At 45.6% G+C, this 55173-nt stretch overlaps 1 protein-coding gene across 3 annotated transcripts; it reads left to right on the top strand.

The window, feature by feature from the left end:
• Positions 1 to 30330: 30330 nt before the first annotated feature.
• LOC148132250 (neuralized-like protein 4) lies at positions 30331 to 48345 on the top strand. Of its 3 annotated transcripts, XM_087956232.1 has the most exons (6): positions 34650 to 35169; positions 36251 to 36316; positions 44042 to 44153; positions 44320 to 44408; positions 45732 to 45804; positions 47836 to 48345. In XM_087956232.1, the coding sequence occupies exons 3-6, from the start codon at positions 44135 to 44137 to the stop codon at positions 48117 to 48119; spliced, it is 465 nt and encodes a 154-aa protein (XP_087812358.1). In that variant the 5' UTR covers positions 34650 to 35169; positions 36251 to 36316; positions 44042 to 44134; the 3' UTR covers positions 48120 to 48345. The 3 variants fall into 3 exon arrangements, with proteins under 3 accessions (XP_087812355.1, XP_087812357.1, XP_087812358.1); XM_087956229.1 differs by lacking the exons at positions 34650 to 35169; positions 44320 to 44408; positions 45732 to 45804 and adding exons at positions 30331 to 30934; positions 32232 to 32607 and having other exon boundaries at positions 47836 to 48030; XM_087956231.1 differs by lacking the exons at positions 34650 to 35169; positions 36251 to 36316; positions 44320 to 44408; positions 45732 to 45804 and adding exons at positions 30331 to 30934; positions 32232 to 32607 and having other exon boundaries at positions 47836 to 48030.
• The last annotated feature ends 6828 nt before the right edge of the window (positions 48346 to 55173 follow it).

Here is a 55173-nt window from a genome sequence, read left to right as displayed (position 1 = left end):
TTGTCTTTTAAGATACCTTAATATACGCTTTAGCGCTTATGCCAGTGACATTCAGTGGGTTTAGCGTTGAATCTTGCCAATTGATTAACACGCCCTATGCAATGTCTGGCTGACAATACTAATATACGATAAACTACCAATTAATGATATAAATAGTCTTATCAAATTTTGAACTTTGAGCATCAGTTCAGCAAAATTCCTGACTCATTGGAGTTTTGCCCGGCTTACAAAGTTCCATTTTATACGTTTAGCAATTGGTAAATTTTATCTTCTTGAGATATCTTAAAGCCACTATTGGTTTTGTTTATTGTCAATCCTAGATATTGTCTTATCTCTCTAATTGCTTTAATTTTATCCTCTTACCTAATAATAATATTATTTCAGTAGCTTCATTATTAGTCTTTGTAATTAAAGCAATATCATCTGTAAACAACAATAATAATGACACTATTCCATTAGTCTCTCTCTTCCAAATAAACATGGATCAGCTAAACCTGCTTTAAACCCTATATTGTTTAACTCATAACAATATATTGGTTCCATTCATAACCAGATTGCTTTAATCCATAGAGACTCTTTTTAAGTTTCCAACAGTCATTATTAGTTTTATTATCCTTAATACCTACTGGTTTCCTTAAATATATAGTGTGCTGCAATGGTGCATTGCAGATAGGCAGTTTCTACATCTAAATGATTTATGATATAGTTTTTCTTAGCTGCCCACACTAAAGCTGCTCTCCAAGGTTGTTGCCTTTAAATTCGGTTGCAAATACTTCATCATAATCACATGCAGTTTGATTAAATCCTTGAGCTATAACCTAGCCTTATGGGTAACAGTCCCATTTTTACCAGTTTTTAATTTAAATATCCATTTGCAGCCAATGGACTTTTCACCTGGAGGTAATTTGGCATTTTCATATACTTCCATTTGTTTTAATGAATTTAATTCCTTCTCCATTGCCTTATGCCAATTTTCCTGTTCCTTTGCAGGATACATCCTAAGTTCTTCAACAGTAGTTGGAACTTTACTAACTTGGCAAACTACACTTGCTTGGTACCTGTCAGGTGGTCTGGTTACACACGTGTAGAAACGCAGTCTAGGTATTACCACGGCTTACAGGTGGACTTTCATGTACTACCTGTTCCTCGTTATCTATTTCTTCCTCTTCTGGTATTTCTTCCTGTTCTGGTCCTATATGCTGCTTCATGTACTTCCTCTTTAATTGCGCTCTTCTTATTACTGATTTGTACTTTTGGTCTTTTGTAGGTTTCTATGATTACTTCCTTACTTGAATCTTGCTCCAGTTTTTCCCATCCTACATGTTCAAGGAATTGTGCACTAGCACTACAGTAAACTCTAGATGTACCTTTTCCCCAGAATCTGTATGATTTGTGATTAGATTCATAACCTACAAAGAATAACCTTTTAGCCCTATGCTGCCCCTTGTGTCTCAGTTGTGTAGGAATTTTTACCCATGCTGGTGCTCCAAATGTATGCATGTAGCTTAGGGTCAGGTTTTCTGCCATGCCACCGTGTGAATGGTAATTCACCTGTTGTTGAGTTAACAACATTATTCAATATATGATTACCACATATTATTGCTTCTCCCCACAAAGTTTCAGGCAGTCCTGAATCTGACAGCATAGTACGGAGCCATTTGGCTTGTTATTTGTTTGGCCTTTCTATAAAACGATTATGTTGTGGCCTATATGGTGCAGACTTTTATGTTCAACACCTGCCATCTTCAGTCTGTTTTGGAATTTATTGTTTATAAATTCAGCACCATTATCAGTTATAAGAGTTACTAATTTCCTTTTAGTTTTTTCTTTCTGCAAATTTAAGCCAATTAAAGAAATTCTGATATGTTTCAAGTTTCTCTTCATTAAATAACAGAAACCATATCTGGAATAATGGTCCATTATACTTAGTATATAACGAACACCTCCCACACTTGGTTTTAGGACCTATAATATCCCAGCAAATACGACCTCTAGAGGTTCCTTTGTCTTAAATCCATTAATTCTATTTGCTGGTATTACCTTGCTTTTTCTTGACTGCAAGCATTGCAATTGCAAATAATTACCCTGCAAGGCTTCAGTTTTATACCTTTAGATAGTTCCCTACCGTTTGTTTAAGCATTTTAAAATTTATATGCTCCTAAACGTCTGTGTAACAAATGTATGCACTCATCATGAGGTTTAACATTATTATATACTGTGTTAGCTACCTCTAATGAATTATCATTTAACACATACAATTCACCTTTTAAAGTTGCAGTCACTTTTTTACCTTCTTTTTCAATTATGCAACTTTCTCCCTTAAAGGTAATTACATAACCTAGTTTAACCAAAACTCTAACTGAAAGCAAATTAAACTTAAGTTGTGGTACATATAACATTTTTACATTTTCTCTTGATGCAAGAACAATATGCTATACCTTCACCTTTAGCTTTCAGTTTCCAGCCATTAGCTAACGATATCTGCTGTGAACTTGTGGACATCTTAACAAATCTTTTCTTATCTTTCGTTATGCAGTGCGATGCTCCACTATCTACAACCCATAAATTATTATTCACAGTTTCGCTATACATGGCTTAACTCAAAGCATTTTTTATCCTTTTGATGCCTTTTAGCATTCTGGCTGGCATTTTGGCTTCTTGCTTTCTTGCAGAATCTAGCCAAATGTCCTTTTCCTCCACAATTAAAGCATTTTCCTAATTGTATATGCTGTGAAGATATTTTCTCTTCTTCACATTGTGGTTGTTCCCTTCTGGAGTTGATCCCTTTCAAGCCTTCTCCTGGCTTCTTCAATTAATCTGCCAGTAATGTCAGTTAATGTGGTTATCTTTTGGCAATACTTCAAGTGAAGTTACATAGTCATCATAACTCTCATCTAACTGAAGACAAAATTATATAAACTTGATGTAGTTCTGTGAAGATAAGTTCTTTTTCATGTAGTTCCTGAAAATTCTCTTCATTGTGTTTATATGATTCAGCATGTCTCCATTCTTTTGAAGATGTGTTCTGAACAGCTTTCGTGTAAGATTTATATGTGCTCCTACACTGTCTCGAACATAAATCTTCTTTAAATTCTCCCAACATTTCGCAGCTGTTTCTTCTCCATGAATATGGACAAGTTGCTGGTCAGAGAGTGTCAGTCCTATTATACAGAGAGCTTGCTCATTCTTCAGTTGATATTCTTGTATTTTCTGGGCATCATCCTCATCCTCTGGATCCCATGCATCTACTTCTGGTGGGTTTTGTATTATATTCCACAAACCTTGTCTGCGTAGAAGTACGCTGCATTTCATAGACCATGAAACATAGTTTGTTCCATCCAGTTTGGATATTAGAGACAAACTTTGTAAATTGACTTGTGCCATCTTTTTCTGGATATTAAACTATAATTAATAAAACACAGCTGTCTGTTTACAGTATTGTGTATCTACACAAACTCTCACTTTATATAAGCCTGTTATATCCTGGTTAGTCTGACTGCGCAGATGAAGCGTGCTGGGCCCATAACCAGTGTTAGGGATATACACCCTAGCAGAATGTGCACGGTAGTCAGGCAGGCAGGCAGATATGTGAAATAAACGTTGTTGTAGCTTACACTCAGTAAATCAGATACACTGTGCCAGTTAAATAGTTTTTATTCCAGTAAGAATTATAGCATAGTCAAACAGTCCATATATCATACACTTAGTTCAGTCCGTCCGGGATTATCCATTAGCAAAGTCCAGTGTCAAAAAAGAGGTCAGGAAACTTACAAATAATCAGTCCAGTAATATATCTCTTTGCAGTAGAGATATGAAGAAAATGGGCGTTGGTACCTACCTGATACGCCCGTTTCGTCGAGCTGCGTAGAGCATCCAGATAATGGGAGGTGCTTCAGTCTTCGCTCTGACAGGCTGAGCTATGATTGAAGGAACGCTCCTCCTCCTCCACGTGACATCTCCACGCGTTCCTCCAGTTTTACGAAGACGAGAAGACAGCAACTATCCCTACGTGTCAACTATATTACAAGACTCAACTCCGAACTATAAACATCATTGGCCGAAGCGGGATTCGCCCCCCAGACGGACCAAATAGGGTGGCTGGATGCTCTACGCAGCCTCGACGGGAACGCAGCGATATGCAGGTACCAACGCCCATTCTCCGCTTGAGCTGCTGCGAGCATCCAGATAATGGGACATACCAAAGCCTGGCTTGTCCTACGGGAGGGACTCCGTCTGGTCCGGAATCACCTCTGGCTCCTTTGCCACCTGTTGAAGGACTTGCCTGCCAAAGGAAGCCTCAGCTGAGGTGAAAACATCGATTTTATAGTGGCGTATGAATGGAGATGGAGAGGCCCAGGTAGCCGCTCGACATATGTCCTGAATTGACGCCTGGGTAGCCCAGGCAGCCGAGGTGGCCGCACTCCTGTAGAGTGAGCGGTAATGCCACTAGGGACAGGAAGAGCCTGTGCTATATAGGCCTTGGATATAGTGGCCCTAATCCAACGACCAACAGTAGACGGGAAACCTTGCATCCCAGCGTGCTTTGGCTGAAAGGACAGGAATAAGGATTCAGATTTTCTGATTGATTGAGTACGGTAGATGGGAATACGAAGAGCCCTTCGCACATCAAGAGTGTGCCACTGCCTTTCCCTTTCGAGAAGGCTTGGGGCAAAAATTGGGTAGGATTAATTCCTGAGATCTGTGGAAGGCCGAGTTGATTTTAGGCATAAAAGCGGGTCTGGCCTCAGAACCACCCGATCAGCATGGAAGACGCATAAATCCTTTCTCACGGATAGAGCTGCTATTTCAGATATCCTTCTTGCTGATGTTATTGCCACCAAGAACACTACTTGAGTGTGAGGAACTGAAGAGACGCCTCCTGAGGGGTTCGAAGGAGGTTTAGTTAAAGCCATCAGAACTTTATTAAGGTCCCAGGTAGGGTACCTGTGAATCACTGGAGGGCGAATATTGGAAGCCCCTCCTAAGGAAAGACCTTATGCGAGGTGGTGCGAGAGTGAACCAGAAGAACTGCTCAAAATCACCGTTGCCAGGGCTGCGACCTGCCTTCTCAGATTGTTGGGGAGAGACCCATATCCAGCCCGGCTTGTAGGAAAGCGAGGAGCTGGGCGATCGAAGGTGAGAGCGGATTCATGCATGACTTACGGCACCACTGACAAAAAATATTCCAGGTGGCGTCATAAATACGAGTAGTCGAAGGCCGCCTTTGCTGCCAAGATGGTAGTGATGACCTGAGCCGACAAACCTCATCCTTTAATCTTTCCCGCTCAACCTCCAGACGGCTAGCTGAAGCCACTGCGGGTCCGGGTGCTGAAGAGGGCCCTAGGACAGAGAGATCCTGTCGAGGGAATCCTCCACGGTGGTGCCACTGACAGATTGCGCAGATCTCAGCAAACCACGGCCTCCTGGGCCAAAACGGGCTATCAGGAGGACCTCCGCCTGTTCGATGATCAATTTCTGAATCACCCTGGGTATTAGTGGGAGGGGTGGGAAGGGCGATAGAAGCCCGGTGGGCCAAGGGCAGCGCAGGGTATCGTGATTCTCCGCGCCGTCGGCAGGATAACGAGAGAAGAACCTCGGTGTCTGGGCGTTGAGGGAGATGCGAACAGGTCCACCACAGGCTGACCGAACCTCGCTGCCGCTCCCTGAATAAGGAGGGGTGTAGGCGCCATTCTGATTGGTCCAGCTTGGCCCTGCTCAGCCAGTCTGCTTGACGTTCGAGACCCCCGAGATGTGCTCTGCCCTGATGGATAAGAGATGTCTTTCTGCCCATCGACAAATGCGCTCGGCCTCTCATGAGACGAATGGAATGAGTGCCCCTTGACGGTTGATGTGGGCCTTGGTGGTAGTGTTGTCTGTTAAAACCAGAATGTGACGGCCTCGTACCTGAGGGAGGAAGGCACGTAGAGAGCCAGATACACTGCATGCAACTCCAGCCAGTTGATGCTGCAGTGTCGCTCGGCTACTGACCAAGTTCCCTGGGCTGAAAACGACTGCATGTGAGCTCCCCAGCCGTAAAGGCTGGCGTCTGTTGTGAGTGGCCCTCTGGGGGCTCCTTGAAGAGATGACCTCGATTGGTAGACGGCCTTGTCCACCAGAGGAGCGAGGCGAGAACTCTTGGGGGATCTTCACCACGAGCCTTGAGTTGCTCCTCACGGAACGTTGGTAAGGCAGAAGGAACCACTGCAGAGATCTGGAATGTAAACGTGCCCAGGAATAATTGAAATACAGGAGACCAACTTTCCAAGCAGCTTGGACAGGTTTAGTAACGAAGCCCTTTTATTTTGCCTGATTGTCTTGATAGCTTTTTGTATACTGGTGAATCTTTCTTGTGAAAGAAATACCCTCTTGAACCGAATCAATAACAACCCCTAGATGCGCTATACGGGTGGAAGGATTAAGCTGGCTCTTTCCCGGTTAACGAGAAATCCATGGGCCTGAAGCACTGAGAGGGTAATCTTAGTGTCACTCTCAGCCTGCTGTCGGGTGGGAGACAGAATAAGGATGTCGTCGAGGTAGCAGTGAATGCGAATAGGGAAATGTCTCAGGTGTGCTGCCAGAGCCGCCAACACCTTGGTAAAGGTCCTCGGGCCGAGGCAAGACCGAAGGGAAGGGCTACATACTGGAAGTGTTGATTGTTATAACAAAATCTCAGAAACTTGTAATCACGATGGATGAATAGGTACATGCAGATAAGCCTCAGAGAGATCGATGGAAGTGAGCCAGTCTCCTTCCTAGTACCCTGTAAGATAGACTGGAGTGTGTGCATTTTGAATTTGTGATGAACTACATAGCGATTGAGCCTTTTAGATCTAAATGGGTCTCCATCCCCGGAATGCTCGGGACCAGGAAGAGGAGGGAATAAACCTCTTCCCCGCTGCGACAAGGGTACAGACTGGATGGCCTTGATGTCTAAAAGATGAGTGACAGCGGACGCCATGAGAGCCCGCTTAGACGGGTCCCTGGAAAGGGAGAAACCATAAAGTGTTCCGGGGAGGTGATTGAAACTGAAGGGGGAGACCAAATCTAACAGTATCCCTAACCCAGGAATCAGACGTGATAAGTCCCACTGGTCGGCAAAGTACTTAAGGCGACCGCCAATGGGATAAGAAATTGAAGGTCTACCTGGGACGGCGGGGAGCTTATTCCCAGCGCCCGGAAGGGAGCCTCCTGTAGGAGCCTCCCGTCTATTTCTATCCCCAGAGTCGCTCCGGTCCTGATAGGTCGACCGGAACATTGGGGAGCCCTGATACCTGGGGGTGAAGGCGGTGGAAAGGAAGATCGAAGGAGCCCCTCCGAAAGGACTGAGATCCTCTAGACTCCTGCCTCCGAAAAAGAGATGGAAGGAATTTCTTCTTATTTCGGCTCTCCATCAGCAACGGATCAAGTGCAGGGCCAAACAATTTCCCTCCTGACAAAGGAGCTGAGGCTAATTTGGCTTTGTTCTTGACATCGGCCTGCCAGTGCCGAAGCCACAGTAATCTACGTGCAGAGACGTGTGAGGAGATGGCCCTAGCGGAAAACTTTACAGAATGAAAAGTAGCATCGGTCGCGAACTCCGCTGCGGCCGTTAGCTTTGCAATGTCCTGATGTGCCCTAGTGTTTGAAGGGGGACATGCTGTCTTAACTGCCTGAGCCACCTGATAGAAGCCCGGGTGAAGAACGATGCGGTTGTGGCCGACCTGATGGCCCAAGCATCCGACTGGTGCGCCACCATAAAGCCATCTCGGCCCGCTTATCCTCCGGCTTAAGCGCTTCTAGGCGTCAGTGGGGTTGGATGAGGATGCTAGCCGCACTATTGGATCGCCTACCTCCGGGGTGTTTAGCATGTTGGAAAACTTTGAGTCGAGATTGAACAACCTCTTGTCTAGACTGAGGGAGCGGGAGGGCCGGCAGAGGCCCATTGTCTAGCGACCAAATCGGAAAACATCGGGGAGTTGGAACGACCTCGGTTTCGATGACCGGCTGACTGAAAACTAAGTCTTCTGGTCCCCCGGATCGCCGGTGCTGGTTCAGAAGAAGTCTGGGGAATCAGGCCAAACATTCTTTGCCTTGAATAACAAGGACTTAAACAAGTGTGGCTTAAATAAGCCTACGTGTACTGGCTGGTCAGGAGAAATGCCCTCGTCCTCGGACATTTCCCCTTCCATGGGGTCTACCTCGGAGAATGGCTCTGAATACTGGATCGACCCCCGTCTGAACCTTCCTCTTCCCTGAAGGGTTCAAACCCCATTTCTTCCTCTTCCTGGCTCACCCCCTTCCAGGAAGGGGCCTCCACATGGGAAGGTACCTGACCGTGATGTGACGGCGGCCTGGAGAGAGATCTTCCGGACATCGACTCGACCTCAGGTGCCATCGCTTGGGATCCAGTTCTGGACAATTGTTGCATGCCCTCTGCTATTCCTTGTTTGATAGCCATCTGCATCCATTCTCTAATGCTGTCCGGGATAATGGATGAGGCCGGTTTTCTGGACGCAAGCCTGCAGCGGTTGGTGTGAAGGTTGCTTCAGGCCGAGCGGTCTGGAGACTTCTAGCGGGAGAACTGCGCCTAGAAACAGAAGGTTGTTCTGGCAAAGGAAGAGGGTGAGTAGAAGTAGAGGGGTAGGGGTGGTGGTGGTACAGATTGAAATTCCCTAGAACGCCTATCAAACTCCTTCTCCAAAGCCTTGTGACGCCTAAGTGCGTCCCTTTGAGAGGCTTTGGAAGCTTCCTCGGTCGCTTGCGCAGGTGATGTGTCTTTGCCTTAGCCTTCAAAGAAGGACCTCTGGGATTTCCTTCTGCCATAATAAAACCTGAATAAGGTAATATTAATACAAAGGCGGTTGGCATGCCTAGGAGTTCGGCCTAGTTGTGGGCCAGCTACCTTAATGTTGGACTACGCCCCCTTTTGGTAAAAAAAATTCGTTATTTGTATTTGTATTTATTTATTTTATTTTTATTATTTTTTATTTTTATTTTAATTGTTTATTTGAACAAAAAAAGGATTAAAAGTAGGCCAAATTAAAGTAGGCCAAATTAAGATGTAAAAGAACCAATGGATCAAATGAACGCTGGGGCCAGACAAAAACAACCAAAAAAAGTAGTGAAATTTTAAAGAAAAAAATTATATAAATATCTATGGAATAAAAACAATGGCCTCCTGAGACAGCCTCCCAACACCAATGGGAAGTAGGTGTCTCTCCTCCACCTCAGAGTCGCCATGTAGCCAACCAAGAGAAATAAAAAGCAGGGCAGCAGGGCACGGAACCACAGACCCTTTAAAAGTAAAAACAAACTGCAAACAGGCCTGCCGGTCCTGTTCTAAGCCTCTCAATCGTCGCAGCCAAAACGAAAGTGAAAAAAATGCCACAACAAAATGGCGGCCGCCACGAGGCGCACCCAAAATGGCCGCCGGAACCAGCACTCACTGAGGGAGGAGGAAAACCCTCTAAAAATAAAGAAAACTGTCGAAAAAAACGCGACAGGACGAGGGGCCTGAGAGAGAGCAGAGCTCGCTCTCTCTCCTGCGTTCGTGGGGAAAGACGCCACGACACGCTATGCAGCGCGCTAACACAAGCCGCTGCGATGCGGCTGGAATGGCAGGCACCAGAGGAGGGGGTGGAGGGGGGCGAAATGGCCCTAAAACCCCCAATCTCCCCCTGAGGGCGAAAACAAACGACCCCTTCTTATAAGGACAGTTCAACTGCACAGGGACCGGAGGAGAAAATAAGAAAAATCAAACCTGAATAATTTTAGAAAGAAATCCCAATTCGCCAAGGAGCGAAAGCTAAAGCTACCTGTCTCTCTGCGAGGCTGAGCTAAAAACTGGGGAACGCGTGGAGATGTCACGTGGAGGAGAAGGAGCGTTCCTTCAATCATAGCTCAGCCTGTCAGAGCGAAGACTAAAGCACCTCCCATTATCTGGATGCTCGCAGCAGCTCAACGGAGAATCAAACCTCTTTTCTTCGTTCAGCAATAGCAGGAAAACACGCAGTTATCACCATCAATCCATCATTGTCAGCAATCCAGTAAAAGCCAGCAAACAGTGAGCTCTCTTGCTCCCTCTTATGGTGATTTTACAACCGCACCCAAAATACATGGTCTGCATTTAAAGTGACACACACAATCATAGTCTATATATATTATTTTACCCAAACTAAGTTAGGTAACCTATGTTATTCCTAACAATTAATAATGAAATAAAACAAAAACCCAGGAGAGACACAGACTGGTCAGCCAAAGCATCTCTGTTGACCACTCACGAACAGCTGCTTCCTCCTGGACACTCTCTGCCTTCCTCAGCTGGCACTCCCATTGGAGGCGGGGGAACCTTTAGAGCAGTGGTCCCCAACCACCGGGCCCTGGACCGGTACCGTCCGGTGGATCGTTTTGTACCGGGCCGCAAAGAATATTTGCTTGGGCGCCGCCATCTTGTTTCAGCGTCCTGAGTTGCCTTAGCATGCTCGGTTAGTTAAGAAATGCCCTACCCAGAGAAGGAAGTGGTGCTGGAGGAGGAGGAGGAGGCAGTAGTGGAAAAGCAAGCAACTCAGGGCGCTACTGCTGTGGCGGCTTTGCCTCATGCTTCCGAGGCTTCGATGTTGGGAGAGGCAGCAAGGGCTGGAAAAGGGGAGAGCTGTGCAAGGCTCTGTCTCCTTCCTACCTGCACGTGGGTGGTGGGGAGGAAAAGAGAGAGCCAGGAGCAATTCAAGGCTAGAAAACTAATGGGGAGAGCTGACGGCGGGCACTGGGGAGGGGACTGTTGTTGCCACCGCCACTGTGTGTGGGAGTGTGCATCTCAGGGACCTGAGCCGGAGGCGTGAGAACTGCAAATAGGAGTGTTTGATGCTTTTGAAGAACTCCTGGAACACGGTAGATTGGCGTTTTGCAGGTCTCGGTGAAAGAGTGAGCTTTGTTTTGTCTCCTTTCCTCCCCTGGTAATGCAAGAGATACTTTCTCTCTTCCCCCACCCCCAAATAATCACTGGCTGTGGCTGGGTTTGGCAGCGAAGTGCTAAAGTGAGCGAAGTGCCCCCAGGGACACCTTTCCTTGCCTGTCTCCAGGTGAGGCTGGGAGAGCCCCACCCCCCAGCTTTTCCTCGGATGCAGATCTGAGCCTCTCAATCCTCCACCCAGGATCTGAAAGGAGCTCCCACTTTCTCCCCTCCTCCCCCCCAATTAATCACCAAGAGCGGCAGTCCTTCTGCTGGCAGATGCCTGCTGAGAAGCCCCTGGAGTGGCAGCCAAGGGGCGCTGCCCCCAAGGAGAGCAAAGCCCCTTTCTGCCTCTGCTTCTCCCAGCAGCAGTTGCCCCGAGGCCCCTCAGCTCAGACACACACACACACACACACACACACACACCGCCTGTTCTTCTGTCTCTTTGGAAGGTGCCAGGTGGGGAGGCTTCCAGCCCAGAACATTTTATTTTGTTATCATTAAGCACTTACATTTTTGTTATAATTAAATAAGTGTGTGTGTGTGTGTTTGTGTATGATGTATGTGTGTGTGTGTGTGTATATATATACATACATACACATACATATACATACACATGTGGTAATATATTTTATTAATCATTTTATCATTTTCTGTAAGGCCTTTGTATAACTAGCAGTAAGTCTAGGAAGATGTGGGCATTCTTGGTGGGGGTAGGAGTATCTTTGCTCAGAGTGCCTCATTCTGTTTTGATTCTGCCAGTTTAGAAGGAATAGGAAAATGGGTGAAAGTTCAAGGTACAAGATACACAGTTGTGCTTTCTCATGGGACTTTCCAAACTTTCCCATGAGACTTTCCGTGGCTGTATGATCTCACCCTAGCAAGGTAACATCTGGGACTTTCCAAGATTGTGTGTTCTCATGCTGGTGAAGTAATCTCCTGTTGAGGTCATTGTTTTCTGAATATGCATACTGTATATTTTGCTTGTGTGTTTTCTCAATAAATACTGCTACCTGAGTTCTCTCAGGGTTGGCATTTTCTCAGAGACAGTTCCCTGTGTCTCATTTCAATGTCAAACCACCATAAATGGTGACCCCGACGTGATAGCTTGTAAGGCTATACGCTTCCGCATCCTATACTCATCGTCGCGACGCCGACTGGGCCCTCATCTTCTTCGCTGGACGAAGATAGATTCTTTTCGTGAGTATGGGGGAGATCTCTGAAGGCTCAGAAAGAGCACATCAGGGAATTGAGAGGGATCATTGGGAATAGTTTTGGGTTTGGAATTGGCAGTAGGGGTTGTGCTGTAGGAAAGAAAGAAATTGAGGACTTACTACAGTATGTTTGGAAAAATATTAAGTCATATCCGAGGGAGGTAGTATTAAAGTAGAGTCCTGGAAAAGATAGGGAAATTTTTGCATGAGGAACCTCGTGCCCCTTCTTCAATTTTTGTTAACCTGGAGAGTGATTATGGATGCATTAGCTACTTATGAACAACCGCTCCTATCACCCCCGAAGAAGGGTTGCCGCTTTACCATGCGGTGCGTTTGTTGCCGCCGACGGCACCTCCAGATAAATCTGGGGAACTGTCTGGCGCTAGAAATACTTTGTCAGAGGATAAGAGTTTACCTTTAAGGGTTCAGGTGGATGCAGTTACTGCAGCTATTCAAGAAGCAAAGAATAGAGGGGAATTATCAGGAGATGATTTGGTGGAGTTTGGAGTAGAAGTTCAACTTAATCCAGTGGAAATTGTCATGGATGCTGCATTAAATCCGCAGCGGGAGTGGAAGCCTTTACAGCTCAGAATTTTGAGGGAAGTTAAGCAAGCAGCAAAAGAATATGGTGTTAGAACGCCATATACTCAGGCATTGTTAGAAGCAGTTGGTTATGGAAATAAAATGATTCCAGCTGACTGGAAAGCTCTGTTGAATATGATTTTAACTCCAGCTCAATATTTGGTGTTAGATCAGAAATGGAGACAGCTGGCAGTCCAGAGGGGAACAGCAAATGTTACCCCAGATCAGCTTTATGGAGCTGGTAATTTTACAACAGTGGAACAACAGAGAGATGGTATGCCTGAGGAAGGGTTCATTCTTCTCCCACAAATAATTTTTCAAGCCATAGGGTCTCTCCCTGACGGCGAAGGTGGTGAGAAGACCTTTACTAACATCAAACAAGGGAACAATGAACCCTATGAAAATTTCATTAGCAGATTGAAATTGGCTATTGAAAGACAAATTGATAATCAATTCGCCCAGAAAGAGTTGCTTTTTAAGTTAGCAGTAGAACAAGCTAACACAGATTGCAAAAAGATTTTAAATCCACTGGTAGCAAGTGGAGAGAGAAATCGCAGATTTGATTAATGCATGTAGGAAGGTTGGGAGTCAGTCTTTTAACATGGAAACTTTAGCTCTGGCTTTACAAACAGGACATGCTCAAAAGGGGAATTGTTTCAATTGTGGGAAGCCTGGACATTTTAAAGCGCAATGTCGGGCTCCTGGAGGAGGTCAAAGTCAGCAGAATAAGAGATCAATGGGACAGGGTGTTCGTCCTAAATCAGTGTGCCCAAAATGTAAGAAAGGATACCATTGGGCATATCAGATGCTCCTACAGTTTTTACTGATGGAGGGAAAGTTTTGGTGCTTGTGTTTGGAAAGATAAATCTGGAATTTGGCATACAAAAGTGACATCAGAGCAGAAGTCTGCCCAGCAGGCAGAACTTGCTGCTGTAGTTTTGGCTTTTCAAAATTTTCACAATCAGGATTTTAATTTAATAGTGGATTCATTGTATGTGTATAATTTGTTACCCTTTGTAGCAGGTTCTTATTTGTCTCCTGGAATATCACCTGATATTTTAAGATTGCTTTTGCTGTTACAAGGATGTTTGGAGCAGCGTGTGAATGTGTGTTTTGTTGCTCACATTCGTAGTCATAGTAATTTGCCTGGAATTTTATCACAAGGTAATGCCAAAGCTGACAGTGCTGTAACTTCAGTCCTCACTGTCCAGCCATGGGATAGTCATAGTTATTTTCATCAAAACGCTAAAGCATTGGCACAGCAATTTAAACTTACTACTGCAGAAGCTGCTGCCATAATTCAACAATGTCCAACTTGTTCAAAGCAGGGCACGAATATCCCTCTGGGGTTAACCCCAGAGGGTTGAAACCTTCAATGATTTGGCAAATGGATGTTACTCAATATCCGCCATTTGCGCCCTGGAAATATATACATGTAACTGTGGATACTTACTCAGGATTTTTAATGGCTACCCCTCAAAGAGGTGAGATGGTTAAACATGTCATCAATCATTGCATTAAGACTTTTCAGTTGCTGGTACACCTAAACAATGGTCTGTGGAATACAATTCTACTGGGCAAGCTATTGTAGAACGTCATAATTCCACGCTCAAGACCATGTTGACTAAATTAAATAAAAAGGAGGGAAGCTCCTGGGGCTTCCGGCGATTCAAGATCAATTAAATCTAGCTTTGTATACTTTAAATTTTTTAAATTTGTCTGGTAACCCCCTACGCGCGCCAGCAGGCATTTTTCTTCTCCTTCTACAGATGCGGTGAGACCTCGGTTGTTGGTGCGGTTCCTTCCAGATCCGGCATGGGTTCCTGCTGAGCTGATAACGTGGGGGCGTGGTTATGCAGCAGTTGAACATCTTGGTCAAATTCGTTGGGTTCCTGGTGGTGTGTTCGACCTGATCATTCGCAGGCACCTGTGAAGGAAGTTTCGGAGGAGCAGGATGGCGCATCTGTGGTTCCTGATCCTGTTGATTCTGCCTAATCTGTCCTGGGCTGCTCGGGTGCGGAGAGAGCAGCGACAGCATGTTCAGCGTGCCGGAGATTTGGGCGATGATTTGTGGACAGATAATAATTACATTAAAGATTTGCGCACAACTGCCAAAAACTTGAACATCACCAATTGTTGGTTGTGTATGCACCTTCCTGGGAGAGTGGGAGAAGGACTAACATTGTATGGAGTGCCTTTTGAGGAAAAAGATTTAATAAAGAATGCAACCTGGAGAAAACAGTTGTCTTGTGCTACAACAGAGCAATTCCAGATCCTAACCATGGGAGGTAATCTATGGACACAAATTTCTCGAGGTCTTATCCCGCCTCTGGGAATTGCTATGAACTATAGGGATATTCATATTTTAAATAATTTTACTGTTGCTATGTTTAATGATACTATAAAGAATATTAAGATGATTAATGTAGAAATGTCTGAAATTCGTACAGTTACTTTGCAAAATCGATATGCTTTAGATATTATGTTAGCTGCTCAAGGAGGAGTTTGTGCTTTAATTCATTCACATTGTTGTGTTTTTATACATAATTATGAGCCAAACATTACAAAAACTGTTCAGGACATGGAAGATCGTATTGCTCAGCATCAATCTGGAGCCGATGGGTTTAATGCATCATTCTGGGACAGTCTATGGTCCTGGCTTCCTGATGGATCATGGTTTCGCTCCTTATTGCAAGGGTTGTTATTATTATTGCTATATGTATCTTATTATGTTGTTTTATTCAATGTATTCCTAATCTATTACAAATGTGTACCTCAGTCTTCCGGCGTGAGGGATCAGGTCATGAGGAACTGTGTACTATGCCACTAAAACACCCCTATCTTTGAATAAATAAAAAGGGAGGGAATGTGGTAATATATTTTATTAATCATTTTATCATTTTCTGTAAGGCCTTTGTATAACTAGCAGTAAGTCTAGGAAGATGTGGGCATTCTTGGTGGGGGTAGGAGTATCTTTGCTCAGAGTGCCTCATTCTGTTTTGATTCTGCCAGTTTAGAAGGAATAGGAAAATGGGTGAAAGTTCAAGGTACAAGATACACAGTTGTGCTTTCTCATGGGACTTTCCAAACTTTCCCATGAGACTTTCCGTGGCTGTATGATCTCACCCTAGCAAGGTAACATCTGGGACTTTCCAAGATTGTGTGTTCTCATGCTGGTGAAGTAATCTCCTGTTGAGGTCATTGTTTTCTGAATATGCATACTGTATATTTTGCTTGTGTGTTTTCTCAATAAATACTGCTACCTGAGTTCTCTCAGGGTTGGCATTTTCTCAGAGACAGTTCCCTGTGTCTCATTTCAATGTCAAACCACCATATACACACACACACACACATGTGTGTGTGTGTATGTGTGTTGTGACTCCAAGACTTGAACCTGATCAGTCAGCAGATGTGGGCTCAAGTGAGGAGGAAGATATGGCATTAAGATTCGAGCCTGCATTGCTGAGCGACCTTGAGAAGAGTCTGGGGGAAAAGGAGGAGTTGAATCTGAGAGATGAACCTGATTTATTATAAGTTTCAGAGACGTCTTCCTCTTCTGGAACTCCCTCCCTGATTGCACCTCAGGTGTTAACTGTTAATCAGGAAAGTGTATCAGAGGATTCCAGCTGTGATGAAACTGCCGGATGCTGGCTGGATGCCAGAACTAGGAGAAGATTGAGACGTCAATCTCAATTAGAAAAGAGACATTCAGCAAAGGATTAATTAATGAGACTAACACGCCCTTTCTTAGAGGATATAAGGAAGCGCATGACTTTGAAATATTTGCTGGAAAACAAAGTGAATCTTGCCTTGGAAAGACTTGCATCTGATTTACTGCGTTGTGAGTTACGAACTTTACAGAATTGCCGGACAGATTCTAGGAGGATTGCCAAAGGACTGTGATAACAGAGCAATTCAATCTTCTGACTCCGGTTTTGTTTACGTAAAATATTTGAACTATATTACTTGAAGTTTCATCTGTGGATACAGGTAGAACAGAACATTATTGTTTTCCAGCCTAACTAAACCATCTTAAACCAAGATGGACCCAACCCAATTGAAGCAACTGGTGGAGCAACAACAACAACAAATTGACCAACTCTTACAGAACAATCAGGTTCTGCAACACCAGGTAACACAGTTGGTAAACCATCTTTCACAGCTACAGGCCCCTGTTCCTCCCCCAGTTCCTCCCCTTAAGAAATGCCCGGTATCTGTGCCAGAGAAATTCTCGGGACAGACTGATATGTTTCCGGCGTTTATAGGACAATGCCAATTATTTATGTCTTTGAGGCATGAAGATTTTCCGGATGACCGGGCTAAGGTGGGATTTATTATTAGCCTCTTATCAGGTCCGGCTGCTAAATGGGCTACTCCTCTGCTGATACAAGATAGCCCTTTGCTAACTGACTACCAGGGTTTCCAGCAGCAATTACGGGTCATGTTTGAGAATCCCATTAAAAGCCAAACTGTGGCCAGACGCTTGAAGGACATTCGTCAGGGGAAATGTCCTTTGCAAGAATTCATTGCGGAGTTTCGTCTGCTCTGCATGGACTCTACTTGGAATGAGTCAGCCCACATGGATGCCTTTCAGGAGGGCTTGGCTGACGACATCCAGGATGAACTGGTGCATGCAGAGCGGGCTCTAACCCTGGATGCCTTGGTCATACAATGTCTACGTATTGACGCTCGGCTTCATCAACGCAAAAGCAAACAACCAGTTCCGGAACCGCCCTCTCACTCACGGCCGCAACCTCCAGTACAACCCGCGCCCTTGGTATCCCGCAATACTGTGACCAGGACCGAGGAGCCGATGGAGTTGGGTGCACTCCGCCCGCAGTTGATGGCGCAGGAGCGGCTTGCGAAGGTTCCAGGGAGGTTTGTGCCTTTATTGTGGAGGACCGGGACATTTTGCCAGTTCTTGTAAGCGGAGGGGGACACAAAGACCAGTGCCAGAATCGAATCCTGGGCCGTCGGGAAATGAGGTGGGCCTGACCTCGGGGAAACCTTAGGTCGGGCACGTATCTCCCCACCACCTGAAGTGGCTGAGGTGAACCCTGGCCCTCCCCGGCATCTACTTTTGGACACGCAGGTTTTCCTACAGTCCCGGAAGGAGGGGATTCCTGCAGTTGCGTTGGTGGACTCAGGGGCTACAACTAGTTTTATGGACCGGGCCTTCGCAACTCACTTTGATGTCCCTTTGGTTGCTGTGGAACCACCCATCATGGTGGAAACCGTTGACGGGCGTGAGCTTAGGTCGGGACCCATTCGTTTTGCTACCCAACCACTGCGTTTGGTTATCGGAGACCACGAGGAGGCGATTAGCTTCTATATCACCTCGGACCTTCATTTCCCTTTGGTTCTCGGCGTGTCCTGGCTACGATTGCACGATCCTTTGGTGGCTTGGGCGCAAAATGCCATTTTGTTCCCAAGTCTTCAGTGCGTGGATCATCTGAGACATATCTGCGTGGGTCAGGACATCGCCACCCCCGCTGTTTCCATACCACCGGAGCTATCGGACTTCTCCATTTTCAGCGAGAAGGAGGTGGATCAGTTACCACCGCATTGAGCCTATGACTGTCCTGTGGACCTTTTACCTGATGCCCCACTGCCCAAGGGTCAATTATATTCCATGTCTGAGCCCGAATTGGCTGCTCTTCGAGAGTTTCTGGATAAGAACTTGGCCCGGGGATATATCAGACCATCCTCGTCTCCTCTTTCTGCTCCCGTTCTTTTGTAAAAAAAAAGACGGGGAGTTACGTTGTGCTGTGACTACCGCCGGTTGAACGCCATCACGGTGAGAAATAGTTATCCCTTGCCGCTCATTCCAGAGTTGATGGAGCGGTTGCGGGAGGCCACTGTGTTCACCAAGCTCGATCTTCGAGGGGCCTACAACCTGGTGCGGATGCGCAAGGGGGACGAGTGGAAGACGGCGTTTGGCACCCGATACGGACATTTTGAATACACCGTAATGCCGTTTGGGTTGACCAACGCTCCCGCGGTTTTCCAGCACTTAATGACATTTTACGGGACATGCTGGATCGGTTCGTGGTGGTGTACCTGGACGACATTTTGATCTACTCTCGGTCCAGGGATAGCCACCTTCGCCAAGTCCGTCAGGTATTACGTCTTCGGGAGCATAAACTCTATGCGAAGCTGGAGAAATGCCTCTTTTTCCAGACTTCCGTAGAGTTCTTGGGGCACATCATTTCTCCCGAGGGCATTGCTATGGACCCGAGGAAAGTTGAGTCCTTGTGTAGTTGGGAACCCCCTCGTTGAGTAAAGGACGTGCAACGTCTCTTGGGGTTCGCTAATTACTACAGGACCTTCATCCCGGACTTTGCCAAGCTGATGTATCCCGTCACTCAGCTCCTTCGCAAGAAGGTCCCATTCCAGTGGGGGCCCCCGCAGCAACGGGCTTCTGAGGCTCTAAAGAAAGCCTTCGTTGCCAAACCGATATTGAGGCATCCTGATCCGAATCGTCCATTTGTGGTCGAGACAGATGCCTCCAACGTAGCTATTGGGGCGGTGTTGCTACAAGCCCCAACGGATGGCGCACCTTTTTTCCCGTGCGCATATTATTTAAGGAAGCTCACAACTTCTGAGCGCAATTATACCATTTGGGAAAAGGAGTTGCTGGCCATCAAGGCTGCGTTCGAGACCTGGCGACATCATCTGGAGGGGGCTCGACACAAGGTGGAGGTTCGGACGGATCACCGTAACCTGGAACATTTGTCCACTGCCAAGAAGTTGAACCAACGACAGATTCGGTTCAACTTTTCAGTCACATACGTTCCCAGTGGACAAAATCGGAGGGCGGATGCCCTATCTCGTAAACCCGAGTACCATAGTCCCGAAGACCCTCTTCCTCCACGTACGGTTCTGCCACCGGAAGCTTTGGCTGTTATTCAGGACCCGGTGGATTTGAGGGCTCGAGTAAGAGAAGCGCAGCGCGTAGACGCTTGGTCACAGCAAAGGATGGGGGAAATTGGACCTGACTCCCCATGGACTCTAGAGGAGGGCTTGCTACGGCATCGAGGACTATTGTATGTACCCACCAGGACACTTAGAGCCCTCATCATGACTCAATGTCATGACAATCCTGCTGCTGGCCATTTTGGCTACTTTAAAACTCTTCACCTCGTCACACGGACTTTTTGGTGGCCGCGAGTCTGACATGATGTTTTTTCTTACGTCGCCTCTTGTATTACGTGTCGACAAGCGAAGGCTGCGTCGGGTGCGCCTCCTGGACTCCTTCAACCGCTGCCGACTCCGGGTAGACCATGGGGGGCGATCTCCATGGACTTTCTAACTGGTTTGGGTAAAAATAATAAATATGGTATCATGGTTTGTTAGTTAAAGTGTGTGTAACTTTAACTGCAGGAATGTAATTAAGGGTGTGGTTGTAAAAGCACTATATAAGAAGCGAGGCAATTGCAGCTCGCTCTCTCTGGCTTACTGATCCCTAATTACTGGATGGATTGATGACTGCATTCTTGCTGGAACGGGGAGAGAAAAAGGAGTGTTGATTTTTCTCAACGGAGAGAAGATAAAGATTGGACTGATTTATTGTAAGTGTACTGACATTGGCTATTCAACACGGACTTTGCAAATAGAGTATCCCCGACAAGACTTGACTGAAATTGATATATGACTAATGGACCGTTTATTTTGACTATGCTATAATTCTTAAATGGAATAAACTATATTTTTGATAGCACAAGCGTATCTGTATTTTTACTGCGTGTTAACTAGAAAACTTATCTCACACATTTACCTGTCTTCCTATCTGACTTCGCTGCACGTTCTGTTTAGTTTGTTTTCCTTAACACCCGTTGGGGAATCCAGGCTTAACAGCACTTACCCTCGTCATCAGGGTATACGACGGTACTCGTGGTGGTTGACATGCTCACCAAGATGGCTCATTTTATCCCTTGTCGGAAGTTGCCATCGGCCCGCACTACTGCCCAGTTATTTCTGCAGCATGTTTTTCATTTACATGGTCTGCCGGACAGGGTGGTTTCGGATCGCGGTGTCCAGTTTACCGCTCGGTTTTGGAAGAATCTCATGGCGGCGTTACGAGTGCAGGTGTTTGGCGTCGGCGCACCATCCGGAGACTGATGGCGGGACTGAGAAAGTGATTGGCATCCTCACCCAATATCTGAGATGTTTTGTCAACCATCGGCAGAACGATTGGGTGACTTACCTCCCTTTGGCGGAGTTTGCCTTTAACAATTCGCAGCATACATCTACTCGCATAACACCGTTTTATGCGAACGTGGGCTACCATCCACGATTTTTCCCATTGTCAATTGTGGACTCCCCGGTTCCAGAAACGCGAGAATTTCTCGAGGAGTTGCAATCGGTTCACCGATTAGTGGCGCAACAACTGGAACGGGCGAAGGAGGACTACAAACGGTTTGCGGATCGTTCACGTCGGGTGACACCTCCACTAGCTGTGGGTGACAAGGTGTGGTTATCCATAAAGCACCTTCGGGTCGATCGCCCGATTAAGAAGTTGGACCACCGCTTCATTGGTCCATTCCCTATTGAGGTGATCATCAATCCCGTCGCGTATCGACTCACCCTGCCGCGCTCCATGCGCATTCATCCTGTCTTCCACCGTTCCCTTCTGGTTCCTGACTCCCCATCGTGTACACTCCGTTCTCCCAAAGGTGCGACTTCTCCATCGGTACCCAGCGATGAGACCGCCGCTGATGACACGGTTGTCAGCGTTCAGGATTCTCGCTGGTTGAAAGGACGCTTTCAGTACCTTGTCGGGAGGATGGCAGATGGCGTGGAGGTTCTCTCTTGGGTGGATGCTTCCACGGTTCGTGCTTCGGACCTTATCCGGAGGTTCCATGAACACTTCCCGTCGAAACCGCATCCAGCTCGTCAGACTTGGGGGAAGGGCCCTGCGGTGAGGGATAGTGTTGTGACTCCGAGACTTGAACCTGATCAGTCAGCAGATGTGGGCTCGAGTGAGGAGGAAGATATGGCATTAAGATTCGAGCCTGCATTGCTGAGCGACCTTGAGAAGATTCTGGGGGAAAAGGAGGAGTTGAATCTGAGAGATGAACCTGATTTATTATAAGTTTCAGAGACGTCTTCCTCTTCTGGAACTCCCTCCCTAATTGCACCTCAGGTGCTAACTGTTAATCAGGAAAGTGTATCAGAGGATTCCAGCTGTGATGAAACTGCCGGATGCTGGCTGGATGCCAGAACTAGAAGAAGATTGAGACGTCAATCTCAATTAGAAAAGAGATGTCCAGCAAAGGATTAATTAATGAGACTAACACGCCCTTTCTTAGAGGATATAAGGAAGCGCATGACTTTGAAATATTTGCTGGAAAACAAAGTGAATCTTGCCTTGGAAAGACTTGCATCTGATTTACTGCGTTGTGAGTTACTTAACTTTACAGAATTGCCAGACAGATTCTAGGAGGATTGCCAAAGGACTGTGATAACAGAGCAATTCAATCTTCTTGACTCCGATTTTGTTTACGTAAAGTATTTGAACTATATTACTTGAAGTTTCATCTGTGGATACAGGTGGAACAGAACATATATATATATGTGTGTAACATTAACATAAAAAATTATATTAAATATATTAGCTTTAAAAAAAAATTCGTATTAGTGGTCCTTGGGATTTAAAAGTATGAATTTGGTGGTCCTTGAGATCCAAAAGGTTGGTGACCCCTGCTGTAGAGGATGGGAGGCCATTAGCTGAATAATTTCTAAGTATTAAATTCAAAAGTGTATATTGAAAAAAAAATCTAAAGCAATACATATATATATAGCTGATTGCTTGCAAGAAGAATTAATTTATGTATCCTATTTCATAGATTGCTACACTCTTTATAACTGCTATACCCTATATATCCTTTATATCTTTCTACAATTTGACACCTCGGATAACAACTAATTAATTGATGTATAACTACTTAATGGCTATATATTGATTCATAGACTGAATTGAACTATAAGAAAGTTATAAGATATAGTATATAAGAAAACAATCAAACACATATTTATATTTATTGAATTATATATGTTTACTATATAAGCTATTATATTTAGAATTATACTTAATTTATTAAAAGGATTAAACAAGATCAGAAAATTAAGAGGGTTACAGACTATCATAGATTATGAACAATAACGATATTTAGTTTTACATTGTTGTATAAATACATACACGTTGTGACTGGAAGGTTTGAGCCTGCTGTGAGCTTTGAGTCTGATGTATCAGAAGACACAGGTTCGAGTGATGAGGAAGGTTTGGCATTGGAATTGGAGCCTGCTCTGGTGAGAGATGCAGACGTGAGCCAGGAGGATGAGGGAGTGTCGGAAACACCATCCTCTCCAGAACCTTCCACTTCAATCATGCCTCAGGTGTCAGCAGCTGATCCACAGAACATACCAGAGTCCTTGAGTGATGACGAATGTTGGGTTGATGCAAGGACTAGACGCAGGTTGAGACGTCAAGCACAATTTGAAAAGAAACATCAAGTCAGAGACTAATTAGAGAGACTGACACGTCCCTTCAAGGAATATAAGGAGGCGTGTTAGTTAACGATCCTTGTCCGGATCAAACTTCGTTAGTTACTGCACAGCTTTGAAGAAGCCCTCTGTTCCTGATTTATCTTGCGGCTCGTTATCTCGGCTTGAAGACAGTTTCTGGGAAAGCTACCAACGACAATTACAGAGACAAGTTAACTCTGTGGTTTCTGGTATTATTTGTTCGTGTTTATTTCTTTGGGACATTTGGACTCTCACTTGTGGCTACAAGTGAGACAGAACACATACATATACATACATACATACATACATACATACATACATACATACATACATACGTTGTGATTCCGGCATCTGCTACAGGTTTTTTGAATGACAGCTCCAGCGAGGAGGACTTATATGAATCAGCAAGTTCTAACGATGAGGAGGAGATGAATGCATTTGATTTGCAAGATCGGCTTGAACCTTCAAACTCCTCCACCCTTCAATTAGGTGGTCAGCCGGGAACGGGTGATAATGAGGAACCAATGATATCTTCAGGTGAAGAAGATGATAATTTGGATGATTGCTGGGTAGATGTCAGGACAAGACGTCTCCTGACAAGGAGGAACCAACGAGGATACAGTAGGAGAGCAGACCAGCAATTAGACTAATTAGTTACTCTATAAAGGGAGAGATATGACTTTGCACTTTGTCCCGGAACAAAGTGTCTATTTGCAAGGAGAACTGAAGAGCACAGTTTGGAGGATTTTGATCTGAAATATCTTGTTGGGATTTGGATTTAATTCGTTGGAACTTCTACTTATTGGAATTATTTTGTGAAGGATTTTGATCTGAAGAATCTTGTTGAGTCTTGGATTTAGTTCGTTGGAACTTTTACTTATTGGAGCTATCTGTGAAAATTCCTGTTTGCTGCCTTTCTTTACAAGGACTGTTGCTTTCAGCCTTATCTGTTTACTTTAAAAGGTGGGACATAACATTTTCCTGTTTGCTGCCTTTCTTTACAAGGACTGCTGCTTTCAGCCTTAACTGTTTATTTTAGAAGGTGGGACATAACATATATATATATATATATAAAGTGTGCATAAAATTAAGGAGAGACATTATTAAGTATATAAGACCTTGTAGTGATAAACTGAAGGGATTAGAATAAGATAAAAGGGAAGAGATAAACATAGAAAACGCAGAAGGGATTTCATACAACAGATGATAATATTCAAAGACTTTCTTAAGAAAATAGGTAGATTTGGGAAGCCTAAGATGTCCACTACGACAACCACCACTAAGATTGGGAAGAAAACAACATCCAACCCAACATCAACGATAACATCACCAGCAGGAGAACATTCGATAGAGAGCATGCTGAATCCTGAGAAGGCGAGTCAGGTATCAAATATGCAAACAATTCAAATGGCATTAAAAACAATACAAGAAACGATGGTGAGAAACCACGCAGACTTTAAAACTGAAATGGGGGAAATGAAAGGTAAAATATGGAAACTAGACGAGAAGATAAGTACAATCCAACAAACAGTAGTAAAGACGGAATATAAAATGAAAGCAGTGGAGGCAAAGGTCGAACAAACATAAGAAGGTAGAATCAATAGAACAGAAATTAATGGGAGAGAACAGGAAATTAGAAGAGGCAATTGCATATTTGGAGATGGAAAAGGCTGATTTCTTCCTCAGATTTCAGAATGTAACAGAAGAAAGGGGGGAGGACTTGCCCAAATTAATGGCAGATCTCATAGCAGAAGCATTACAAAAAGAGGGCCAAGTTGCCAGGGAAATCGACGAGGTATATAGAATATATACCAACTATACAAGACGTTTAGACTTTCAAGAGAGGTTCATATACGATTCTCAAATAAACAACTGAGAAATGAGATATACAAAGTGACAAGAGACGAACTGCTGATATTCAAGGGAACAGAAATTGTAATGTTGAAACAAATTCCAAGAAGAATAAGGGAACATAGAAAGAAATACAGATTCCTGGCCGCCTAACTGAATAAGAATAACATCCTGTTCAAATGGCTCATCCCAGAGGGAATGTTAATATCATGGCAGGATAAAAAAAATAGACAGTATAGAGAAAAGCGAGGAATTCTTTGAACTGTATGTGGTATCAGGAGAAGACCAGAACAGCAAAGAGGAAGTGGAAAGTAGGAGCCAAGAAGAAGATCGGTGGAGGAAAGAGAAACAGAACAAGAGGAAAGAGAGCAGGAAGAAGTGGAAAGAGAAGGCATAAGAACGAGACACCAAACGAGAGCAAATAAGCTTCAACAAGAAACAACTACAGAGTAAGATGGCGGAAGAGATCAAATTGATTTCCATTAACATCAACGGTTTAAATTCACAAATTAAGAGGAAAAAAACAATAACTAAACTACAGAAATTGAACTTAGATATTATATGCCTTCAAGAAACACATATACAGAAACATCAAAGTAAACTGTTAGAAGCACCAAAGTTAGGAGATTTATACGTATCTCTCGCCCAACAAAAAAGAGGGGGATAGCAATATACATTAGGAAACATTTACAAGCCAAACAGGTATATGCAGACGAGGAGGGTAGGATTTTGATGTTAGAAGTTTATATAAATTATAAGAAAATGTTATTGACAGTGATATATGTGCCAAACGAGAAACAAGAAAAAATTTATACCAAACTATACAGAAAATTAGTAGAACAGGAATATGAGAACATATGCCTGGTAGGTGATTTCAATGCAATAGCAAATTTAGGAAAAGATTACAATAATGGAAATCCAGGGGGGAAAAGGAAAACATTACCAAAAGTATTCTATCAAATGGCGGAAGAATTCGGATTAAAAGATATATGGAGAGAAAGGAATCCAGACAAAAAACAGTATACTTACTATTCAGCACCACACACATCATGGTCAAGATTGGATATGTTATGGACAAATGGGAAAATGGAACGTAATATAAAAGAAATAGAAATTGAATCTAACACATGGCTGGACCATAATCCCATTAAAATAATTTGGAAAGGATTGAAAAAAACAGAAAATGGATGCTAAACAAGGAGATCCTAATAGAAAAAGAACGTGTTAAGATGATGGAAAAAGAATTGGAGTTCTTTCTGAAGGAAAACAAAAACAACAAACATCAATTCCAAACCTATGGGACACGACTAAAGCATATATCAGTGGCCTAGCAATTTCATATAATACACATAGATATAAGGAAAAAAAGGAGAACAATCTAAACGACTAGATACTCTTAAGGAGTTAGAAAAAACACTAGAAAAAACACCACATAATAAGACAGCAAATACGGAGAGGATAATGATTAGACATAAATTGAACATGTTAGCACAAGATGAATGGTTACAGGACATGAAAAAGATAAAACAGAATTATTTTGAACACGCGAATAAGCCAGGAAGGTGGCTAGCCTATAGACTTAAGAAAGAAAGAAAAAGATCCATCCAACAATTGAAGGACGCTGATGGTACGCTACAACATCAAACTGTAAAGAAAAACATATTGTTAAAAGTTTTTTTTGAGGAATTATATAGTAGGAAGATGTACCAGAGGGAAATATCCAACATTACTTAGAAGGAAAAGGGCTACTGGTGATCCCGGAAGAGGATAAAGAAGAGATAAACAGGAAATAACATTAAGAGAACTGCAAGAGGCAATCCTGAAACAGAAAAACAATAAGACACTGGGACCGGATGGTCTCCCTGGGGACTGTATAAAACGCTCCAAGAAAAATTAGAAATGCAATTATTAGAACTCTATAATGAGGTACTGACGACAGAAAAATTACCTAAGTGATGGGGGAGACATACATAACATTGATCCCAAAAGAAGATTTGGACCATCAATTAATTCAAAATTATAGGCCCATATCCCTTTAAATGATTATAAAATACTTATGTCCATAATGGCAGAAAGATTGAAAAAAACCCTTAATCAGATCATTCATAGCAACCAAAACGGATTCTTACCGAATAGACAAATTAAAAATAATACCAGAATGGTATTGAATATAATTGAATATTATGAAGCAAACCCAGGAAAACAATTGGCAATGGTCTTCCTCGATGCACAAAAGGCATTTGACAATGTTAATTGGCAGTTCATAATACAACAATTAAAAAGCATGCAATTTGGCAATAAATTTATTAAATTGATTTCGACAATTTATACGACACAGATGGCCAGTGTAACAATGGTGACAGAACGAAACATTCCAAGATCAATAAGGGAGTAACGCAGGATGCCCACTGTCACCCCTTCTCTTTATTCTTACCTTAGAAAACTTATTCAAAACGTTAGGAAAATGTAGAAATCAAAGGGGCTTTAATTAAAAAGGAGCATTATAAGGTCCAGGAATTTGCCGATGATATAGTATTTTTTTTGGAAGATCCAGAGGATACGGAGTAAAATTAATAAAGGAAATAGAGAAATTTGGCAAGGTCGCAGGCCTTAAGATTAATAAAAACAAAATTATTGACTAAAAATTTAAAAGATAAGCAAAAAAAAGAATTAGAAGGAAAAGAATTAAAAGGAAAATTGGGAATGCAAAGTGTGAAAAAGGTAAAATATTTAGGCATTTAGTTAACAGCAAGATGCTCTTCAATCAGAAAAGATAACTATGATAAATTAATAATACAAATCAAAAAATTGGAAATGTGGGGGAAATTACAGCTATCACTACTGAGGAAAATTGCGCAATTAAAATGTCTACCCTACCAAAAATGCTATCTTTTTTTCAAACTGTACCAATAAGATTGGATAAAACCTTTTTTAGAGAATTAGATCGAATAATAAGTAAATTCGTTTGGGATGGGAAAAAAGCTAGGATAAAAATGAAATTGTTACAGGACAAAAGAGAAAGGGGTGGCTTTGGACTCCCTGACTGGGAAATGTATTATCAGGCTGTGGCTATGGTATGGATTAAAGATTGGATCAACCTGGAAAATAGAAGAATATTGTCGATAGAGGGTCACAACTTGCAGAGAGGGTGGCACAGTTTCCTATGGGATGGGAAATGTAAACAGCATGCATATTTTCAGAGACACATGATTATAGATTCATTAATTCGGACATGGAACAAGATTAAAAAGAATTATTATACTAAAATACCGAACTGGCTGTCAACTATGGAAGCACAAATCTACCCAAACGCAATGGATCTGGGAAAAAAGAGGAATTACAAAGACCTATTAGACACACAAGGAAGATTAAAAATGAGACAAGAATTACAGCAACAAAATATAAAAATAGATTGGTGGCCATACATGCAAATTCAGGCGAGATATCAGAAGGACAAAGAACAATTTGGTTTCTGCTTGGAAAAGCATCAATTTGATAAAATTCTACAAGAAATGGAAAAGAAAATGTTTTCAAGAATATATAACTTTCTACTAGATTTTAAAATGGAAGAGACGATGGTGGTATGGGTGAAAAATGTTGGCCACAATATAGACCTGGAAAATTGGGAGAATGTGGGGATCAAATTACAAACTAATTATATCCACAGCATACAAGGAAAATCAATACAAAATGTTCTACAGATGGTACCTTCCTCCCGCTAAATTGGCAAAAATGTTTAACTCAGACCCAAATTGTTGGAAATGTGGAAAAGAAAAAGGCACTTATTTTCATACCTGGTGGACATGCCAGGAAGTGAAAAAATATTGCAATACAATTAGACAATGGATAGAAGAAATCACGAATCAGAAAACTGAATTTAATCCGGAAACTTTTTTATTAGGTATAATAACACAAAAATGCAATAAAACAGATAGATCTATTATGTTACATATATTAACAGCTGCAAGGATTTCGTACGCACAACTATGGAAGGGAAAAAAGGGTTCCACCGGAAGGCATGGTTATAAAAAAAATAATAGATTGTATAGAGATGGACAGGCTAACAATGAAAATAAAAGACAGAGAAGATTCAATTTATTATAGGGCCTGGGAAGCCTGGTATGAATGGTTTAGAATTAAAAAGAAAATAAAATGGCAATTAGGAAAAGAATGAGGGAATATGTAAATACTGTATGTAAATATACTATGGAGAAGATTGATATGTAAGGATAAAAGATATTGATTTATAGTAAGAGTAAGATGCAATGGTAAAGGAATAAATAAATACATATACTGAAAAAGGTGAAGAGATGCAAAAGATGTCTTGATGTTGATAGCAATGTATAAAGTTTTATTTTATGTTTTTAAAATTTGGAAACTTTATAAAAAAAATTTTTTTTTTTAAAAAAAAGGAGATCCCCTGCAGGGGGAATGGGAGACCACCAGTAGAAACCCTGCATGTGATAGACCAGTAAAAGATGCCCTATAAGGGGATGGGGGAGGGGCATCAGGTGGTTCCCCCACATGCAGTAGACCACAGAGAGATTCCCTGAAGAGGATAGGAGGTCATCAGGATATTCTCGTAATGCTATAGATCGCCTGAAGGGGACGTGAGGCCACCAGGTGATCCGCTCCATGCAACAGACCACTGGGAGATCCCCTGAAAGGGATGGAAGCCCATCAGGAGATCCTCTGCACGCGATAAGACCACCAGATCCCGTTCAGGAGGGATGCGGGGGGGCACCAGTAGGCCCCCTTGCATGCGATCGGCCACTGTGGAGGGGATGGGAGGCCACCAGGAGATCCCACAGCTCCAAGCTAGACGCCACTAACAATCCCCGCCCCTCCCTCCCCTCCAGCTGTCCCATAAAGGGGCGCCCCTCCGCCGTAGCCTGCGGGAGGGGGTGGGGGAAGCCTCGGCCTCGAGAGCACCCCCTCCTCGACCAGCCCCTCACCCTGGATGAGGATCAGCCCCTCGGCAGCCCCGGACAGAAGCGCCTCCAGCAACCCTTCGCGGCTCTTCCGCCTCCTCGGGGCTTGGCTCCAAGCAGCTGTCGCCCGCGCGCCCTGATGACGTCACCGCGTCACGAGGGGGAAAAAAACAACTGCAGGCGGAAAGGCCCCCTGCCGGTGGGTGCCGCCATCGCCTCTGAAGCCATAGGTGGCTAACGGAGCGCCTGATTGAAGAAAAAAAAGTGGAGGAAACCCCTTCCCTCCTCTCCCCAGTGTCTCCCTTCGAGCCTTTTGCATTTTTCTCTTCAAAAGAAGAGTTGGGGGAGGGGAGAAGAGAGGTTTCAGCGCCATATCTGCCCGGTTGAAGCCAAACACGATTGAAAGACCCTTCTGATTGCATCTCCTCTCTCGCTGGACCCAGAGAAGCCACAAAGCCCATGGTGCAAAGCCCATGAAGAAGCCCCAGGCGGCAACGGGCCCCACTGTCACATCCCACGGGGCGGACACAAGCCCCGCAAAGAAGACCCCAAGCGGGAAGTCCAGCGGCGAAAGAAGGCTCGCAAATCCCCTCGGCCGTCAAACGCGACGCCGTTGCTAAGCTCAGCGGGCCTGTTGTTAAGGACGGCCGTCAAGCGCGGAGCCGTTATTAGAAGGCGGCCTCCAAGAGCGAAGATATTGCTTGGGAGAGAGGTTGGTCGTCAAGCGCGTCCGTCAAGCGCAGCCCCGCTGCTACATCCGCGGACGGGCGGGCTGGTGACGGTGTCGCGGGAGGGTGGAGCGCGGCTCGCTCGCAGCCCGGCCAGGAGTTCAACCACGGGCTGGTGCTGAGCGGGAGCCCCTCGCCTCCGGGGCCCTCTTCACCGTCCGCATCGACCGGATGGTGAGGGAGGGGGAGGAGAGGGGCAGGGGAGGGGTCTCCGAGTGAAGGCCGAGGCGATTGGAGGGAGGGGTGGTCTCTTGGGGATGGACATGCGCTGTGGGAGGGGGTCTCGGGAGGGGGCTGCAGGAGAGGGGGGTCCCCAAATGAAGCCTAAAGCAATTTGGGGAGGGGGTCTTGGGGAAGGAGAGAGGCGCTGTGGGAGGGGGAAGACCTGGGGGGTCTCACGGGTGGGGGGCTGCAGGAGGGCAGGGAGAAGGCAAAGGGGTCTTAGGGATGGGGATGAAGTGTGGGAGGGTGGAGGGCCTGGGGGCGCTGCAGGAGGGGAGAAGGGGGCAGGACAGGGCTCCCCAAATAAAGCCTAAAGCAATTTGGGGAGGCGGTCTTGGGGATGGTGAGATGTGCTGTGGGAGGGTGGAGAGCATGGGGGTCTCAGGAGAGCGGGGGCTTCAGGAGGGAAGGAGATGGGCAAGGGAAGCGGGAATTGGGGGTCTTGGGGATGGAGGTGCACTGAGGGGGGAAGACCTGGGGGGTGTCAGGGGGCGGGGTTAGGGAGGGGTCTCCAAATAAAGGGGGCTGTCAGAAGGATGGAGGTGGGGGAGGAGGGCTGCCCTTCCCTCTTTGGAGGGGAGGAGAGACTCTCGGGGAGCACCCGTCCTTTGCAGAAACCCCAGGTCCCCCCCCAGGGGGATGAGACAATGGAGAGGGGGCTCGCCAAGGAGGGGAAGGGCAGGGAGGGGAGGGGTCTTCAAAAGAATAACTGGGGGAAGGAGTTGTCTTGGGAATGGAACTGGGCAGATTCCCTCCTTCCCTTTCATTAGTGGGCAAAGCCTCGGGGGTCCCAGGGGAGGGCCCTTGTATGACAGGCCCTTAAGCCTCAGATGGTCCAAAAAATAGCAAGGTGAGCCTAGTACAGGGAGCTCCAAAGGGGTGGGCAACAGAGAGAGCTGGAGGAGCAGCGCTGCCCCCTCTCCATACCCCTCCTCTTCTGCCCCTTACTTTTTTATCGCTTCTCTCCGGGGTACAAAATGGGTTGAACCCCAAAGAAAGAGACCCCTAGAGATGCCCCCACTCAGAAAACACTTCCAGGATCCAGGCTGGCTTCACCCAGAACTCTTTCAGGAATATTGACCCCCCAGAACTCTTGTCACCCCCCACTCCCCCAAAAACAGCAGGAATCCCTGGCCGCTGGGTTTAAGCTCCCCCTGCTTGAGGGAGGCCTGACCCCTGAGCCCCCTGCTTTGCTAGCGCCGAGTCTGAATCACCGACACACACACCCTTCCATCCACTTTTCCCACAGGTCAACTCCTGGAGCGACTCCTTGAAATCGGGTGACCGCCTTGGACCCCAACCACCTGGACTTCCCCAGCAGCGCCACCGGCCTCAAGGGGGCTCCTGGATCATCTCCGGCTGCTCAGTCCTGCGTGATGGGCGCTCCATCCTGGAGGAGTACGGCCAGGACCTGGACCAGCTAGGCGAAGGCGACCGGGTGGGCATCCAGCGGACGGACAGCGGGGAGCTACGCCTCTGGGTCAATGGCCAGGACTGTGGCATGGCAGCCACGGGCATCCCACCCCGCATCTGGGCCGTGGTCGATCTCTATGGCAAGTGCACCCAGATCACAGTGGTGCCGGGGAATGCGGAGGAAGCGGAAGAGGGACCCTCCCGCGATGAAGGTAACAACCCCCCCCCCCTCAAAAAAAAAAGATAAAATAATGTTACATATATTGACAGCGGCCAGACTAGCCTATGCGCAAGTGTGAAAAGAGCATATGGTCCCAACAGAAGAATTAATTTTACAAAAAATAGCAGACTGTGCTGAAATGGATAGGCTCACACTAAAAATAAGAGAAAAAGAAGAATCTGAATACTACTCAGTTTGGCATAGATGGTACTTATGGCTAGAAAAGACAGATAAGAATTAGAAAATATGAATATAAGAATTCTCAAGAGAGTGATACATAAGTGAATGGATAAACAAAAGGTTCAAAGATGAATAATTGTATAAATATAGTAATTGTACATAAAGGTAATCTGTATTAATGATATGTATGAATAGATGATAGAAATGTAAGATAATGTAAGATAATAGCATATACATTACTCAGTTTGGCATAGATGGTACTTGTGGCTAGAAAAAAGATAATTAGAAAAGATGAATATAAGAGAATCCTCGAGAGTGATACGCAATATGAAAACAGACAAATAAGTAACAATAGTAATTTCAACTAAAGGAAATATACTGTGTATCAATGGAATGGAATGGAATGGAATAATGGAATGGAATGGAATAATGAATGGAATGGAATGGAATAATGAATGGAATGGAATGGGAATGGAATGGAATGGAATGGAATGGACAGCTTTATTGTCATTGCATTCCACGAATACAATGAAATTTGAAAGCTACTCCAGCACAGTGCCCCAAACACCACATCACAATCACACTACAGAGTATTTAAAAATTAAAATAATTAAAATAATATGTACGAATAGTTAATGGAAATGTATGATAATATATGTTGATACAAAATCTGCTGAATAATCAAACTAAGATCTGTACTGGTGGAAAACAATAAAAATTTATTGCAAAAAAAAAAAAAAGTGGAGAATTGGCAGAGCCGTTGAGGAACCGGACAGGAAAAATAACACAGCAGGGTTAGGGCCACGCATGAATGAGGCCATCTTTTAGCGCCACGGGTGAACGATAGAATGGGCTACAAGTGTAAAGAAAGCGCGGGTATTTTTCTCCAAATCTCCGCATTCAAATGTGGGTGTTAGGGCTCCGACTATACACCCCCATTCAAATCATAAGTCTCTAGCTGCATCTCTCAGAGTTAAAAAAATTGATTGGGAGTGACCATGTTGGCGTTCCCTGGGTGCAGCCGACACTAAAACCCATTCATTTCCCCCTTGACCCTGGTCTTCCTCCCACCCCCTGTGTCAACTCATAAAACATTTTGTATACACATTTTATAGTTGACAACAGAAAGAAGGGGAGGAGTTTCAAAGAGCAGGTGGCAGTGTGGAATCGAAAGTACATTCCATTCATATTTTCTTCAAAGACTGATTAGATGGCTGAAGCTTCTGCCGCGAAAAAATCTAATTGGAGAGCATGATTGACAACTCTTGGCTATGGATGTATTTCGTTGGATGATACACCCGAGGGGGGAAGCAGGATCAAGGGTGACAGTGAATTACGTATCTCAGAGTTGGCTCGCCCAGGTTAATGCCAGACGTAGAACGTTAACTCAAATCAATCCTTTTTAGTTTTGGAAGTGTGGCTCGAGGCTCATGATTTACTTGGAGTAACTGCCGGAATCCAGACACCCTGGATATATATTCTCCAATGGGACACATCCATAGCCAAGAGTCATCCATCATGCTCTCCAGTAAAAATCTTGCACGCCAACAGCTTCGGCTGCCTAGTAATTATCTGAAACATTTGAGGAATGCACTGCCTTTCCCCTCTCCCTTTCTGCTGGCAACTAAAAAGACCAAAGGAGTATTTGTCTATCACTGTGTTTCTCAAATTTAAGATGCATGGATGTTCAACTCCCAAGATGAATTAAGAATTAATATATGTCAGTCTTAGACCAGGGGTTGGCAACCCATGGCTCGAGAGCCCCATGTGGCTTTCATCCCCTCTGCTACAGCTCCGTTGCTCAAAATAGGCGTCACAACCGCCAATATGCGACACCCGCTGGCATGTGATTTATTGAGCTTTTCGACCCCACCAGTAGGCCAACCATGGATAAATCCAAGAAAAGAAAAGTTTCAGAAGAAAACAGAACGTTTAATTCAACTACATATGCTAGTTTTGTGGCCACTCAGGAAATAATCAGGTTTTGTGACTCCCGATGTTTTCTTTTCTGTGGGAAATGTCTCCAAATGGCTCTTGAGTGTGTAAGATTGCCGACCCCTGGTCTTGACTTTGCTGGATTTGGGTTTGGCCAGTCTGGAGAAAAGAAGGACGAGGGGGGATATGATAGCAATCTTCCAGTATTTTAGGGGCTGCCCCAAAAAAGAGGGGGGTCAATTTATTCTCCAAAGCCCCCAAAGGCAGGACAAGAAACAATGGATGGAAACTAACCAAGGAGAGAAGCAACTTAGAACTAAGGAGAAACTTCCTAACAGGGATGACAATTAACCAGTGGAACTGCTTGCCAAGAAGTTGTGGGAGCTTCATCACTGGAGGCTTTTTTAAGAAGAGACTGGACAGCCATTAGTCTGGAATGGTATGGGGTCTCCTGCTTGAGCAGGGGGCTGGACTAGAAGACCTCCAGGGTCCCTTCCAGCTCTATTCTGATTGATTGATTGATTGATTGATTGATTGATGGATTGATCGATATGGTCGAGGGTCTCCTTCTTGAGCAGGGGCTGGACTAGAAGACCTCTAAGGTCCCTTCCAACTCTATTCTGATTGATTGATTGAATACTGGGAGTTGAAGTCCCCCCCCCCCCCACACACACACAATCTTAAACACTGGTCTTTAAAGAACTAATGTGGGGGATTTGGGACCGAAGGACGGGAAGGGAAGGGGTGGATTTTTTGCTGCCCTGGTTTGGCCAAGGGATCACTTTAGATAGCTCTCCCTGGACAGATCTGCGGGACGATTCATCCCCTATGTCTATACCCCTCTTGAAATACAGGCAGTCCTTCACTTACAACAGTTCATTTAGTGACCGGAGTTACAACGGCACTGGGGGGAATAAAAAAGTGACTTTAGGTCCATTTTTCACACTCACAGCCTCCCCACGGTTATACGACCCAAATTCGGCCGCTTGGCCACTGACTCATTAGTTACGACGGCCACTGTGTCCCCGGATCCCCTTTTGCAACCTTCTAACAAAGTCAATCGGGAAGCCGGGTTCACTTAATAACCATGTTACTCCCTTCACAATGGCTGTGGTTTGCTTAATGGCCGTGGCCAGAAAGCTCGGAGGATGGGGCAAAAATTCACTTGAATGACTCTCGCTTAGCCAGAGGGCTCAGTTTCAGTCGTAAGCCGAGGATTACCTGTGTCAGGTGTTGGCTGGCAAGAGAGGGGAAAGGTCTGCATGGCCACCCATTGAAAGGGTGGGAAGTCACTGTGCCCAGCAGGCACAAGCCAGGCTGAACCTCTCCTGGCATCCCATACGGAGCCATCTTTTTAAACCTCCTTGTGGGGTTCTTGGCTGCCCCTTCAGGACCTTTTGAGCTAGGATTCCTGGCTTGTTCCTTTAGAACACGGCCTGTGGTTTCTCTCGGAAGGACCTCCGACATCTTTTCCTTCCTCCTCTTCTTCCTCCTCCTCCTCTTCCTCCTCTTCTCTGTAGCCCTAGAAGCGCCTTGGAACCAGACTCGGCCAGATAAATTTCCCAGCAGCCTAGAATCGGAGAATGGTGAGTCACTGGAAATAAGGGGAAAAAATATTGTATTGTATTGTATTGTGCTGTGCTGTGCTGTGCTGTGCTGTGCTGTATTGTATTGTATTGTATTGTATTATTATATTATATATATTATGTATTATATTATATTGTATTATTATATTATATATAAAATAAAAATATGGAAATAAGGGGGAAAATATGTACATGTATGTACGTATGTACGTACGTACGTATGTATGTATGTATGGTATTCAGCTTTGTTCAGGTATTTTCCCACGTCATTATAGTTGTACTTTTAAAGTTGTAGCAACGTTTCGGCAGAATCTCATCTGCCATCATCAGGCTTCTGTATTGTGTTCGTCTGTGAGTCAGGCTTTCACAGCCGTTTCTGTTTTAAATTTGGGGCTAGCCTACTGCTTTGCCAGAATGGTTTTTTTCTTCATCCTGATTGGTTGGGAGTCTTGGTCTGTGTTTATTGGTCTTGGAGTTTGCTGTGTTCTGCTTGATTGGTGTTTCTAATATCTTCTGTCTCTTTTGTAGCTTTTTTTTTGGTCTTGACTGGCTGGCAACATTGTGTTTCCTGTATTGGAGGCTTTTAGTGCGGCTTGGCTCCGAGTAAACGGATGGCTATCATTTATTAGGAAGCTAGGTTTCATCTGGGTGCCTGGTTGGGGTGTGTTTGAGCTGGAGGTATCGGGGGTCTGTTTGTGCCCAGGTGTTTGCCTGGCTAGTGGTGTGGAGATTTTTTTTGTTTGTGAGTGCAGGCTTCCAAATAATTGACAGTCTGGTGTAATCCTCTCTTCTATTCATGCTTTCAGGTCTTTTTTCAATCTCTATGGCTTCTCTGATAATTCTGCAGCTGGGGTTTTCTATAGTGGCTAGGGTTTTGTTGCCATTGAAGTCGATGCTATGACCTGTGGCTTTCATGTGTTGGACTAGTAAAGAAGTGTGTTCCAGCTTTTTTACTGCATTTTTGTGTTCATCCAGGCGGGTACTTATTCTTCTATTGGTCTGTCCAATGTGTCTCAGACGAACACAACACAGAAGCCTGATGATGACAGATGAGATTCTGCCGAAATGTTGCTACAACTTTAAAAGCACAACTATAATGACGTGGGAAAATACCCGAACAAAGCTGAATACCATATATATATGTGTGTGTGTGTGTGTGTGTGTGTGTGTGTGTATAAATGGTTATACTGTTTAATGATCTTTCACTTATATAACAACGTAAAGAGTGATACGTATGTCAAAGACATACCACCACGTTCAAGAGTTTTTAAAAAGTTTATTTTCAATAAAAAAATTTAAAAAATTATTTGGATCCTGTGGGAATAACTCTGACTCCAGTATTGAGTAATGATTAATCTAAGACCTTATACATACATGTCTGCCTAAAGGTCACCTAGATAAAACAAGGAAATTAAAAGTAAACACCAGAAACAATCAAGCAGCTCAGACAATTGTAAATAATTCTGTGTATTATGTTTAATTATTGTAATCCACAATGTGAATGCTTACTATGTGTAAAATTCTCAATAAAAAGGGAGCACTAGAAATTGCTCTAGACTCCCATCCCGAGTTCACTCGCTTGTGTCTCATCCTTTCCATGGGAGTCCACCACAAGTGGTGACCCCGACGTGATCCACTGCAGGTGGTACATGTCCGGACCTCCGTGTTTCCTCGCCTGGAATAGGTAAAGTACGTACTTAACTATTGCTGGACAATAGGATTTTTCAGGGAGCATGGGGGAAAACTCTCTCAGCCACAGGAACGGCATGTTAGTGAGCTGCTGAAGTTAGTCAGGACAAACTTCTTTTTCTTTAAACCCTCTGGGGGAGCAAATAGTTCTTTCAAAAGGTAATGTGAAAGAGCTGCTGCAAGAGATCTGGTGGCTATGTCCCTGGTATCCAGAGAAGGGATCTTAAAAGTTAGACACATGGCGGAGAATTGGAACTATCCTTCATGAAGAGCCACGGGCAACAGCTGAAATTTTGATATATTGGAAGGTTGTTATGACTGCTTTAGAGACACAGCAGCAACCTCTTTTAAAAACTTTAGTTGAACCTCCTCCTTATGAAGGAGTTGTGTTGCACCCCAATTTCTAAATTGGAATATGCCTTCTCAACCCCAACAGCGCTTACGCCTGTAGAGGAGAAAAATCCAATCACAAACGGGGAAAATTCAAGCAATGATGCATCAGGCTTTCAATGAAGGGAAATTAGAGCCTGACGAGATTACCCAGATGAATTTGTTTCCAGTTAATAGGCAAATAAATGCTCAAGGTAATATGCAAACTGAATGGATTCCGATTCCTTTAGCTGTTCTTAGGGAAATTAAAAAAGCAGTTAAAGATTATGGTATTCAAAGTCCTTCTACAAAGGGCTTCTGACAAGTTTGGCTACCTCACGCATGATTCCTAATGACTGGAAAGATTTAATGAGAATGATATTGAGTTCTACTCAGTATGTGGTCTTTGACTCAGAATACCAAGAGAAGCTATCACTAGGGGAAGGAATTCAGGGGGCTGTATACGCCAGACCAAATCTATGGGGCAGGCTTGTTTGAATCCACTGCTGATCAAGCTGCTAATTTGCCTGATCACGTATTTCCAGTGGTTATGGCAGCTGTCCTTGGGCATTGTCCCGCATCCAGGATGTGGGAACCCCAGCACAGTCTTTTTCTCAAATTAAGCAAACAGCATCTGAGTCTTATAATGATTTTGCGGAAAGGCTACAATTGGCTATTTCCAGACAAATATCTAATGAAGAAGCAGCAAAGGAACTTTTGCTGAAATTGGCAGTTGAAAATGCAAACGCTGACTGCAAGCGTATTTTACAGCCTTTGGTGGCTAGAGGTGAGGTTACTCTGGCTGATCTGTTAAAGGCATGTGCAGTGGTGGGTTCTCAGGCTTACAACATGGAGACTTTGGCTATGGCATTACAAAAAGGGATGAAACCTACAGGGAATTGTTTTAATTGTGGGAAACCTGGCCATTTTAAAGCTCAGTGCCGTGCCCCTGGGGGGAATGGCATTTAACAAAACCAAAAATAGGGACGTTCGCTCGAAATCGGTCTGTCCAAAATGCAGAAAAGGGTTTCATTGGGCAAATCAATGTCGCTCTGATCAGAACCAAAATCCGGGAAACTAAATTTGGGGCGTGCAGCTAGCCCCGCTCCCAAGGCTGTCACAAAAGCATCGCCTGCAATTGCTAGGAGTGCAGGTTTGGGTTTAAAAATGTTGAACTCAATTGATGTGACTTTTCCTAATCAAGTATACATTGAGGACACTCATTTGCATGGGCCACTGCCAGAAAAACAGTGGGATTGGTACTTCCCAGGTCTTCTGCATCAGAAAAAGGGTTTTTGTTATTCCAGGGGTTATTGATCAAGATTATAAAGGGGTTATTAAGGTACAATTATACACTGATACTCCTACATCATTAATGGCGGTGACTCTATTGCCCAGTTATTATTGCTTCCATACATTCCTATGAATCCTTTAATTGGGATCCCACAGAACTGGCGGTTTTGGGTCCACTGAAATGACCAGTTCTCCAGTTGCTGCAGAATTGCTAGCGCTGACAAAAAATTTGACTACAGACCAACCAAAAATGACAATTGAAATTCAAGAAAAATCATTTTCTGGCCTTATAGATTCCGGAGCAGATGTCTCTGTGATACGCCAAAAGGAATGGCCAAATGAATGGGCGCTTGAGGACTCTCCGGCTGTTCGTGGAGTGGGTGGTTTGCTAGAAGTAGTGTACATTGGTTGAAGGCATTGCATAGAGAAACTGGTGAGACCGCAAGGATTCAACCTCTTGTGTTGCCCTTGCATATAAACTTGTGGGGTAGAGATTTGCTATCACAATTTCGCACAAAAATTGTTATTGGATAATGGAAAAATTGCAATTGTTAACCTCTCAGCCAGTCTGGATTGACCAATGGCCACTTCCAAAGGACACTCCTTCATAAAAACAAAAACGGCGGAAGTGGATGGATATGGCTTGCCTTACATACAAAACATTCTTAATATTACATTATATACTTAAAATTTTCTAAACATGACAGCTGCTACGGCAGCCAGTAGGCATTTTGCTTCCTCCCCTTCTGCAGGTACGCCAAGACCGAAAGTTCGGTATAGGAGACTACCAGATCCAACGTGGAGAGGACCTGTCCGCTGATAACTTGGGGCAGAGGATACGCTGCTGTTGAAGATGAGGGGACAGTTGTTTGGGTTCCTGCTCGCTGTGTGCGTCCTTATCATCAGCCAAAGGGGCAAGGGGATGGATTTGGGGAATGGAAAAGAAACACGTTGATCCAGGACATGGGAAGCTAGCAAACCTTCATAATAAAACTGATTGTTGGATATGTATGCACATGCCAACTCACAAAACATCAGGGCTTCCAATGGTTGCAGTACCTCTGGCTGAAGGTGACTGGTATAAGGGACAATGCTATGGTTGTTCGGGGACGTGGTCTAACGGACTACAAGTAACATAAATACATTGCATCTTGGAAGCCGAATCCAAGAGGTGGCGGGTATCTGCTGGACCCACAGTGAGACAGTAGAGAATATGACTTACTTGGGAACATATCCATTTTGCAACAAAACAATTGTTATTAGCAATGGAAGTCGGTTTTATTCTAATGATATGAAAACTAAAAATCTCACTTACTTTGTACATAACATTTCTCGATATGATATCACATCTTTGATCAATGAAAATAGGTGTCCATATATTCCTGCCACATGTTGTCCCACCATGAGAGAAAACCAGTTGTACAAATGTGCGAATGGGAAATACGCACCATCATCCACTTATTTGGCTATGTTAATGGAATCCTTTGCACAATTAATCTATGCTGAACCAAATACGGTTGGTCATCTCCTGGGAGCAAATCTATGGTTGCTGTGTGGACGGATGGCTTATGATCGCATGCCAGCACGATGGAAAGGAGTCTGCACCTTTGGGAAAGTAATCCCATCTCATTTCATTCAAAAATCATTGGGGACTCCTCATATCCGCAATGCGCGTTCCTGTGAGTAAACTCTGTTTTGACTCATGACTACTGGACACAGATATCGAGGGGAGTTAGTCCTCCTTTAGGAGTCATGATGAACTATAGAGATTTACATCGTTTAAACAATTGGACAATTACTATGTTTAAAGAAACCATTAAAACTCTAAAGCTGCTTGAAGAAGAGCAAGGAAAAATCCTTAACTTTGTCCTGCAAACCAGATATGCGGTGGACACTATTTTGGCAGCGCAAGGAGGAGTTTGCGCTGTGATTCATACGCATTGTTGCATGTATATCTCTGATTTTTCTCCAAACATTACAGCTACTATACAGCATATGGAACAAACCCTGAATGAGAATCCATTACGATCGGAAGACGAGGGACTGGACGTGTGGTCTGCACTTTGGTCCTGGTTGCCAGATGGTTCATGGATTCGTCACCTAATTGTTGGAGTGATATTGCTTTTTATACTTTCTCTTTGTGTATGCTGTTGTATCCAATGTCTCCCTGGACTTTTAGGAATGTGTCGGGCGAAGCCTACGGAAGGAGAGCTGTTGTTGCAGATGGCGAAAAGCTACCGAGGCATCCGCGATCATCAAAAAACTAAAACAGGGGAGATGTGGGAATAACTCTGACTCAGTATTGAGTAATGATTAATCTAAGACCTTATACATACATGTCTGCCTAAAGGTCACCTAGATAAAACAAGGAAATTAAAAGTAAACACCAGAAACAATCAAGCAGCTCAGACAATTGTAAATAATTCTGTGTATTATGTTTAATTATTGTAATCCACAATGTGAATGCTTACTATGTGTAAAATTCTCAATAAAAAGGGAGCACTAGAAATTGCTCTAGACTCCCATCCCGAGTTCACTCGCTTGTGTCTCATCCTTTCCATGGGAGTCCACCACAGGATCCCACCACTGGGTGGGAGGTCCTGGGACCCCCCTCCCCAAACCTCCAGCGGCCCAGAAATGGAGCCCTTTGATGTGAGCCATTTTTCTCAACCTTTTGTGACTTTTTAAGACAAGAAGAAATGTGGCGTAACGATTTTGTATTTTTTTTTATTTATTAAACAAATTCTACAATTAACAATTAAAAAACATATTTCCATTCATTACAGCATATTTGTAGTAGCGTTCACTCACTTTGACATATTCTTAAGTGTATAAAATATTACTAAATATTATTAGTTATTTTACATTTGATTTGCATCATATTTTCATATATTTACAGTCATTTACATATTTATACATAAGTATACATAATTATGTCTATTCATACCAAATTATTTCATCACACCCTAACCTTTCATTTCATCTCTCTATTTTGTGTCTACCTTGCAGCCAATTATACCATAAATTCCAAATTTTGTAGTACTCTGTCTCTTCTCTCTCCTTCATTTCCATTGAAAGCCTATCCGTTTCTGCACTCTCTAAAACCTTTTTTATTATCATAATATCAGAGGGAATGCTGTCACTTTTCCAATTCTGGGCAAAGTCTATTCTTGCTGCAGTTATTACTTGTAATATAATATATTAGAGTTTCTTACTTATTTTATCTCTTAATATACCCAATAGGAATGTCTCTGGTCTCAATTTTGTTTTGTAATTTCCTCCAGCCATTGCCTAATTTTAAACCCAATAATTTTTAGCTTGAGGGCATGTCCACCACATATGGAAATAGGTTCCCTGTTTATAATTTCCAAAAAATTGCTGGTCTATTTAGGGAACATCTTGTATTTTTTTTAATTGGGTAACTTTCTTCATAGATGTTGGGAATGTGGTAGATATATCTTGATTTCAACAAAATGAGAAAAGAAATAACCCCTGAAAAGCTAAATTATTTTAAAAGGTGGGGGGAGTTGATTGGCATGAGAATTAAATGGGAACTGATCTGCTGGCTGGGGATTCTGGGAGTTGAAGTCCACGGGTCTTAAAAGTCAGAGAAGTTGAGGAACATTGCGGTAAGCTGTGTAGAAAATTGGCAGTGCTGCTTGGGGCATCTTAAGTAGGACATCATGCTCTCAGCGGGCTCATGAGGGATGTTTAGCAAGGCTGAGGCATCTGGGATTTGTAGTCCGCTCCCTTTGAGCTTCCTATTCATCTTCTCTCACCCCTGGGGAGGACAGATGCTGCTCAATATTTCGTGCTCTTGATCAATCCTTCTTGTTGGTCTCCCCAACAATTCCTTCAATTTATCTATATCCTTTATTATTATTTGTACAAACAAGTCCAGGCTGCGGAAGTGTCAAACACATCCTCCTCCTTTTCCTCCTCTTCCTCCTCCTCTTTTCCCAACCACAACATTCCTGTGAGGTGGCTTGGGCTGAGAGAGGGAGACTGGCCTGAACTCACCATCTCCTGGGGATTGGCCCAAAGTCACCTGGCTGGCTTTTCTAAGGTGAAACTAGAACTCCCTGTCTCCTGGTGATTAGCTCATAGTCACCCAGCCAGCTTTCCTGCCTAAGGGGGGACTAGAACTCCCAGGCTCCTGCTTTCCAGCCTTCTGTCTCAACCACTAGACCAAACTATTCTCAGTTGAATACAGCCAGCGAATTGAGCAAGGCCAGGTAGGGAATTCTGGGAGTTGAAGTGCCCAACGTCACCCAGATTGAGAACAAAAAAGCCCGCCATTTTTAGAGGGTGAGAGAGATTTCAAAGGCAAACAGGTGCCGGAGAGTTCAAGCTGCCACTTTGTCTTCTCCTCAGATCCGCATCGACAAGCTGGTGGACAAGTGGTCGGGCTCCATCTAGATCGGGGTCACCACCCACAACCGCAACAACCTGGAGTATCCGGCCACTATGACGAACCTGTGCTCAGGTGACTTCCCGACTAGTGCATATCCAGGGTGGGGATGGTGGGTGGTGGGCGGGGAGGAGGTCTCCGTTGGGGGCGGGGGGAGAGGACACCCCCTGGGGGAGGGGAGTCGCATGAGCCAGCCCTTGTCCCCACTCAGTTCTTGTCATGCTCCACTCAACCCACGAAGGAACCATTATGATGAGCGGCTGCGGGATTCTCACCAACGGGAAAGGTACCCGGCGGGAATACTATGAATTCAGCTTGGATGAGTTGCAGGTGAGCTCAACGCGCCCTTCTCATCCCCCTTGCCCACCCCCACAAGCTGGGGCTCCCCCCTCCCTCCTTTTTGGGCACCCCTCCTCCAGGGGTGGGTGTCAAGGTTCTGGCAGTTACTCCAATTAAATCATGAGCCTCGAGCTGCACTCCCAAAATTAAAGAGGATTTATTTGAAGCTACCATTCTACGTCCAGCACTAACCTGGGCGTAGCCAACTCTGAGATACGTAATTCACTGTCCTGCTTTTCCCCCCAACCCTTCTGGGTGTATCATCCAACGAAACATGTCCATAGCCAAGAGTCATCAATCATGCTCTCCAATTAGATTTTTTTCGTGGCAGAAGCTTCAGCCATCTAATCAGTCTTTGAAGAAAATATGAATGGAATGTACTTTCGATTCCACACTGCCACCTGCTCTTTGAAACCGCCCCCCCTTCTTTCTGTTGTCAACTATAAAATGTGTATACAAAATGTTTTATAAGTTGACAATAGGCTCCAAATAATTTAGCAACCAGTTCTCTGCCTGGTTGCTGGGTGGCCGTGGCCATAGTAGACGTCCTCTCTTTGGCTACCTGCACCACCCCAGGAGCGAAAATGGAGCCACGGGGGGGGCGTTTTCACCTCCCTGGGCTCTGGAGACAGGAAACTGGACCATTTCCGACCTTCCGGAACTTCCGGGAGGCCCGTTTTTCTCCCTCCCGAGCCTCCGCACGGACCCTGCTGTCAACTCATAAAATATTTCCCTGGTCTTTTTAGAGTTGCCAACAGAAAGGGAGGGGGGAGCAGTGCAGCAGCTTGGAAACCGAAAGTGCATTCCATAAATGTTTTCAAAAATAGTAACTAGGCGACTGAAGTTTCTGCCGTGCAAAATTCTAACTGGACAGCATGATGGATGACTCTGGCCTATGGAGGTGTCCCATTGGAGAATATGAATTATGATACACCCGAGAGGTGGAGGGGGAGACCAGGGTCAAGGGGGACAATGAATGATGTGCCTCAGAGTCCGCTACACCCAGGCAGTGCCGGACTTGTTAACTCCCAATAAATCCTTCAGAAATTTAGCTTGAGACTTGTGATTTAAATGGGGGAACTGCCAGAATCCTGACATCTGCTTGTTTTGCAATCCAAAACGAGCCATGTGAGGATTCTTGGGAGGAGCGGGCAGGGTGGGGCAGGGCCAGCCAGTCGCCAGAACGACCAGTTCGCCAAACCAGATGTAAAAGTTTCAACAGCCAGTTCGCCCGAACCGTTGCAAACCATTAGCAGCCCACCCCCCATCTCCTTGGAGAAACTTCCCACCCTGCTTTGTGTCTTCCCATCACAGGAAGGCGACCACATCGGTTTGACCCAGAAATCCAACAACGCCGTTCACTTCTACATCAACGGCATCGACCAAGGTGGGCACCGTCGTCTGGGATGAGAAACAAAGCTGGGGCTGAAGAGAGGGGGAAAATGGCGATATTTCTTGAATGATGACTGCAATGCATGATGTTTTGGCCCCAAATCTGTGTTTACTTCCAATGTTTGGCCAAAAACACGGTTTCATTTAAAGCAGCTACATCGGCTTAAATATGGCCGTGTTTACAGGTGCTCCTCAACGGCAGTTCATTTAGTGACTGCAGTTAGAACGGCACTGAAAGAAGTGACTTACGACCGGTTTTTCCGCACTGAAGAGCCGTCGCAGCCTCCCAACGGACTCAGGGATCAACATTTGGACGCTCGGCAACCGACTCGTATTTATGATGGTTGCAGTGTCCCGGGGGAGTTTGGATTAAGCTTAACGTCAAGGTTTTTAACAAGTGCAGAGGGTTCACTTAGCGACTCTGGCGAGGTTGGCCGTAAAATTCAGTGAACTGTCTCGTCGTAAGTCGAGGACTGCCTGGACTTAACGACCAGGTTCTGCCGAAGGGCTCCAATGAAAGAGATTCTTTCTGGAGGTTTAGTCCCACCACCCCACAAACCCCCCTGCCCCCTCCTCCTCCCCCAAGCGACCAGTTCTCTCCTTTCCCATCTGGGGTTGATTTTATTGGTTAATGATTTTATTCGCTGTGTTTCTATGATTGTGGATTTTAATGTTTCTTAATGCTTTAATGTTTTTATGATGTAACCTGCCCGGAGTCGTTGGATAGAAGATGGGTTGCAAATTTCATTAATAAATTATTATTATTATTATTATTATTATTATTATTATTATTATTATTATTATTATTTTAAGAAACTGATACCTAGGATGCTGGCAGCAACCAGTCAATTATATTTGTGATCTTGTTGACTGAGTTTCATGTTTAATGAATAAAAGTTTATAATAATAATAATAACAATTATAATAATATCAACCATCAGAGCCAGTCAATGAGATTTGTGATACATTTTTAAATGTTCAGTTGAATTTCATGTTTAATGAATAAAAGCGATTATTATTATTATAACAATTACTATTATTATTTTCATCATCTCTTTTATTCATTAAACATGAAAGTCAACTGAACATTTAAAAATGCATCACAAATGTCATTGACTGGCACTGGTGGTTGATAGGATTTGCTGCCAGCATCCTAGCTATCAACCAAGTACCTTCTTAAGATGTCCGATGTTCCGAGTAGCACAGTTGTTTTTCAGTTCTGCTGGTACTGTGTAAAATTCTTGAACATGGTGCCAAGTGCCCCAATGACAATGGGTATCACTGTCACATGTTTCCTCCATAATCGCGTAGTTTCAATGGCCAGGTCACAGTATTTTGTGGTTTTTTTTCCCCAGTTCTTTTTCTTCTACTCTGGCGTCTCCTGCTACTGCGATATCAATAAATTGTACGTTTCGGTGGTGATAGTAGTATTGTTATTATTATTATTATTATTATCATTCATTAAACATGAAACTCAGTCAACTAAACATTTAAAACTATATCACATAATTGACTGGCGCTGATGGTTGATATGGGTTGCTGCCAGCATCCTAAATATCAATAACATCATCTTCTTTTCTTTTTTCTTCTTCTTCTTCTTCTTCTTCTTCTTCTTCTTCTTCTTCTTCTTCTTCTTCTTCTTCTTCTTCTTCTTCTTCTTCTTCTTCTTCTTCTTCTTCCTCCTCCTCCTCCTCCTCCTCCTCCTCCTCCTCCTCCTCCTCCTCCTCCTCCTCCTCCTCCTCTCTCATTTGTGATACATTTTTAAACGTTCCATTGACTGAGTTTCACGTTCGATGAATAAAAGAGATGATAATGCAAAAAAAAAAAAAGGTGACATTAGGTCAATCGTGTGGGCGAGCCACTTTATGACCACAATGGACAGGCTGCAGGGCGGTCGTAAGCTGAGGGCCACCTGAAGAATTAATGCCCCCAATTAAATCCCTCTCCCAAGCCAGGCCAGGACGCCAAACATAGCGACGGGCCAATGTGACCCTGAGGCCATTCCCCTCGCTCTCTCTCTTTGCAGGTGTCACCACCACCCTCACCCCCTTGGTGGTCTATGGTGTGGACCTCTACAGCATGGCCGTGAAGGTCACCATCGTGCACAATCACAACCACATCGACCGGCTTCAGCGCAACAATGCCATCATAAGGGCCCTCTCGCCAGACGTGGGGCGGAGGGCCATTGACGCCGGGGGCAGCCGGAACCCGAACGCCTCTTCTTCCACCCAAACTGTGGTGAGAAAGCTGCTATTATCAACAAAGGACGGACGGCACTGTGGCCTCAGTACGTATCTTCCATTGGAATAGAGAGCTGGGAAGGGGACCTTAGAGATCTTCCAGTCCAGCCCGTTGATCGAGCAGGAGGCCCTACGCCAGTGGTGGCTAACCTTTTTGGGCTCCTGTGCCAAAAATTGTGTGCGTGCACAAGCGCACATGCTCGCGTGCATGCACCCAGAAGGCAATGCATACGCCCCCCCATGCCCCCTGCGCATGCGTGTGCGATTCCCCCCCTGGGCCCCCTTTCCTGCACTGCGCCTCCCAGCTGATTTTCGGCCTGTTTGAGGCCTTTTTCGGCCTCCCAGAGGCTTGAGGGAAGCCGCTGCAGCCTTTGCAGGCGAAAAATAGCCTGTTTCATCACTTCCTGTATTTCCAGAAGTGATGAAACGGGCCTGTTTTTCGCCTCCAAAAGCTGCAGAAGCTTCCCTGAAGCCTCTGGCAGGCTGAAAAGGCCTCAAACAGGCCGAAAATCAGCCGGGAGGTGCACGCATCTTGCAGTGAGGTAAGTTTGCCTGGGGCTCGCATGCCCGCACAAATGGCTCTGCGTGCCACCTGCGTGCCATCACTGCCCTACACCATTCCAGACAGTCTCTTCTTAACAACCTCCAGCAATGGAGCACCCACAACTTCTAGTAGCAAGTAGTTCTACCGGCTAATTGATCTGGGATGATAGAATAACATCCCAGATCAATAACATCTCGGAAGGGACCTTGGAGGTCTTGTAGTCTGCCCCGCCGCCTCGCTCAAGCAGGAGACCCTATGCCACTGGTCCCCCTGCCCTAAACCATTTTCGACAAATTGCTGTTCAGCCTCTTCTAAAAAACCTTCCAGTGATGGAGCACCCACAGCTTCTGGTGTCAAGGAGTTCCCCTGGTTAATTGTCCTCGCTATTAGGAAAATGTCTCCTTAATTCCAGGTTGCTTTTCTCCTTGGTTAGTTGCCATCCATTGTTTCTTGTCCTGCCTTCTGGTGCTTTGGATCTTTGGGGCAGCCCCTCTTTAGCCCTTGTTCGAGTGTAGGGTTGCCAACCTTGCAACTTTAAAGACTTGTGGACTTCAACTCCCAGAATCCCCCAGCCAGCAAGAGTTTACCAGAACTGACTAACTAAACAACCAACCAACCAACCAACCTACTTACCTTCCTTTCTCTCTCTCCTCTTTCTTTCTTTCTCTCTCTCTCTCTCTCCCTCCCTCCCTCCCTCCCTCCCTCCCTCCCTCCCTCCCAAAGTGCTTTTTCGAGAAGCAACTGGACTTTCAGTTTTCTTCGAAGGCCTTTGTTTTAGAGAGCCATTGAGGCCACTGGGAGGTTTGTCTGTGTCCTCAGGGTCACCTGAGTGGTACAAACGGTTGTGGAGTCCACAACGGGGCTCCTTTCAGCAGTTCCAAGAAGGCTCCACACCCATTTGCAATGCTCAGGTGACCCTGAGGACACAGACAAACCTCCAAGTGGCCTCAACGGCTCTCTTAAAAGGATGCAAATGACCAGCTGCCTGCAAGGAGTATTCCTTCCATCTCCCATTCCTTCCATCTCCCACCCTCCAGTCAGAGCTGAAGAAGCTTCTTGGATGAGAAGCGAAACGTCTTCAGATAAAAACCAGAAAGTCCAGTTGCCTCTTGCGAATAAAAGCACCTTTGGGACAACCTTTGGATTGGACTAAGTGACCTTCAAGGTCCCTTCTACTTCTCTTATTCTAAGATATTTCCTTTTTCTTTCATTCTCCCCCTCTTTCTTTCATTCTCCCCCTTTTTCTTTCATTCTCTCTTTCTCTCTCTCTCTCTCTCTCTCTCTTTCCTTAAAGACCTTTCTTTTAGAGAGCCATTGAGGCCACTTGGAATTTTGTCTGTGTCCTCGGGGTCACCTGAGTAATGCAAACAAGTTGTGCAGTCCACAACACAGCTCCTTTCAGCAGTTCCAAGAAGGCTCCAAACCAATTTGCACCACCGAGGACACAAATAAACCTCCAAATGGCCTCAATGGCCCTCTAAAAAGGATGCAAATGACCAGCTGTCTGCAAAGAGGATAAATCCTTCCATTCCCCACCATCCAGTCAGAGCTGGAGAAGCTTCTCAGATGAGAAGCGAAACATCTTCAAAAGAAAACCCAGATAGTCCAGTTGCCTCCTGAAAAAGCACTTTTGGGACTTATCTGGCTGTGTTTCCCATCTGGTCCACCTGGTAATGGCTAACCATGGTCTGTTGGATATTGTCCCAAGGAGCTCTAACAGAGAACTCTGCCCTTCCTTCCCTGTCCGTGCAGTGCCACCAACGACTTCAACCACGGCGTGGTCCTCAGCAACCGGCCGCTGTGGAACGCGAGGTCTTCCAGGTGTGGATTGACAAGATGGTGGACAAATGGGCCGGCTCCAACGAGATTGGCGTCACCACACACAACCCCACCTATCTGCAGCTGCCATCCACGATGACCAACTTGCAGTCAGCTGAGAACTGCGACCGTAATATCTTGGATAGGGTCTTGGGCAGGCGTGTCCAAAATTGCTCGGCAATTTTAAGATCTGTGGATTAATCTTAATCTTCACACTCCCCTACCCCAGAGCAGAGTTTAGGGTTAGTTTTTGTAACCAGGCACTGGACTCAGCTGTTCCTCCTCTTCCTCATCAGCCACCACCAGATCTGGGGGCTGTTGACTCTCAATGGAATTGGACGTCCCAATTCCACCACTCTCTGCCAGCTCCACTCCCTCTTCCCCCTCGGAACTCCCATCCGAGGACCAGCTCATATATTTCCACTGCTCTCCTCTCCTCTGCCTTCTGCACATTAGGCACTGGACCCAGCTGTTCCTCCTCTTCCTCATCAGCCACTCCAGACCTGGGGGCTGTTGACTCTCCATCTGAGGGCTGACAGATGGCCCAGGCTCCACCTCTCTCTCTCTCTGCCAGCTCTATTCCCTCTTCCCTCTAGGAGCTCCCATCCCGAGGACTCGCCCATAGATTTCCACTGCTCTCCTTTCCTGCCTTCTGCACGTCAAGCACTGGACCCACCTATTCCTCCTCTTCCTCATCAGCCACTCCAGACCTGGGGGCTTTTGACTCTCCTCTGATTCTCCCACTCCACCTCCTCTGATTCTCCCACTCCGCCTCCTCCGCCTCCTCTGATTCTCCCACTCTGCCTCTTCCGCCTCCTCTAATTCTCCCACTCTGCCTCCTCCGCTTCCTCTGATTCTCCCCTCCGCCTCCTCTGATTCTCCCACTCCGCCTCCTCCGCCTCCTCTGATTCTCCCACTCCGCCTCCTCCACCTCCTCTGATTCTCCCCTCCGCCTACTCCGCCTCCTCTGATTCTCCCACTCCGCCTCCTCTGATTCTCCCACTCCGCCTCTTCCGCCTCCTCTGATTCTCCCACTCCGCCTCCTCTGATTCTCCCACTCCGCCTCTTCCGCCTCCTCTGATTCTCCCACTCCGCCTCCTCTGATTCTCCCACTCCGCCTCTTCCGCCTCCTCTGATTCTCCCACTCCTCCTCCTCCACCTCCTCTGATTCTCCCACTCCGCCTCCTCCACCTCCTCTGATTCTCCCACTCCGCCTCCTCCGCCTCCTCTGATTCTCCCACTCCGCCTCCTCTCTGATTCTCCCACTCCACCTCCTCCGCTTCTCCCACTCCGCCTCCTCCGCCTCCTCTGATTCTCCCTGTTAGGGATATACACCCTAGCAGAGCGTGCAACGGTAGTCAGTCAGGCAGGCAGATATGTGAGATAAACGTTGTTGTAAGTTTTACACTCAGTAAAACAGATACAATGTGCTAGTTAAATAGTTTATTCCAGTAAGATTTATATGCATAGTCAAACAGTCCATATATCATACACTTAGTTCAGTCCGTCGGGATTATTCATTAGCAAAGTCCAGTGTCGAAAAAGAGGTCAGTAAACTCACAAATAATCAGTCCAGTAATTTATCTCTTTTTGCAGTAGAGATATGAAGAAAATCAAACCTCTTTTCTTCGTTCAGCAATAACGAGGAAAACACGCAGTTATCACCATCAATCCATCATTGTCAGCAATCCAGTAAAGCCAGCAAACAGTGAGCTCTCTTGCTCCCTCTTATGGTGATTTTACAACCGCACCAAAATACATGGTCTGCATTTAAAGTGACACACACAATCATAGTCTATATATATTATTTTACCCAAAGTAAGTTAGGTAACCATGTTATCCCTAACACTCCCACTCCGCCTACTCCGCCTCCTCTGATTCTCCCACTCCGCCTCCTCTGATTCTCCCACTCCGCCTCCTCTGATTCTCCCCACTCTGCCTCCTCCGCCTCCTCTGATTCTCCCTCTCCGCCTCCTCTGATTCTCCCACTCCGCCTCCTCCGCCTCCTCTGATTCTCCCCACTCCGCCTCCTCCGCCTCCTCTGATTCTCCCACTCCGCCTCTTCCGCCTCCTCTAATTCTCCCACTCTGCCTCCTCCGCTTCCTCTGATTCTCCCACTCCGCCTCCTCCACCTCCTCTGATTCTCCCACTCCGCCTCCTCCGCCTCCTCTGATTCTCCCCACTCCTCCTCCTCCACCTCCTCTGATTCTCCCACTCCGCTTCCTCTGCCTCCTCTGATTCTCCCACTCTGCCTCCTCCGCTTCCTCTGATTCTCCCACTCCGCCTCCTCCACCTCCTCTGATTCTCCCACTCCGCCTCCTCCTCCACCTCGTCTGACATTAGGCACTGGACCCAGCTGTTCCTCCTCTTCCTCATCAGCCACTCCAGACCTGGGGGGCTGTTGACTCTCCATCTGAGGGCTGACAGATGGCCCAGGCTCCACCTCTCTCTCTCTGCCAGCTCTATTCCCTCTTCCCTCTAGGAGCTCCCATCCCGAGGACTCCCATAGATTTCCACTGCTCTCCTTTCCTGCCTTCTGCACGTCAAGCACTGGACCCACCTATTCCTCCTCTTCCTCATCAGCCACTCCAGACCTGGAGGCTTTTGACTCTCCTCTGATTCTCCTCCGCCTCCTCTGATTCTCCCACTCCGCCTCCTCCGCCTCCTCTGATTCTCCCACTCCGCCTCCTCCACCTCCTCTGATTCTCCCACTCCGCCTACTCCGCCTCCTCTGATTCTCCCACTCCGCCTCCTCTGATTCTCCCACTTCGCCTCTTCCGCCTCCTCTGATTCTCCTCCGCCTCCTCTGATTCTCCCACTCCGCCTCTTCCGCCTCCTCTGATTCTCCCACTCCGCCTCCTCTGATTCTCCCACTCCGCCTCTTCCGCCTCCTCTGATTCTCCCACTCCTCCTCCTCCACCTCCTCTGATTCTCCCCACTCCGCCTCCTCCACCTCCTCTGATTCTCCCACTCCGCCTCCTCCGCCTCCTCTGATTCTCCCACTCCGCCTCCTCTGATTCTCCCACTCCGCCTCCTCCGCTTCTCCCACTCCGCCTCCTCCGCCTCCTCTGATTCTCCCTGTTAGGGATATACACCCTAGCAGAACGTGCAGCGGTAGTCAGTCAGGCAGGCAGATATGTGAGATAAACGTTGTTGTAGTTTACACTCAGTAAAACAGATACAATGTGCTAGTTAAATAGTTTATTCCAGTAAGATTTATATGCATAGTCAAACAGTCCATATATCATACACTTAGTTCAGTCCGTCCGGGATTATTCATTAGCAAAGTCCAGTGTCGAAAAGAGGTCAGTAAACTCACAAATAATCAGTCCAGTAATTTATCTCTTTTTTGCAGTAGAGATATGAAGAAAATCAAACCTCTTTTCTTCGTTCAGCAATAGCAGGAAAAACACGCAGTTATCACCATCAATCCATCATTGTCAGCAATCCAGTAAAAGCCAGCAAACAGTGAGCTCTCTTGCTCCCTCTTATGGTGATTTTACAACCGCACCCAAAATACATGGTCTGCATTTAAAGTGACACACACAATCATAGTCTATATATATTATTTTACCCAAAGTAAGTTAGGTAACCATGTTATCCCTAACACTCCCCTCCGCCTACTCCGCCTCCTCTGATTCTCCCACTCCGCCTCCTCTGATTCTCCCACTCCGCCTCCTCTGATTCTCCCACTCTGCCTCCTCCGCCTCCTCTGATTCTCCCTCTCCGCCTCCTCTGATTCTCCCACTCCGCCTCCTCCGCCTCCTCTGATTCTCCCACTCCGCCTCCTCCGCCTCCTCTGATTCTCCCACTCCCGCCTCTTCCGCCTCCTCTAATTCTCCCACTCCGCCTCCTCCACCTCCTCTGATTCTCCCACTCCGCCTCCTCCGCCTCCTCTGATTCTCCCACTCCTCCTCCTCCACCTCCTCTGATTCTCCCACTCCGCTTCCTCTGCCTCCTCTGATTCTCCCACTCTGCCTCCTCCGCTTCCTCTGATTCTCCCACTCCGCCTCCTCCACCTCCTCTGATTCTCCCACTCCGCCTCCTCCACCTCGTCCTGATTCTCCCAATCCACCTCCTCCGATTCTCCCACTCCGCCTCCTCTGATTCTCCCACTCCGCCTCCTCCGCTTCTCCCACTCTGCCTCTTCCGCCTCCTCTGATTCTCCCTCCGCCTCCTTGATTCTCCCACTCTGCCTCTTCCGCCTCCTCTGATTCTCCCTCCTCCTCCTCCCACTTCTCCCTCCGCCTCCTCTGCCTCCTCTGATTCTCCCACTCCCACCTCCTCCGCCTCCTCTGATTCTCCCCCGCCTCCTCTGATTCTCCCACTCCGCCTCCTCCTTCTCCCTCCCGCCTCCTCCGCCTCCTCTGATTCTCCCTCCGCTTCCTCTGATTCTCCCACTCTGCCTCTTCCGCCTCCTCTGATTCTCCCACTCCGCCTCCTCCGCTTCTCCCACTCCGCCTCCTCAGCCTCCTCTGATTCTCCCACTCTGCCTCCTCCGCCTCCTCTGATTCTCCCACTCTGCCTCCTCTTGTTTGGTTTTTGGAGGGGCAGGCGGCCACAAAGGAAGGAACAACTGGCTAGTCTTATTTAAAAAAAAAAAAAGCTGTTCTCTCTCACCTGACTGACGGAGGGAGTGTATTTCTTTGGTCCTTCCTCTTGCAGACACATGGATGATGACTGGGAGCAGATTCGCTGTGTTACCACTATCCTGGATGAATACGGCCCCCAACCTGGATGAGAAGGCAAGCCAGAGAAGAAG

This window comes from Notechis scutatus, chromosome 2, assembly GCF_049901735.1.
Source record: "Notechis scutatus isolate UNSWTSFEM ecotype Mainland chromosome 2, rNotScu1.2, whole genome shotgun sequence".
In the NCBI taxonomy this organism is placed as follows: domain Eukaryota; kingdom Metazoa; phylum Chordata; class Lepidosauria; order Squamata; family Elapidae; genus Notechis; species Notechis scutatus.
The sequence above is the reverse complement of the archived record's forward strand: the minus strand, read 5'-3'. Positions and strand labels throughout refer to the sequence as shown.

Coding starts and splice junctions, on each gene's coding strand:
- LOC148132250 (XM_087956229.1), top strand. Junction 36,317..44,041: donor CAGCCTAGAATCGGAGAATG/GTGAGTCACTGG, acceptor TCTTCTCCTCAG/ATCCGCATCGACAAGCTGGT. Junction 44,154..47,835: donor TATGACGAACCTGTGCTCAG/GTGACTTCCCGA, acceptor CTCTCTTTGCAG/GTGTCACCACCACCCTCACC.